Source organism: Dermacentor andersoni, chromosome 10 (assembly GCF_023375885.2).
Source record: "Dermacentor andersoni chromosome 10, qqDerAnde1_hic_scaffold, whole genome shotgun sequence".
Lineage (NCBI taxonomy): Eukaryota > Metazoa > Arthropoda > Arachnida > Ixodida > Ixodidae > Dermacentor > Dermacentor andersoni.
In genome coordinates this window covers 62,127,933-62,200,021 of record NC_092823.1, presented here as the reverse complement: position 1 = coordinate 62,200,021, position 72,089 = coordinate 62,127,933, and the positions used below count along the sequence as shown (strand labels likewise).

At 45.3% G+C, this 72,089-nt stretch overlaps 1 long non-coding RNA gene across 1 annotated transcript; it reads right to left on the bottom strand.

Annotated features, from left to right (window-relative positions):
* Window positions 1–27,972: 27,972 nt before the first annotated feature.
* On the bottom strand, window positions 27,973–56,544 carry LOC129388303 (uncharacterized). The gene is made up of 5 exons (XR_008615286.2): window positions 56,435–56,544; window positions 54,709–54,800; window positions 37,607–37,702; window positions 33,025–33,182; window positions 27,973–28,183 (listed from the first exon to the last, which is right to left on the bottom strand). It is a non-coding gene; the product is annotated as an uncharacterized lncRNA (long non-coding RNA).
* Window positions 56,545–72,089: the final 15,545 nt, after the last annotated feature.

The following is a 72,089-nucleotide window of genomic DNA, read 5'->3' as shown; positions in this document are numbered from 1 at the left end:
ATGTTATGGACGGTTTATTTGTCCTGCAGCATTGAAAGCGTTCTCTGGGTGAGCCTCACGGTACTCTTGTAGCTAGCACCACGTTTATGATATTTCTGTTCAGGTCTTGCGCAGACATCTACAGATCTATGTAATGATTTATTTTTGTATTTATTTATTTAGTTAGTCATTTATTTACGCCAAGTGAGAAAGCTCAGAACTTTGGTGGAACACCGCGAATTCTTCAGCCTACGCCATAAGTACGGCGAAGCATTTTAACATTCAAGCCCCATTAGCATGCAGACTCTCGAGCCAGTAGTCAAACCTGCCGCCTTGTTCTGAGCAACAAAATGTCCTCCAGTTAGTTTGCGTGAAGCTTAGCATTTGCGTTTCCGAATACTTCAACACTTTTGCAACCGATGTATCATTTTCGGCCAAAGTTTTCCATGCCGCCTGCGTGAGAAAATTTCGTGAAGCTAAAATGTATTTCGTGACACTCTCGGGACAAGGATGAATAAAACTGTTGCTAATGTGAAGATTCCTGGTTAACTGATCCCGCCTTGAACCGTTACCAGCGTTAGCAGGGCAGTCGATTGCGCAGGTGCAGTTAAAGCTTAACAACAAATCACCAAAACATAACTACACAAGAGCTAGCAATTTGTTTAAAACTCATTGACGTGAAACATTTGCTGTCGTGAGGATGCGCTAATGTAGTAATGATGCACTGCTGCGAAAATCTATCTATCGCAAGTAGGCGCTATCTGCAAGTAGGACGCGATTCCCGAAAAAGCGGCCCGAAGCAACGATGCTGTCTGGGCTAGGCCACTTCCGTACAGACGTTAAATTGTTGCACATAAGTAGAATGCGCTGTGGTGCGGAAGCTACTGAACAAAGCTCTCTCAATTTACAATGTTTCTCTTTTCTTTTCTAATAAAGCTTTTAAGCGGAGTAGCCTTCCCCACTACGCACGTGCCTCATGATCAGCTCGTGCTTTTAAGAACTTGTTTTGACTTTTGTAGCGTGTCGAAGCACAGCTAACAGCGCAATCTGCATCGGAGCACTGAATATACTTTGAAACGTAATTACGAATTATTTCGAAATAAAGGTTACGTTGCGTATACCTAAAACATAATTAAAGAGATTCTGGGTTTTGCGTGCCAAAACCGTGATCTCATTGTGAGGCGGGACTTTCGTAAGGGACTCCGGAATAATTTGGACCACCTGCGTTTATTACCGTGCACCCAATGCATATGGTAGGCGATAGCTCTACAGCGAAGCTACCGATAGCCGTGTTTACATGAACGCGACAGAATGCGACAGTAGCGCATCGCATATTCTAGCGCATCACGATTAATGCCGTGCGCCGGCGTTTACATGTAGCCCATCGCCCTTGGTGCGATGGTGGCGGCAAACGGTGTCGCACGTCGAAGGCAAAGCAGCGCTTCCAGACACACTCGGGGCTACGCCACACAACAGCTTGGCGAGCGCAGTATATCTCTAGCAAATTCCCTTTTCCACAATTCCTAATGCGTTGCGATTGCGTTTACAAGCACTGCGAAAGTCGACTTACTCGTCTCAGTCCACTCATGCCTGGCGCATTAATGTGACGCGCTTTCCTAGCGCATCAGTCCCGTTTACATAGGTGCGATGCGCTGGAAAGTTGCTGTGATGCGATGCGACGCGCCACTTGTTGCATTCATGTAAACGCAGCTAATGGCTAGCATGCCGGGATTTCTTCGTGGCGCAACGGCGACGGAAAACGATCATCACCTATGGTTTATATCCCCAAATGCACTGGCTCATACGCCCTTAAAGCAGGCGCTACAAGCTCTCAGCAAAGTGAAGCGAGCAGTGCATGCATTCCTTCGAATCACGCCTGCAACATGCAGGACCTACGTTTCAATAAAGACCAAGCTCAAAACGAGCATCCGAACCACATAATTGATGATAAGGTGCTCCTGCGCCTACATGAAGCTTGAAGTCCGTAGCGCTCCCCACATACGTTTCCCGGCAAAGATTTCTGGTGAACCGTTTGTATGTGTAAGAAGTAGCGCCGCGAGCCAAGTCACAGGCCGGCAAAACATCTTAGGTTAATAATTAGCTAAAGTGCATGAGAGTGTCTCCACGTGAATAATTTGCACGGACGTAGCAATGGCTAATCGCTATGTTGGAGGTCAGGTAAGAGTTAGTACGGCTGCGGCGGTGGAAGTCGCCTTCATTGTTCGTATCAAACTTCACTCGAAATACAGCCCGAAACGTAACCAGCGCGGGAGCTCGAAGCAGCCGTATCCCAAGGTTGTCAGTGAAAACGCGCCGCAGGCGTTTCTGACGGGTCATGATTAAACGGAAAGATCATATTGAAGTTCAACGGAATTTTGAAAAATAGCTTGTGGCAGATAAATTAATTGTAGTCCTTGAGCTGGATTATTGAGGGAGGCTGACATTTACTGCGCAATGAATCAAAAAATATATTCGACTAATAACAAAAGCTAACTAATTACTTTCTTAACTAAGTACTGTACGGCACATGCGGCAATTTTAGAATTGTAGCCGGCGAGTTTGCAGGGCGCAAGCAGTCGGAATGAATTTCGAGAATGACATCAGTTTGAATATGTGCGCCATCAAAGTCGCCGTAAAAATGCGCGGTTTTTCCACTTAATGTTCTAGCGAAACCGTCGTTTACTCGTCTAAGCACAAAAGTAACTGGAACGTCCCTGTAATTCGTACCAGAGTTCGGGAAATAATATGTCGAAACTTGTGTAACCCTGGTAATTCATTTCGTGCGGATACGCCTTGCAAACTCATCATCTACATTTTGTAAATTGCAATATTTGCCGTAAAGTTACTAATTAAGAACTTAATTGGTGAATTTTTTATTAATTAGTTGACGGCGTCTGTAGATTTCAGGCGCTGGTGATATGCTCCTCGTCGAATATTACAGTTCAAGGACAAGAATTACGCTATCTGGAGAGGGGACTTTTTAAAAATTTCGTAAATCTTGAAGTCATCACACCTGATAATGCCAGCTACGAAGTGCTAAAAAGGGGTTCGAACACGTAGCCTGACAACGGCGTCTCTCTAGCCGGTACAGAATTCAGGAACATGCGTCCGATGCAACAAAGCTCGGATATAGGATATGTTTTAAAGGATTCTGGTATAGGAAGGGCTTGTACCAGAACTGTTTGCGAAGGCTTGTGTAGGTGACATGCAATGGCAACACAGATTCCTTGCACTACCAAAGCCCGTTACAAATGGCTTATGCAGCTTTGTTGTCTTCGATGAATCAGTTAATTAATTAATTAATTAATTAGGTAATTACTTAATTAATTGTTTGATACTGTCAAACTCGTTCTTGGGGTCATTACAGGGAAGGTGATGTGTCAAGAATACATGATACATCATTTTCTTTCTATGTAACATACAAATTCACTGGCGCTCTTGGTAGTTAACAACAGCAACAACGAGAAAAAAAAGGAGCAAAGAACAGTAGTTATACAAAGAAATGTCAACAAAAACGCTCGTAGCAAAAATTTGTTATACATCCTCGCAAAAGAAAGTATCTAACGCATTTCCAAATTCGGCAGAGCCCTCGTTGCTCCTAACTGCATTAGGCAATCTGTTCTATACGAAGCCCAATGCGCCACGGACCCAATGAACAACTGGCCTCAGAAATTCGGCACATATATCATCAAAGCCATGACAAGGGACACAACATAATCTTACAGTGGCTTCCAGGACATTGTAACATCAGCGGGAATGACCACGCCGACGAAGCCGCCGGATGTGCATATGAAAGTGGTCAACGAGTCTTCATTCCGCTTTCGCGAACAGACGCTGCGGCGGGGCTGTGATTGATGTCCCGGGATCTTACTTTGCCCCTGTGGGACTCAAATGTTTTCACCATGTGTCGGTTGCGGTCGTTGTCTCCGGACATACGGATGCACCTCCCGCCTCGGTTACCACGACGTGAATAGACTATGCTCTACCCTCTGTGGCTAGGCGCTGCCTTTACGAACACATATGCTTTCCTCATTGGAATGACCAAAAGCCACACGTGCGACACATGCAACATCGACGAGAGGCGCGCACATATTATCTGTGCCTGCCCGCGATATAGTGCTCAGAGACAAGTGATGTGCATGGTACTGGACCAGTTGGAACTAAAAGCTTTAGGCCAATGCTCCGAAAGCACATCCGCGTTGAAGGCCTTACTCCCGTTATTAAAGGGACCCTGAAACGATTTTGGCGATTTTCTACAAACGTACTGAGTCGTTAGAGTAGGTCCTTCTGATCATTAATTGACACATCTAAGTGCTCTGCGTAAAGCGTGTTATTTATTATAAGGTTTTAAATATGCACATCGCTGTCGATCGCAGCGCACTGCTCGGCGGAATTTTAAGCCGCCCCTACCCATATGATGCAAATAACCCATATGACGTCACGTGGGCGAGCTATCTGATTGGCTGACCAGGGCGCGTGATCGATAATTTTTCTAACTTTATGGTAAACAAATGATCTTCGTAATAGTTGGAATGTTAGTTAATTTGTTTTTATAAAGAGAAAGTAGCAGAAAGAGAATGCACAAGAACAATTTTTCAGTACACTTAAGCACTTCCGGCACACAGCAAGTGTCGTCTGCTTGTGTTACAACGTACTCCATTTTGACGAGAGCTCCGCGGTCAGAGTTGGTCTCAGTCTTTTCGCGAGCACTATGATTCGACTTTGTTGCCTTGTGGACTGCAAACGTAGTGACTGGCAATATGTCAAGCTGCGACATCGTGTCCCTCTGCAGGGCAGCGTACGAGCGAACTGGCTGCTGCGCATCGGACTGCCGCTATCCGATCGGCGCCAGGATTTGCGCGTTTGTGGCCGTCACTTTACACCGGAAGATTACTAACGCACTAGCGTTTCGCGAGTCCCGTATTAGGGCAAACGTAAGCGCAAGGGGACAGGGTCTGGCCGCTTGACTGTGCCGTAACGAGATGAGCCGAGATGAGCAGAAGGGCAAATGTGAATGGTCTGCACGGTGCAGCCACCTGGTGGCATAGAGCTCAACCATACACAGTAGCAGCAACGAAGCGTATTCTTTTTTGCTGCTGGTGCGTATTTTTCGCAGGAGTGTAATCATCAACACATTGTTTTTATAAATGTTTAAAATGTTTTACACTTGGTTAGAGCAATATTAGCGCTGTGTTTGGCTGGTTAAGCGCTGCGCCAACAAGTGTCTAGACCGTGCAGACCCATCAGGCCGCTCACGTACGTCTGCGCCAAAGTTCCTTCATCAGCTTGAGTTTATGCCTCCAGTCATTTGCCGATATGACCAGCTTGCCTGTGGCTATCGGAATACCAGACACGTTCGGCGCTACGACAGAATGCTCGCAACGCACGCTGCTTCGATAGCTCTCGCTTGGGGTCGACAGCCAAGCGGCTAGCGGAGAGGTTTCGCGCGGGCGGGGGCGGGCTTAAAACAACCGGAAGTGGACGATGTGACATCGCATCGTGACGCAGGACCAGTGAAGGCGGAGCTTAGCCCCGCTCGCTCGGCGAACGAGTTGAGGAGGAAAAGCATGGCTGGGGAGGAGGGTAACTTCTAATCGCTTGTAGCTCCATTAATACGTAACGCTTCACTTAAATTGTGGTGCGAATGTTCTACTTAAGCTGTACCCTACCCGTCTAAGCTGTACCCTACCCGTCTACAAAATTTGTCCGAACCGTTTCAGGGGCCCTTTAAGGTTCCTGCGGTCTATGGCGCTTCACGACAGACTCTGAGAATGCCGCCCCCTACCGCTGTGTAGTGTACGCGCTTTGTTCGTGCTTGTCTCTCTTTCTTTCTATCTCCCCCTTCCACTCTGCTTCTCTTTTTATCCCCCTTAACCTTTCCCCCTGCGCAGGGTAGCCAACCGGAACTACCTCTGGTTAACCTCCCTGCCTTTCTCTGCATTATCTTATCTCTCTCTTTCTTTGTTCCACATTTCAATCGTGTCAGCAAAAAAGGAGAAACGAAAAGCATCAGTACGTGTTAAATAAGGTTGAATAGCTCTGCTATTGTTTAGACGGCCGCATCTCCTTCCTGGAGGTTGTAGATATAGATTCTTGTTTATTTTTGTTCGCCCACTCATGATTTTAAAAAGAAACCTTAGCCTATGCTTACGTCTCCGTTCCTCCAGAGGCTCTAGTTCACAAGATTTTAACAAGGCTGTAACAGATTCCATGCGTCGGTATTTACCGCATATGAAACGGACTGCCAATCTTTGTATTCTTTCTATTTTTGCTTTCAGGATCTTCTGGTAAGGGGACCACACAACACAAGCGTACTCCGAGACTGGTAGTACAAAAGTTTTGTAAGCTGTTAATTTCACGTCCCGTGTAGCGCATTCCAGTTTTTTCTTTAAAAAGTATAGTTTTCGTTTTGCCTTGGAACATATATTATCAATGTGTGAGTGCCATTGCAATGTGTGCATAATACTGACTCTTAAGCATCTGAAAGAAGCTGCATTATTCAGAGGATGGTTTCCGATGTGGTATATGAAAGAAAGTTCGCTCCTACTTGAGCGAATATGCGTAAATGTTGTTTTGCTATAGTTTATTTCCATGTCCCATTTTAAACACCACTCGTCTAATGCCTGTAAACGTCTATTCAGGTTAATTTGGTCACCTTCGCTACCTATTGGGCATTAAATCAAACAATCATCGGCAAAAAGTTTCATTTTAACAGGCGGATCATCTAGTGCACCGATATCACTAACAAACAAAAAAACAGTATTGGTCCCAAAACGGAACCTGGGGGAACCCCAGAGTACACACGCAATGGATTTGAAATGCAAGCCTCAATCCTTACAGACTGTTGACACATAGATAAATAGGCCTCTTTCCATTGTATTACTTCTTTACCTATTCCCATTTTATCAAGCTTAAAAAGCAATTTACGGTGAAAAACCTTATCGAAAGCTTTCCTAAAATCAACGCTTATTACGTCTGGTTGTAGGTGTGCATCCATGTTCAAGTAGAAATAATGGAGAGTTTCCGTAAACTGTGTCACCTTAGAAATACCACTCCTAAATCCATGCTGGATTGTGGAAGGTAACTTGTTAGTGTCAAGAAAACTAATAATATATTTTGCAATAACGTAGTCTAGGGCCTTGCAGCAAACTGACGTCAAGGATATGGGTCGGTAATTGTTTACTTGCGTACGGTTGCCATCTTTAAAAACAAGGATTACTATTGCATTGCGCCAGTCTTGTGGAAGTGAATGAGTTTCAATGGACTTCGCAAATATTATCTCTAAGTAAAAGGAAACCCATTCGGCATATCGTTTCAAAAATTCAATTGGTAGACCATCCGGTCCGCTTCCCTTGTTCGCGTCTACTTCAAGCAGCAATTGTAAAACACCTTCACGGCTGATAATAACAGGTTCCATTGCGGTCCTCAATTCACCGCTCATGTATTCGCCCACTTAATCACCTTTGTCTGTTGTATAAACAGACTGAAAGAAGCTATTGAAAGTATCAGCTATGTCTTCATCTCGTCTAAGGACTTTTCCTTCATGTTTGATTTGTTCAATTTTTTCCTTTCTTTCACTGAAGTAACGCAAAATATGTGTGGTGAACTTTTAAGAAAGTTGGCAAGCGTGTGATCAAAGGATTGTTTTTTCGATTTCACAAGAGCTTCTTTCATCTCAATTGTTATAGCTGCATCTTCCATCGCTCTCACTTTCTGTGTTCGTAGTCTTAAAAATTTCCGTTTCATATGCATAATGCTGCATGTTATCCAGGGGTTTCGTTTGCGCGTTTTCTTAATACGAGTTGGAACAAAGCGCTCGATACAAGCTATGATGCTACTTTTAAATCTTTGCCACAGTTGATCCAGAGACTCTCACTTCAATGCCTGCTCGAAGTAACTAAACTGTAATTCTAAAAAATCGCTGATGGTGCTGTCATGCGCATTTTTAATGTCTTTTACTTTTACCGGAGGAAACGGTCTCCCTACACTGCACACACTGGTCTGTATGTTTAGAGAACATTTTATGATCTGATATGCCCTCCAATATATCTAATGCATAATCTATTGTGTTCTGCGATGGGAAAACAAGATCCAATAATGACTTTGACTTTTCTGTAACCCTAGTTGGTTCTTGCACAATTTGTTCCAAGTTATGAAAAAATTTTATTGCCAAGAGCTTTTTTGAGCTAACTGTTTCTGTCTCGCCGGGCAATACACTTTGCCAGTTAATGTGCGGCAAATTAAAGTCTCCAGCCATTATCAGCCTCGTGTTCCTGTTAACAGGGTTAACCAAGAATTTGCTGAGCAGATCCAGAAGCGCTGGTAAAGACGCAGGTGGTCTGTATACTACGCAAATGAAGTACATTCTGTACTTAACTGCATTAACTTACATCCGCGAAGGTTTCCTTCCTTGCTTTAAGAACTCATTGACCGCAGTTTTCTTAGCGCCAAACGAGAGTAAACGTTTGAACTACCACTGTATGTAGAACACGTTTTTGTCATCTATATTTCTACAAATGTTAAAAAATGTAGATCGCTTCGAGATCTAAGGTAAAAGTTGCATACCTATACGAAACATTGTTTCCACGTCTTTTGGAATGGTGGCTTATATGTTTCCTTCTGTAATACTTGGAGAAAACTTCAGCTTAAGGCCTGGGAAATATTGATGGCTTTCTAGTTTAGCTTACAAGAAGCATTGTGCGTGCACATTCGGCTCCATAGCAATGTGTAGTAAATGAAAATGTACTTCCCTATGTACTTCCGGTTAAGCCCTATGGAACAACACAAGTTACACTAGAACATAGAACAAGAAGACAATATGCAGTGTGGCGAGCGCCAGATGGTCAGAGCCAATGAGAGGAAAGCAGCAAGCACGACGACAAAGTATGTACATGTAGCCCTCCATGGCGCTTTTTAAAAACTAAAGAGAACAAGCGAAACACCCGGTCAAAACTGGAAACGAATTACATTGACGAATATCTTGATGATTTCTGTCAAGGAATGTCGCAGCGGCTCAAATATATTTATGAGTAACCTCCGATTTGCATATGGGTTTTCAATAAGCTATGAATATGTCATTGTTACAATGCATATCTACAGCTTTACACTACTGCAGAGAGTGCCTTCTAACCTCTGAGCACTGTACACAACCTTTTGAGTTATCGCAAAGCTCTACTGCATAGTGAAGTTGTGGTACGGCACATCGCATGGATCTTGGATGTGGTGGTGTCTCTGCAGGTATTTTAGATGCCATGGCATGTAATACTGTAGCAGACGATGTCGACGTTGCCCGCATCGAAAGAAGCAATTCTTTGTAAGATGTGTCCACTGACAGCCGGATGCTGTCGCAGCAAATCAGTTCAGAGCACTACAATTACATGAAGGCTGCTGATTTTCAACCTAACAACATATTGTGAAACTCTTGCCAATAAATATCTGGTTTCTCTTTGAATACGTCTTAAGATGGTTACTTGCATTTTGAGGGTCCTGAGGAACTAAGTAAAGAATTATTGGATCTATCGCATGATGTCACCGATGGTACGCATGACATTGTGCTGCTGCTGATGAACTGCATGCATATTGTTCCTGCCCATGTCAGCTTCGTTCTCTTTCTCATCTTAAATAATTAGGTAATATTTAAATGAGTAAGCATTTCTATACTTACCGTACTGAAAAACCGTCCCTCTGTCCGTCCGTACCCTAAGACAATCGCTTTCAACATAGCGGCCGCAGCAGTTTGCGAATTCACCTGCATGCTGACTCTCACTTCAACGCTAACGAAGCTCTCAGCACCATGCAGCAGTCTGCCGCACTCTACTGCTTTCGCAGATCGCTTTCAAAATACGGGCCGGCGCGTCTCTTTTCAACGCTGAGTAAGCGGCGAGAACACAGCGCGCGAACCTATGAGCAGTCGGCACTCTTTGTCGGCTATGCGCATCGCTTTCAAGATAGGGCCCGCGGCGCCGCCCCAGACGTAGCCGGCACCGGAGGACGATTGATCACGGTTCATAATTGCTCATTGTTTGCATATATTTCCATCAGTTGCTGCATCTCTCTTGTCGTTTCATTCCACGTCCACAGCCCCCTGCGGGCTATTTACTCGTGGAACACCAGGGAACATTGCTTGCACTCGCCTCTTCTACAGCCGTCTCGTGCAGGTTTGACTTAATAGTTCGGTGTTGCCACCACGCTTCTCCGTTTCACGGTTCCTTCGCGGTCGTACTCACAATTATACGAAACACACCAGCGAATTACCACGAAAAACCACGTCAATACTAACCCATCATTTAGATCACTCCCAGAAGAGACTGGGCGTGAATTTGTTTCTGATCTTTTTTTTTTTATTTCTCGTGAAACTTATTTCAATTCCTTCACGATTCCACAGTTTAGCCTGTTCAACTTGAAGGATGGGGTCCGACAATTTTGTTAATGCAATTGTTGTTTCACTGTAATAATTGTGGGAAACATTTCGCGAGTCTCAATTTGTTGTGCACTTTCTCATCACTGCACACATTGAGTACTTCACCATGTATTGCAAGCTCAACACCAACTTACGCTGGAAAAGTTGTACTTTGCTTAACCGCAGGTTAGTGCGTAGCGTCATTCGTTTGGGGACGTGGCTGTAAAATCGCAGAGATAAAACATCGCGATATTGCATAACAATGCAAACTGCCAAGATGCATATCGTCGTTATTGAGACATTCAACCGAGACGATCATCGCCCAGCATTTGTTTACACCATGCAGTGGTGTCACGTTTATTTTCAACGTTCTGTTAAGCTCCCGTAAACAATGTACCACTTATTATTAGTGTCTCTCTTGCGCTCACGGTGTTGTCCAAAGGCAACGTAACCATGTGTGTTGTGGTGTTCTGTCAATTAGGCTGATTTCACGACGGATGTCACAGCTCGGCTTGTAACATGATAATGCTTTCCTGATCAGTGCCAGGCAGAAATATTAGCAAAGCGGGTAGTGTGGTTACTCTGTGGAATGAAATTTAGCTTTTCGTGTATGTTATTTAGTTCTACCTTAAGGAACGACAAAATAGTGGTGCTTTACGATGTACCAAGCGCTGCTAGCTACATGAGCAAAGTGGGTAAAGTGTTAGCTACACAAGCAACGCCTTACTCCGCGCAGACACTGCCTTGTTCACGAAGTTGGAGTTTGAGCGCGATGCACGCCACGTAGCGGAAGCGGTACGAAACACCACCTGACAGGGTAAACCGCTCTGAGATTGGGGTCGCACAGCGCGATATTCAAACCCGAGAAGTTAACATGAAAGGGATTGCGTGCTTTTTTGCTAAGTGCAAGAAAGCAGCATTTGCTCGAATATACTTCTTCAAGCACCGCGGTGGTAAAGCAGTATTCCATGAGGTACATTTGCGGTATCGAAATTTCAAACCTGGGACCCTGGCAGTACGCGCCGATGGCACAGAGAGCCACAAAAAGCGCTCTTGAAATCTAGAAGACTGCTGGCAGGAGCACACAGGACACCGCCGAACGCATAAATAACTTGTTTCGAAGGCATACACAAACTTATGTACTACAACTCTTAGCCACGTGCTCTCCCATCGATGCCGTCATTATCAGTGCGCAAGCAAAAAAAAACAAAATCCTTGAATCTAATGCTACACTTTGAGGCGGGTTAAAAATTCAAATTCATTGCCATACAACATTAATGATGGCAAGCTTACACAACGCGATCCTTTTTTCCTGATATGGTAGGCCCCAATCGTCTCCCTCATAAGTCTGATTTCTATGCGCGGGAAGCATTGGGGTGCCTTCATAGATTGGAGTGCACCCATGCTCAGAGCAATGCCGCGTGACATATGAGTAGGCATTAGCCGTTGGTGAGCGCCTATGCTTAGAAAATCTAATGTTCAGTCATCGACCTGTTTGGCCGATATATAGGTGACCGCAGGAAAATGAAAGCTCGTAAATAACTCCCATTCCACAGTGCACGGCAAGGGTAGCCGGCGATAGCCTTGCTTCTGGATGTACACAATTCCTGTGGAAATTCGAAACACAGATTTTCGTTTACTTCAACAAACTTCGTCAATAAGTACACACAGTAAAATTAGGAACAAGCGCAATGATCCAAACACCCTTCTTCACTGGTGTCAGCTATTAGCCAATAGCAGCCGCGTATGGGAATCTGCATTACGACGAAATATGGCAGTACCAAAAGAGTGAGGAGAACGTTTTTGTTGAAAACAGAATGTTTTCGAAAAAGGCGACTTCGCGCTCAGCTTGCGAGTTCTACCCAACGAGCACGACTACAGAACTTGGCTGAGATGTTCCTAGAGGCGCATGCTATTCGCGGACAGCGTTTTTTTTTTTTTCACCAAGCTCTAAGAGTGGTTCAGGACCTCTTTAAAGTAGTTACGTGCTTATTATTCTTGGCATTGCATTACAGTGCACCGAGATGCCTCTTGAATTTCTCCGCACCGTTTGTGTCTCTGTCCGCCATGCATCGCGTTGGGCGTGCTGCACTTTTCGCAAGGTGTGGCTCACACCGCGAATGACGGTGACGTACTGGGGTTGCCGCTTGCATCTGTATTTGTCGCCAATGCAATGGCTGTCACGTTCGGGTTGAATGGAAAATGTGGTATTGGGGGGCCCCTGCTCGACACAGAAAGAGAAAGGATTGCGCCATAGTGAGAACAGCAGCGTGGATAAGTTTAGGTTGGGAGAGCCTTGATAGAAATTGCGGCATTTTAAATGCCCCTTTCCGGAAGACTCATCCGTGTGTCGTAGTAAGCAAAGGGCTCTTTGTCACTTTGCAGGAAGGTTCGCTCTAATAAATTATATTACTGCGACTGTTTACCCAGTACGCCTACTGGTATGGAAAAAATTCCCTATTCAATCCCCTATGTAGCTTGGAAGAATAATTTATTCAAATTTAGTAGTTTTACGCAACGCACCCGTTTGAGGCTCACAAATCCAGCTTTGCGCACGCGCAGTTATTTTCCTTTTTTTGACTGCATGCGCCCTTTTTTGTTACCTCCTGCCATTTTCTCAATCTATTTTCATCGACAATTGATGCCGATATGTTTGATTGCGGACGTTTTACACAGTTCACAGTAATCACAATTCGCGGAAAGAAAAAGAAAGGAAGAAGAGGGGTGGTGATTCTGGAGGTACAGTCTGTGCAGTATTTTCTCTTATATATGATGTGAAGCTTCCGTAAGTGTGAAATCTTTCATCAAATGAGGATGCCATTTACTTCATTACAAGTAGACATATCACAGCCACACCCTTGGTCCTTGTTTAGATAATGTGTAGCTTATAGAAAAGCATCATACTTTGTAACGTCTACGTGCGCGAGTTCTATTGATTGCCTTTCTTTCTTGTGCACATTGTATCCAAGCTTCAAACTACATTGATTCAAAGTACAAGCAGAAGCGCGGCATTCCAGGAAGACACATACGTAGTCTTTGCGATTAAGACAAAAATTCACAGGGAGGCGGTGAGAACAGCAACACAAGTATATAAAAAATGCCGAGTAATCCAATGTCCGCCTCGCCTTATCCACTTTCTCGTTCCTTCTAGCGCGAGAAAATTGAGTTCCATTCTGAGATCGCTACACATAGCCTTTCGAGTGCTGTGACGGTACCGTGCAAAAAGGTAGACAAGCGAAAGAAAAAGCAGTAGACCTGGTTGTACGCGGCGGACGTATGTCGGTAGAAGGACACCTTTACTTTTTTCTCGTTTTGCTTGCGCTCCAGCTGGCACTGCACATAGATGGCTGTTGTTAAGAACCAATCACCTCCTCTTAATCAATCCTCTTTTCAGAGCGGACGCCGTGTTTACACAAGGCTTACTCCAGAATGCCGTGGCAGGAACCCTGTCTCACCGTGACATTCTCTTTCAGCAGGTCCGACAACCGTATCCAACCAGCAGAAGAAACAGCCATGCGGTGGGGACAGAGAGACAGGGAGGACTTCATTTAGAAGACTGTGTGTTGTTTATTCACCTAAGTTTCTTCTTACCCAGACACACGTTCAGAATGGCCGAGGTAAGGCGCTATTTTGAGTCGTGCGTCCACACAACAAATTTACGGGTTCTGTGGAGAAATATTTTTGTGGATACAGCGCCCAGACGACACACACACAAGAAAAGCCGATAGCACGCATGTTTGCACCATATTTAGTCCAGCCTCAGAAGTCGAAACAATAATTTATTACGCATATTCCTCTGCTAAATAAGTGCCGCCGTTTCGTGACAGTAAAACAAAAGATATTCATATCCCTGAACTGTGGGAATCGGTATTATACGAAGCATTTTGCAGGCATCTGGCAATCTAGTATTTTCTGGGGCACCACAATGTATTAATTGGTCCACCAAAGCGATTTTGCAAATGCAGTAGTTGTGTGTGAGAACCGTGCGCGTGTATGCGTGTGACATCAACAAGACGACGGCGGCGGAGAACGCTAACGGCACGATTCTTACAGTGCTCGTTCGATGGGAATTTATGCGAAATGCCGAATGCCGAGTTCTGAATCGATATTTCGCGAGTCTAAGTCGGAGATGCACTTGTAGACACGTCATCCACGACGAACCGTACCTACCTTTGTCCACGCCATATATGGTCTCTTAAAACGTCGACGGAAGTTTCATTCTGGGGAAGACGTGTTTAAGCATCTTCAACCTGGGTTAATAACGAATCCGGTACAGTCGCGCAGCTTCTACGTACTTCTTAAGTGGAAAGTGCTGCGGCATGTGGGTCAATCACGAGGACGAAACATTTCGATACAGTGTCTAAAATCGCGATCTCTCACGAGAAAAGCGCGCGAAGAACTTGTACGTGACGCACGCGCTGTAGATCTCAAAGAGTTATCGATTTTTTGCACGAGAGGAGAATGCATGCAATCGAGGCCCAGTGGTTAGGGCATTGGGCTGCTGTGCGTTCTATTCTACTGTCGATCAGGCATTTACGTCTTTTACGGAGGTCCGAAGTGTATCGAGACTGTAAATGCCTACCTAGCTACCTATACCAACCAAAATGCTTCGAATGAGGCAAATAGTGTCGCATCATAAACACTTTCCTTTTACCGTAAGCCACAGTGACTGATTACCATTTGGAATTGTAATATTAAGAATAAGCATGGATTACCTCTTTTATTTAGTAACACTAACCATTGTCGGCTAAATTGTAAGTTACATCTTACTAACGTGCCTTTTAAAAGCAGCTCGTATTTATTCCATGAACAAGTACTACAGCGATTGCATTCTGCACTAAAATGGACAATTTTTGCGTCGCAAGTACTTTAAAAAACACTTCCAAATACTTAATATAGTTTCAAATAAATTAAAACAATTTAACAATTAAGAGAAATTACACCACCTTGAGACGCGACTTTTCATACAAGCGGCGCCGATGTGGTTATATTTGAAAATTTATTCTTGCCTTTATTGCAAGAGGAATGATATGGACACTCCAGGCGAATCTCAGCCGCCATCGTCGCTGTCGCCGTGATGTTCCTTGTAAATTGCAAGCTTGCAAGGGTGAGCCGAGAAGGATGGTGGCTTGATGCGGCGATGTGTTCTGGCGCGCGAGGGAGGAAGGCGGGTACGGTGCGCGCAGTCTTATCATGGGCGCATGGGGGGGGGGGGGATTGACAGGGGGCCGGTTAGTGCGTATCTCATCTTCTACTTCAGGCGCAGCGGTTAAGCGGGGCCGCGCACGTCCTATCTTGGCGGCTGCCGGCGTGGGATTAGATGGCTAGCGAACCTGACATAGCTGATGGCTTCGTGTGGCCTGTGCGCGCCTATATCTCCCTAAGCGAGAGGTGGCACGAACTTCGCTCACCGCTGCTGCCGCCCTTCCTCACGCCAGCTATCTGACTGCAAGTCTCTGCGATAAAGAGGTGATATGTGCGCGCGTTAGCCTGCACGCGCTTGACAATATTCGTGTTGTTTAGTTGGTGAGCGGAGGGGAGGAGGAGGGAAAAGAGATAAGAAGAAGGCAGGGAGGTTAACCAGGATCATGTCCGGTTGGCTACCCTACACCGGGGGAAAGGGAAAGGGGGAAAACAAAGATAACAGGGAGAGAGAGGAGGGAAGGAAAGAAGGAAATTGCAGTGAGTTCGCTGACGTGTGTGGCCTTACAGAAATTGCATTATTAGTCACAGTTGGTCGCACAAGCCCGTCGTCCTTAAGAAGCACAAAAGTGCCTTCCCCGCTTTATGGGCCGACGGGCGATGGGGGCGGTGTTACAGCAGCACCTGCACAGAAAGCGGCCGATTGTCCAGTTTATGAAAAGCTTTGGCAAGTTCTTGTCTCTCAGGGGTGTATCGTGGACAGTGGCACAGCAGGTGGTCGATGTTTTCTTCCGTGCCACAGACCTCGCATGCTCCACTGTCAGTCTGTCCAATTAATGTAGAGTATGCCTTTGTAAAGGCAACTCCTAACCAAAGGCGACAGAGAAGCGTAGCTTCACGCCGAGGAAGTCCGAGTGGAGGCCGGAGTTGCAGGGAGGGGTTTAGTCGATGCAGTCGTGTGAGTCGTAAGTTTGGCGAGTTCCACTCGGTCAGTGTGAGACTGCGTGCCAGGTATCGAAGCTGCCTAGCGGCGTCTGTCCTCGAAAGCGGAATTGGAACGCTCTGCTCTTCCTGATGTGCTGTGCGAGCAGCGTTATCGGCGGAATCATTGCCACTGATTCCACAATGGCCAGGTACCCATTGAAAAACGACCTCGTGACCTTTTTGTTGGACATGATGGTAAAGTTTCGCGATTTCGTATGTCAATTGGTCATGGCATCCGTGTCGGAGAACTGACTGCGTGCACTGTAATGCCGGTTTTGAATCACAGAACACAGCCCATTTTCTAGCTCTTTCAGATTCAATGAATTCCAGCGCTCGACGCAGGGCCGTTAGTTCTGCCGCCGTTGAGGTCGTGACATGCGATGTCTTGAAGCGCAGTGTCATTCCTCGCGTTGGTATCACCACGGCACCACCAGAACTGCACGACGTAGTTGATCCATCGGTATAGATGTGCACGTGGTTGCTGTACTTTTCATGCAAAAGAAGTAAGGTCAACTGTTTTAGAGCAGAGGCTGGTAGATCTGTCTTCTTCTGTAGTCCTGGAATCATTAGATGTACTTGTGGACGGCTCAAACACCACGGAGGAAACGCTGGCTTGGCCGCAGGTGCGTACCCTGAAGTAAACGACGCACGATGTGCACTGACAATGCCGCTAAATGTCGAGCAGGGCCTTGCAGCAGTGAGGCTCGCCAAGTGGTGGGAAGGGGTCCTAGCATAATGCCTGAGGTGCATGCGCATTGTCTCAACGGTAATGTGCGTCGTGATTGGGTAATCCTGCGCAAGGGCAACGGTTTCAGCCGTTGATGCACTGCGTGGTAAGCCAAGACATATCCTAAGGGCTTGGGCTTGAATACTCTGTATCGTACGCAGGTTAGACTTGCAGGTGTTGGATATTGCAGGCAGGCTGTATCGCAGGAATCCAACGAACAACGCCATGTACAGCTGTAACATAGCGTGTACAGATACTCCCCAACTTTTTCCTGCAAGGAACCTGAACAGGTGACAGATAGCAGTCAGCCGCTTTTTCACGTAATTGACGTGCGGAGTCCAAGACAGGTCTCTGTCAATTACGACTCCCAAGAACCTGTGACTTCTGCTGTATGGTATAAGTTGTCCGTTAATAGATACGCCGTAACCAGACATTGGCTTCCTCGTGAATGCCACCATTGCGCACTTTCCGCATGAAATTTAGAGTCCTTGTTCACGAAGGTAGCAAGATGTCATTGTGGCAGCCTTCTGAAGCCGAGCGCGAAGCTGAAGTCGTGTCACACTTGATGTCCAAATGCAGATGTCGTCCGCATAGATCGAAAGTCGTACGGTGCTTGGCAGGTTGTCAACTAATCCACAGAGGGTGAGATTGAAAAGAGTCGGGCTAAGCACTCCGCCTTGAGGGACTCCTCGGCTACCGTAATGCTCGGATGTCGGGCCATTTTCTGTGTCTACATAGAATGGTCTCCTCTGTAAGTAGCTGCACACCCACATATACATCTTACCAAGTCCGACAGCTTCTAACGTGCTAAGGATGGCTTCATGGGTGACATTATCATAAGCCCCTTTAACGTCTAGAAACAGAGCAGCAGATAGTCGCTTACAGGCCTTTTGGTGTTGCACAAATGTTATCAAGTCAACAACGTTGTCTGTTGACGAACGACCGCGTCTGAATCCGGCCATAGCATCTGGGTAGATTTCATAGTACTCTAAGTACCATTCTAGACGTGTTAAAATCATTCTTTCCATTGTTTTTCCGACACAGCTGGCAAGTGCTATCGGACGGTATGAGGAAATATCCAAAGGCGACTTGCCAGCTTTCAGAAGTAGAATGAGGCGAGTTGACTTCCATTCTTGCGGAACCGTACCCGTCTGCCAGGAGTCGTTGTACAGGAGCAAGAGTGCCTTCCGAGCTTGGTCTCCTAGCTTACACAGGGCACGGTATGTAATGCCGTCAGGTCCTGGCGCTGAAGAACGCCTGCACAAAGCCAGCGCAGCTTCTAGTTCTTCCATAGAAAAAGGGCATTCCATGCGGGGATCGCGTGAGAACGGTGGGTGGTCGAGCGTTCCCTTACCCGTTCCATCGGAATTTGTTTCGCCAGCAATCTTTCTGCAGAAAGATTCAGCGACATCAATATCTCTACATTGTAGATGGAGTGCCAGAGATTTAAACGGGTGGCGCTGACCAAAGGTTGTGCGAAGGCCACGAACAGTCCTCCATATAAGCGACAAAGGTTTTCGCGGATCCAGGGACTCGCAAAAGGATACCCATTGTCGCGAAGCCAGCTTGTTCATGTGACGCTGTATTTTCTTTTGTGTTCGTCTAGCCAATCTCAAATCATAAATGGACTTCGTGCGTCTATATCTTCGCTCCGCGCGACGGCGAATTGCTCGAAGTTTCGCTAGTTCGATGTCGAAATCGGTGCGGGAAGAACTCTTCGAAAGCAAATGCGTGGTTGTATGTATGGCATCCTTTATCGCGCCCTGTAGGTTATAGGAGGTGCCGTCACGACAACAGTCTTCCATTATTATTTTGAATTTAGGCCAATCGGTGCACTGTACGGTTCTGGAGGACTTGGAGCTAGTCAAACCTTCGATCTTCAAATAGGTTGGGATGTGGTCGCTACCACGCGTTTCTAAATCCGAGAACCAGTGCACTCTTCTCGAAAGCGAACGTGAAACGAAGGTAAGGTCCAAGCAGCTACTATACGCTGATCCACGCAGGAAAGTAGGGCTTCCATCGTTTGACAGGCAAAATTCGAGTTCATAGGCAAAGGACACCAACGCTCTGCCTCTAGAGTTCACTTTGGAGCTTCCCCATAGGTAATGGTGGGCGTTAAAGTCACCAGTGAGCACCCACGGCTGTGGAGTCGATGTCAAAATTCCCCGTAAGCGCTCACAATCCAGACGGCTTGTTGGAGATAAATAGGCTCCAAGAATTGTGAACGTGAGCTTTTTCTTCTTCACCGTTAAGCAAACGTATTGATTTGCTTCGTCAGGAGGCACTGTGTGATGTACATAAGTCAAGTCACGGCGTATAAACACAACGACCTTGCTGCACTCTCCGTGGGCAGAGGACATGAAGCACTCATACCCGGACAGTCTGATGGGAGCTGATAGGTTGGGTTCGCAAATCACGATAATGGGGAATTGGTGCGTAAATTCAAACTGTCTGAAGTCGGACATGCGTGACTTAAGCCCTCTGGCGTTCCACTGAAAGACAGATGCATTCTTGACCTCCTCTTGAAACGACGGCAATTTTCGGGCCGTGGTTTTACCCTAGAGCCGCAAGCACCGGACTCAAGGTGTCCAGCACCTGCAATGCGCTCTGTGCAGACGGGGTTTTCATGGTGCTCAGTAGAATACGCATGGCGTCCATAAGTGATTTTAGCATCACTATGACTTGGCGATCCTCAGTCGTCGTCGCATCCTCGGTTCGTGAGGTCATTGAGGGCGGCGCAATTTGATGTGACTCCGATGCAGGTTGTGCTCGTGGAAGTGTTGGCCACTCTTCAGGAGGTGCGAGTCTTGCCCCTTTCTTCGTTTTCGCAGTGTCTGTCTTTGTGGAAGTCGGCGTTGATACGGTAGCCGCTTTGCCGGAAGATGATGGTGTATATCTTTCAGTAGATGTTACTATTCGTGATGCTCTTCGATGGCGATGCCGTCGTCGCCTGAGAGTAGCGGCAGCCTCTCTGTGTGTTGAATGGTCCCGTACCATACGTTTGAGCACTGCTCGCTCGTTCCTCACCCGCGGGCAATCATTGGATGAGGCCTCATGAGTACCATGGCAGTTAGGGCACTTCAACACAGTTGCGCGGCAGGCATCTGCTGAATGAGATTCAGCGCACCGTGGGCACACGAGTTTATTCCTACAGACCCCTTTTACGTGTCCCATCTTGCAGCATTTGTAGCACTGCAGGGGCTTCGGTACGTATGGGCGGACTGGATGGCGGACGTGGCCAACTTTGACGTGTGAGGGAAGGCTGTCGCCCTCAAACCACAGCTTCAGGCAACAGCTTATGCAGGTGATGAAACGACTATGTTCGTATAACTGTCCAATAATTTGTCATCGAAATCAGTACTTCTTGGCCTGCCGGGCGAAACTATGACTTTTTTTTAAATACCAAAACATATTTTAGCATTGTTTTCCAAAATACTGACAGCAAGCTCTCCTCTGTGAAAGATTAGAGTTATTTCACGTCACCATTTTCTCGGTGTACTCTGACGGTAGCATTATACGAAGCCTCTCGTATAGAGTTTATGTCATCAGAAACTATGTTTGCATTGTGAAGTTGCAGTGACGGTGATGACCGCAGTAACAAAACTGTGAATTACGATTCTAACTTTCTTTTACGCGAAGCTGTGCCAACCAAGGCAAGTGATACACGAATTACAACGACAGCGGTGAACACAGTTGCTGATCGTCCAAATCTGATCTACGGATCAAGCGCGTCGGCTTTTATAGGCGACTCGGCGAACGTTCCCTGCGTAATCGCTATGCCGTCGTGCCTTCCAGGAAGTACTACCAATTTTGCATTGCGCATACAAATTGACTTCACGAAGTTCGGCGAGAACGTACACACCACATCGAAACGATACGACTAAGTTCCAAATCATGGAAGCGCGTCTTGCTCTGAACGGTAACTTGAAAGTTGTTAGCGGGTGAAATACAGTCTCAGGAATAAAGATAAAGCCGTACGCGTGCCAATGGCCACCTGTTAAAAGGCATCTTACCAATGCTGCAGACGCGAGAGCAAAACGTAAAGCAGACGTTGCTCGCCTGGCAACTGCTCAGCGATTTCAAAACGGCCGCCTCAGGCACACAGCGCTATCTATCAGGAGGCCAGCGTATGAGTTTGAACTCAGCGGGAGTGTTTGCCGGTAGCAGGCGCTCGCTTGACAAACACGAGGACGTGGCCACAATGTTAAATATCGAGTACCGAGCTATGGTTCTGTTACTCATAAAAGAAGCGGTTTCTCCAAATTTGGACGGTGTCTACGCGGAATTTTTCCTGTAGTATTCCACCGTGAAGGAATGCTCAAAAGAGTTTCGAATATGAAGAGAGAGAACACTGACGATTAACGCTGCAGTGCTCTGCCCGCGGATGTGATCGCCGATCATATTGTCCCTCTTGTTGAGGAGGAAGTGCTCAACGACGGGGGGATAGCATTGAAAGAAATCCAGACAGAGGTGGGACATTCCGAAACAACCGTGCTGCTTATAATTTATGAGAAGCTTCACATGACAAAGATCAGTGCAAGGTGGATGTCCCGAGTGCTTTCTTCTTTGCACAGGAAGCATTGTGTGACCTGTTCTCTCAAGATATTTGAGCTTTGCCATGGGAACGAGGCAGAAGTACTGGAGTCGAATATCACTGAGGATGAGACCATGGTCTTTTACTGTGATCCCCGTTGCAAAAGAGAATCCGTAGGAGGCAGTGGCGTAGCGAGAAATTTCGCTTGCGGGGTGGGGGGCTCATGTAGCAGTTCGGCCGCCTCTTTTTGTATTTGTCGGGGGATCAAATACATCAATAACTGCATTGCCATTAGCAAAATTGCTGCAAACGAATTCCTGAACGCTACGCACTGTGAAGACAAGTAAAATATGTATTTTTTTATACACCGATATACTCGTATTTACCAAACATGCGTCCATCCATTCTTCGTCTATTTAATAAGTGACGAAAATATCACACAAAATTATGAAATACATCATTTCGAAAGCAGCACAGCAGTGCATGCTGCTGATATGAAAAATGTAAACGCCATGAAATGAACAAGTTGAGGACAAATACTTTAATGAAACTTTGTCATTCAAGAAATTTGTTTGCTTTTCGGTACTTATGCAATGGTCAAGGAAAAATCTAGTTGACGCTATCTTTTGTTCCAAACTAATGCGCACGAGCAGGTGTCACTGGTCGTGTATTGTGAGTAACTGCACCGAAACTATAGTCTTAACAGAGATAATATACAGAAAGCCGCAGTTATGCAAGATATACGAGGGCGAAGCAAATGAAAGTGACCCAATGCGATTTTATATAACAAACGGGTACTTTATTTAAAAATAATTAGCCTCCATGAACATTTAGACATTTGTCCCACTGACTAAAAAGTCGCGCGATTCCCGCCTCATAAAACTCCTTGAGTTGCTGCTTTAAAAAGCCTGCAATTGATTCTATCACGTCATCGTCCGAGACGAATCAGCTTCCCCTGAGCTGTTTCTTCAATTGACCCTAAAATGTGAAAGTCCCAAGGCGACGGGTGCGGGTTGTAAGGCGGATATTGCAGCGTTTCCCACTTGAACTTTGCCAGTTTTGTGTTACCGGCATCAGCGGCGTAGGCAGCGGCATTTTCGTGGAGCAAGATGACCCTATTCGTCAATCTTCCACGTCGTCTGTCCTTGATTGCGACAGGCAGCCTATCCGGTGTTTCACAATGCCGGAAACGATTGATAGTCTCTCCAAGTTTAGCATATTCAATCAGTAATAGCACCTGATGATCGAAAAAAGAAAGTCAGCAACACCTTTCCGGCGGGAATGATGGCCTTTGCTTTCATTCAGGGCGGTGAATTCGAATGTTTGCATAGTAAGCTTTGCCATCGAGTTTCAGGCTCGTAGCAGCGGCACAATGATTCGTTCACGGTCACAATTGCAGACAAGAAGTCGTCACCCTCATTGTGATACCGGATCAGATGAGTCAAGGCAGCACCGAGCCTCTCCGTCTTCTTGCGGTCGTTGAAAAATTTAAGCATCCATTTCGCACACAAGAGCCGATAACCGAGGCGTTCATGGATTATGCTATGAACGGAACCGTTACTGATGTTCACACGCTCTGCGAGTTCCTCGATGCTTATCCTCTGTTCTTGTCTAATCAGCTCAACAACTTTTGCAATTGTGTTGAGGGTGATTGTACGGTTGGTTTGGCCCGGTCTTCGATCGTCTTTACAACATTCACGTCCTTTTTTGAGCGGTTTGCTCTAACGGTTCACAGTGGCCAATGAAATGCCATGTTCAACGTAACAGGCAGCCATACGGCTACTAATTTCTTTTTGGGAAACACCTTCAGTTGTCATAAACCTCACCGCACCAAGCTGTTCAACTTTTGAACTGTCCATTATGTCACTTCCCCATGTTCAGCTCAGTGTATGAGAGTATTAAAGAAGATTTATCCTCACAACTGCGTGTCACTTTCGTAAATGAGAAATGCCTGTGTGCTACACGCATGCCTCGCAGATAACGAACCAAACAATTATTGCGCTGGGTGGGTTGGCTAAGTTTCATTTGGCTCGCCCTTGTACATTATAAATGTGAAGATACAATTGAATCTATAAATGCGAAGATGCAGCTCGATAAAGGGCAAAAATGGCACTGGAAACAAATGTCACTGCACGTATACACAAAACTTCGCAACAAGATATTTAACTATACGTAGAAGTATCCAATACATCTGTTTATCTAAAAAGAAAGTCACTGTATATAATGCTTCAAACAAGGAAAATAAACATGTTGCGCAAACACAGATTCACAGATCACAGCCCCACCCTTCCTCCACTCCCCCCGATGTGTAGCGCGCCACAAGAGGCGGCACGTTTCTCCTCGCTTTTCTTCCTTGCGCACACAAGACTGAGCCACCATCGTCGGCTCACACAAATTCCCACTTGTTGCGCATGCGATAAAAATAAAAGAAAGGCACCTCATATAACGCTTAACTGCGCGTATTGTGAGTTCAGCCTCGTGACAGCGACAAGTGGCATTTTCCATCGCATTTCTACGCATGGAATGTGGTTGTATAAGACCCGAATGCTAATCGCCAATGCGCCAGCAGAGGGAGACGGCTAAGTCTACTAAGGCGATGCGTGCAAACGTTTGCGTATCGCATCGAAACATTTCTGCGCCTTCTGAACATTCAGAGTTAAATCTAATTATCCTCAGCATCCGTCGCAACATACAAGCTCTTGCACTCATTAATTAACTCATCGAACACTTATTCCCTTTACATAAATAAAATTTGCGGAACTTGCCTCACCTAGGAGATATCACCATGTTGATATTGTGCCATATCGGTGCCGAACATATATTAATAATAATAATAATAATAATAATAATAATAATAATAATAATAATAATAATAATAATAATAATAATAATAATAATAATCTTTATTACATCCAGTCATGTCATTGTTACAGATCCAGCTCGCATAAGCAACATTGCTTGTGTGCGAGGCTGGGCAGTCAGCTGGTAGTACTGATATGTGTACAAATAAATGAATAAAGAGAATATAGGAAAAAATGATATTGCAAAAGTGAACAAAAGATATTATTTGAACAAAAGAAATTATTGCATCAACAGGGGGAAAAAAAGTACACATTGACATTAGAGATGACTTCGCAATCAGGTTCGCATGCTTCAAATCCCGAAGAAAACATCAAAGAATATGGACATTACGTATCACCCATGACCTTAAATGTGATTTTATTTGTTTAAATATGCGTTTAAATATAGCTTTTTTTCTTGTTAATCATTGCATTTTTGCACTGGCTGCCAGGTGCCATTTCTGCTCTTCCATTGAACGATTTCTTGCTTAAACTTGAATGTTACTGATCTATTTTTTTGTGTTGGTAACGGTTTTGCTCTCATGCTGCTTATCTTTCCACTTTTTTTTGGATGCACTTTATAATTCCCCATTCCTGCCATATCCCTAAGAGGGCTGCAGTTTGCAAAAGTAAATAACATAAATAAGTAAATATGGTTGCCGCCTTGTGCTCACTTCCCTTCACCAGTGAAACGCACCCGCCGAAAACAGGTTCCGGCCTGTTTCGGACGAAGGCAGATCCACACCACAAGTAAACGCTATCACATTGAAGTGCCGTGATACGCTAAGGTAGTCACCACGTAAACCCGGCTATCAAAATGGAACATTTTACAGCTAGTTTTAAGAGAACATTTCATATCGCTTTGCAGAAGAACTTATCCTTCTTTTCGAATTTGAAAATGACTATCTCTCTCTCTCTCTCTCACACACACACACACACACACACTCACACACGCACACACGCACACACGCACGCAAGCACGCACTAATGAATTTCGTCTTCCCAACACATAAACGCCGCATACATGGATGCGATGTGCTAGAAAAGCAATGCAATGTGGCAATGTCGTATTTATGTAAACGCGGCTACCAAAACACACACACACACACACACAAACACACACACACACACACACACACACACACACACACACACACACACACACACACACACACACACACTCACACTCACACTCACACACTCACTCACACACACACACACACACACAGGCGCGCTCGCTCTCTCATTCCTTCAACGAACTTATTCATTCACACCATCATAATACCTTAGTGAATATTAATACTGCTGACCTCTTCATCGTCTCATGCTGGTCTACAAATAAACATCATTTTTGTAGAGGTGTACCGTAGACTGTAGATTGGAAATTATGCTGAATGCAAAGCCCACAGTGTATATTCCAAGCTGAAGCGACCAAAGTTAGGTGCAACCATTGTGGACTGTGTGTGGAGACTGTGGAAGTTTGGGGCCTCCATGGACTACGCGCAGCTGTAAAATTTTCTAAATTATTGACTTTAACCGCTGTTGAATTACAGAAGCAAGCGTTTAGTTATTTTAAGCCAACTGGACGCTCATTTTCTTCCTCCCCCTTTTCTTCTTCCGTCCCAAGCAGCTTTACAAAGACAACCTTTTTACAAATGCATTATTCGAACTCGAACTTAAGCCGAAGCTTTCGTTAGGAGGCTGGTATCTCAATACATGGAAAATCAGCAATCGTATTCCAGAGAAAATGCTGCACTGAATGTGATGAGGTTTGTTGAATATTGAATAAAAGGTAGAATCTGCTGATTTCAGAGCACATATTTTTATGGACCAGGCACAAGCAAAGGACCAGGCAGGATTCCGTAAAGGCTACTCAACAATAGACCATATTCACACTATCAATCCGGTGATAGAGAAATGTGCGGAATATAACCAACCTTTATATATAGCCTTCATTGATTACGAAAAAGCATTTGATTCAGTCGAAACCTCAGCAGTCATGAAGGCAATACAGAATCAGGGTGTAGATGAGCCATATGTAAAGATACTGAAAGATATCTATAGCGGTTCCACAGCCACCGTCATCCTCCACAAAGAAAGCAACAAAATCCCAATAAAGAAAGGCGTCAGACAGGGAGATACAATATCTCCAATGCTATTCAAAGCATGTTTACAGGAGGTATTTAGAGACCTGGAGTGGGAAGAATTGGGGATAAAAGTTGATGGAGAATACCTTAGCAACTTGCGATTCGCTGATGATATTGCCTTGCTTAGTAACTCAGGAGACCAATTGCAATGCATGCTCACTGACCTGGAAAGGCAAAGCAGAAGGGTGGGTCTGAAAATTAATCTACAGAAAACTAAAGTAATGTTTAACAGTCTCGGAAGAGAACAGCAGTTTACGATAGGTAGCGAGGCACTGGAAGTGGTAAGGGAATACATCTACTTAGGGCAGGTAGTGACCACGGATCCGGATCATGAGACTGAAATAACCAGAAGAATAAGAATGGGCTGGGGTGCGTTTGGCAGGCATTCTCAAATCATGAACAGCAGGTTGCCATTATCGCTCAAGAGAAAAGTTTATAACAGCTGTGTCTTACCAGTACTCACGTACAGGGCAGAAACCTGGAGGCTTACGAAAAGGGTTCTGCTGAAATTGAGGACGACGCAACGAGCTATGGAAAGAAGAATGATAGGTGTAACGTTAAGGGATAAGAAAAGAGCAGATTGGGTGAGGAAACAAACGCGGGTAAATGACATCTTAGTTGAAATCAAGAAAAAGAAATGGACATGGGCCGGACACGTAATGAGGAGGGAAGATAACCGATGGTCATTAAGGGTTACGGACTGGATTCCAAGGGAAGGGAAGCGTAGTAGGGGGCGGCCGAAAGTAAGGTTGGCGGATGAGATTAAGAAGTTTGCAGGGACAACATGGCCACGATTAGTACATGACCGGAGTAGTTGGAGAAGAATGAGAGAGGCCGTTGCCCTGCTGTGGGCGTAACTAGGCTGATGATGATGATGATGAAAGGACAAGGGGAATGCACGGATAATCCACTCATTACTATTGAGGCTCCAACATTAGGCTGAAGAAGATGGTGTATATACTACAAGAACATAAACGATGTCTTTTTCACACTATGTCAGTGGTGCAGGACAGTCTGCCACTCCCTAGTGAAGCCAGGGTAAACGATGCAGTTTTTCCTCTGGAAGCAGTCAGCTTCTGGATGCAAGCTGGAAATTTTTATTGCCACAGTTTAAACAGACTTTGCTACAGTGAATATGCAGTCAGCTTGTTAATACAGAATAAATGAAAGAAGTGGTGCCGTAAACAAAAGATATAATAATAAACGTTTCCAGGGGATGCTCCGAGGGACTGAAGTGATTTTATTTTAGCGAGACGTTGATTTCAAATTTATTTTAACAGCAAAGTAGGAGCACATAAGAAAAAAATACCGTATAGATGGTCGAGCTAAATAGCTTCCAAGTGCTTGTGCCGTGTATGGCTCTCTAGTAATTGGTTAGCCGATATACTACCATATTCTTTTCTTATTTTTTTGGACCCATCTTAGTAGCACCTGTTGGAGGAACGCAAGAATACAAATAAATGTTTAAATTGTGGAGAATTCTATATATATGTTGTAACCGAAAACAAATAATGACATGTGATGTTCGAACTCCAGTTGCTTAAATCCGAAAGAAGGCATAAAATAAATTAATTTGTCATTACGAAATAAATTCGTAGTTCTATCAAGCAGCATTTTGTGGAGACAGATTCTGATCTCTTGAAAAGTCCTCCAGGGGATATCTCACCAGCAATCATGCTGACAATGAAACACATCTATAGAAAGAACTCCGGTTTACTCATTCATTACCTCCACAATCACGTTACGTGATTGTACGCGTAGAGTTAAATGTAATTTAAAAGTATATGTAAAAGAAACATACCGCCCTCCAAAATTCGCGCACCGTGCGTCTGTTTCGTCCCCTCATTAAATACTTGATGTAAAACAGTCTACGAATGAAGTGCGTGGGTAAAAAAATTGATGCCCTGCCACTCTGTGAAGAAGGATGACGAGCTAAGCTGTGTATTTTGGCATCTTAATCGTGAACTGCACTTTGGCCGCGGGCTCGCCCGGTATTGCACTATGTTCGGGACCGCCTCTTATGGGAGAGTACTTAACGTCTGCTTCACCTCCGCGGCGAATCGGCCCACTATCTTGGTAATCGGTCCACGTATGAAAAATTGTTGGTCTACGCGCGTACGCAATCCGCCAGATCCTAGCCACAGACAGCTTCGCTGTAAGAATGTATAGAAGTATTTCTGAATGAACAACTGACCATTGAGTCTGCGCCGAGTAATGAATGGATCTATTCATTGCGTGTTACAAAAGAAAATGTCCCAAATATCTGGAACTTCCCTTGAGAAAAAAAAACATTTTCTTTGAAGTCAGTAATATGTGAAAGACCAAATAGTACTGTGTGTCTCAATGATCCTAGCGATATAAAATGTAATCCAATTGTGGGCGGTAACTTTCGCACGCACAATGCACGCTCTCGTAGTGGGAGAGGACAAGGAAGAAGGAGCTCGTGTTTGGCTACGAAGAAATTGAACGCCCGTTCGCTCCCAGCTATTCACTTTGCCGTTTCGTCTTGTAGGAATATATTCTAAATAATGTAGTCACCATGTTCAATCAACATTAACAAGTCATGTGGTTACAAGCGATGCCATAGTACAACGAACATAGGACATGCAAGACAAGGTGCAAGTTACCCAACGCACAGAGTGACATGCAAAATGTTAATGTCGATCAAGATACTTCCATACCACTGCGAATTTCAAGGTGAAAACATCCACTAGCGAGCTTACAATTGATTTTGGCATAATATCGGCTTCCATCATCAAACCTTTGAAGTGAAAATAAAGCAAAAAAGTATACAGTCCTCTCATACATCTGCATAAGCCTCAGAGTACCAGCACTAGGGCTCACAGCAATATGTCAAGGTTTATAAAATCCAATATTAAATCTAGCTCCCTCGTAATAGTCGCACTTCGCTACGTATGTTAGATGTGATAAGTCACGACCGTAGTTGCCGCTGCTAGGTCGTCGCCGACGAAAAATAAAGTGTGCAATAATGGTTTTCCATTCAGTGAGTTTTCATAAATCCCTTTTCCAGTTCCTTAGTCTTACTATCTTGTTTACGAATATAGCCACTAGGGCCAGCGATCAATGAAAGTCGCAGACTTCTAGAAAAATAAAGGCAAGCGCCAGATAACCTGAAATAATTATAATAGCTTTTCTGCAGCCAATCTCGGTGTCGCTTCTGCTGTATTACAGAATACCGTCACGTGGCTGCAGGAATTGGAGGCCATTTCGGCACTGTCTTCAATGCTTCCGGGCGCCTCCAATGCTGGGAGTTCCGATGTAGCAGCATAACAGATGACTGAGCAAGCTGCAGCAGTTGCGAAAATCTCGAAATGCCCTGCTCCCAGGAGACTACCTCATGCGTCAAGACGTCGGGACCATGACACAGTAGGAACAATGCCGAAACTGACTGAAGAAAAGCTAATACACTACACGAGTTGGGATGTCAGAAACTTGCCGTTATTCTTGTAGGATTGTAATGTGACGGTTCAGAAATTCAAGCAAAAAATAATCAGTCAGAAATATCTTGTCAGCACTCCTTGAGGGCCGCGCAAAGAGAAATGAGTTATCTTAGCGGTGCCGGATTTTGTGAAAGTAGGGTGACAGATGCGTAGGCCATCGATCGGTGTGCCTTGCGTATGACACCTATTGTTTAGAATTTACTTTGCTATTTCGAATGCCCATGTTCTTAGTCTGTGTTGTTGATTGCACATGCATATTTTATGATGTCTTTCACATTACGTGACATTTATGTTTGTATATAAACCATTTGAATTTTTACTACAAAAACCAGTTGAAAGATGGCGCTTGTGTCTGTCGTCCCTCAGCCCTCGTTCCAAGTGATGCGTAAGCAAAATTGATGATAAGGAATTGACAATCAGAGCATTTCAACGGCACGGAGGGTCTGTTATTCAGTGACACTTTGTGAGACCTGCCACGCTTGTACTGCACAGTTTGAATATCAAAAAATAAAGCAGGAACTCTACTGGTTTTCTCTAAGTATGCCTAAGCGTATCACCAGAAGCCACTTGGACTCTGCCCCCCCCCTGAAATTCAAGTTGCCCCTCCCCCTGAATTCCACTTGGCCCAACCTCACATTTAGGTTGGCCCACTCCAAGACTTCAAGTTGGCCCATCCACAAATTTAAGTTAGCCTATTTGCAAATTGACGTTCGCCCACCCCAAAATTTCAAGTTGACCCCCACGCAACTTTCAAGTTCACCCACACATAATTTTAAGTTCACCCACGCCAAATTTCAGTTGGCCTACCTCCAAGCTTCAAGTTGGCCTGCACTGAAATTTCAGTTGGGCTGCCGCAATTAAAAGCCGTCTCTTGCATTTTCAAAAGCATCCGATGTGTGTCTAGTGGTGTTGTCTATTTATTGTATTTTTGTGTAAATTGTTCCTTATCACATATAAAGCTACTAATTACATACGTTTACACTTCTATAAGGATGAAATGCCTGAACTTAGGAAATTCTGCACTTTTATGGAGATTCAAGGCATTAAACTTTTGACGTGAGGGCGCTGGGGCACTCACCAAGATATGCTTAGGCATAAAATCCCTGAAAGAAGATTGTGCCTTATAAATGCAAGGAAAAGGCTTGCCGTTTTCGCTAGCGGATGGTCAAATAAAATAGATACGTAGAATTAAATCTTCGTTAGATAAAGTCAAACATACCAGCTTGGAAGTCAGAAGATTCTAAACCTTTGTAGAGCCTTAACAACTACGTTCCTAAACTTCTTTTATGCAACTCAATTACAGACTATTCGAGAGCGATCTCTACTATCTACAAATCACAATAGTCCCTGTATATTGTAGCGGTGTGATCACAGAACCGTCTTATATACGGATAGAACAAGATGCTTGGGTGGTGCAAAATTATAGCGTGGAGGGGGGTTCCGCGGTTGCGGTAAAAATCACAAGAATGGCGGGCCTCCAAGAATCACTCCGAATCCGCCAATGGTTCACAGTGAGCTGCACCTCAGGCTCAACTTTAATTAAAGGCAAGCAGCTTTCTTGTTGAGCACGCAACAGCTGCTTGAAGAAAACAATTTCTTTCACCTTATTAATGCATAAGATTTCTTTGAGTTCTCCGGCCTCCGCCCGCGAAAAGTGTAATGCGTTTTACCTACACAAAAATGCGTGATTTGCAATGTTGACACGCTTAATCGTTATAATAGTGTAAATGTAATGATTGTTAGGCTTATAAAAAATAAGGAACTATATAAATGAAAATATAAAAGAAAAGAACAATCAGAATCGGTTTTTATTGTGAGGATTATAAAGATTTCAGGACGTTGAAATACCCATAGAGGTACATAAGGCTCCTAAGAAAATCCATGGGGAAGCTCATAATTTGGGGGAAGGTTAACTTAAATTTGGGGTTGGGCTTACTTACATAAGGTCATTGCTCCGCATTTACTATTGATGTGCAAATTACACATTGATTTTAATTCTTGTCCTTCTTCTGAAGCATGACTATAGATTGGTATGTTGTGGGACTATGCTCTACGAATCATATATCATCAGCTTCAACCTATTCATGTCTAGTGCAGGACAAAGGCCTCTCACAAGAGTCTTGAATTTCTACTGTCTCGCGTCAATTAGTAACATCTTATGTTTGCTAACTTTCCGATTTCTTCACACCGCCTAGTCTTGTGCAGTCCCCAGCTGCACTTCCCTTCTCTTGCTATCCAAAATAAGACTCTGACAACCCGTAATCTGTTTTTCCACTAACGTGTCCTGTACAGCACAATTACTTACCTTTAACATAGATTAGAATGTCGGTGTTCCCGTTCGCTCTGTAATCCAACCACTGTCTCAACATTACACCTTAGATTTTTCATTCCGTTTCTCTTTGCGTGGTCCTTAGCTTCGTCTAAAGCTTCTTTGATAACCTTCAAGTGCATGTCACATATACTCTAGTACTACTTTCTGCTGGACTGGTTGGTTTATTTCGGACATTACTGAATTTAGCGCCAGAAAACAAACGATGACAAAGAGGGGAGGACATCAAGCGCTCATCCTTTCTTTATGACTTCCCCTTTCCATGATCGCGTCTCATTAGTCATTATTATTAGAAACCTGCCAAGCGTTAGCAGCAGTAGGATGGAATGTGTGTGCACTTTCCTTTTCAAGCATAACAATAAGCTGCCGGTCGTGACATGGCAATGCCTACCGTATGCGCACCAGCGATATTTATTCTACCCTAAATTGTCTTTTCATGACCAGAGTGTCCGCTAACTGGCCTAGGTAAACGTAATACTCACCGTAGTGGGGTAGTACTGGCGTAGCGCATTGAGACGGGAGCAGAGCAGGAACGTAGCTACTTAGGTGCGTCCTCCAAGGTTAGCTGCTCTTGGTCGGGGTCGTGGTATCAGTGCAATCCCGTAAACAGAACCCATTCTGCTCCTGCCTGCATGTCCTCCTTTAAAGAGAACAACCAGGAATCACACTTTGAGACCAGTCAGATGGAAAGAAGTGGTCCAACTAACGAAAGCTCTCTAGGAACATTTTGTCCTATCTTGAAGGTTAATCTACGTTGGGTACAATACTGTGTGGCTGAGATGGCAGGTGGCTTCATTCGCGCTGCATTTTCGCGTGGCTATGGCTGGACATCTGCGTAATATGTTGCTTCGGAGACGTGTTGAAGCAGTAGGCGGCAGACGTGTTTGCTCCCCTCTGTCTGCACTCTTCATCGCACTAACGTTGTAACAGCGAGTGATCTCGGCCATCGAGTGAGATCTCCTCATGTTTACCTACGCGTGGGTGACACTATATATGCTCGTTAATTTATTCGCTGAACAAATGTTTGATGAGAGCAGCATTCCGGGCAAGTTGGTAATCCGTTACTTAAATGATATTGCGTGACAAAAAACGACACGGCATTGAAAGAAGACGACACACCAAGCGCAAACTTTCCACCAAGTTTATTCTGCCACTGAATCGATTTTAAACATGGGAAACAGTGTAGACCGCGCATGCGCTTACAAGAAAATGAAGTGCGAATTCATGTAACATAGTTACGAGTCATGTGATGCCGCCTCCAAGAAACGTAGTTCTTTTTCTGTGAGAGCCATCATGGCAATCCACTGTGGCGATCATGGTTGCAAACCTCCTGAGGATCAATGCATAACTGTATCCCGTGGCAGCACGCAGCTCATCCGTGAAATATCTGAAGCGCAGATGATCGCGAAATTGGGTGATAAGTGTGTTAGCTTCCCGTCTCTGGCTCTCACAGAAAAAGAACTAAGTTTCTTGAAGGTGGCATCACATGACTCGTAACTATGTTACATGAATTCGCACTTCATTTTCTTGCGAGCGCATGCGCGGTCTACACTGTTTCCCATGTATAACATCGATTCAGTGGCACAAGAAACTTAGTTGAAAGTTTGCGTTTGCTGTGTCGTCTTCTCTCGCGTCCGTGTCGTTTTTTGTCGCGCAATATCATTTAAGTAACAAATGTTTACTGCTATTTATGCGGCCTATAAAACTTATAACCATACGTTGCTTAGTTGGTCAACACTTTTCTATCACCACTAACGCTTGGCCTTTCGGTCGAAAATGCGTGATTTCTAAACCGTAGTCTCTTTGCCTACCATTCCATGGTTTCGTCTGGGTCGGTTGGTCGCTGGGTAACCTCTTGCGCAGAAAAAGGCGGTGGAATCTGAATCCCCGCCAACCAGCAGATCAGGCAAATTTTCTATCCGATAGGTCAGAAACGCTTTTTTTGTTGCTTATTCCCTTCATTTTTATTCCACAGACAACTCACAATGCAGCGACACTCTGCCGCAAGTATGTCTATAATTGTTTTATTCCTTCAGAAAGTCAACGCTAGTTATCCAGTCATGTCGCTGACATTTGGTATTAGGCACCCTCTAAGTTGCAAACTCACGTACGCACCGTTCCTACCATCAACAACTAGCACTTTGATATGATCAGCGAGTGTTGACCATCATTAAGACTTCCGTACTACGGCACATGCTCACAACATGGGATTGGCAACCAAGGGCGTTCGTGTGTTTACAACGAAGATGTTCGTTTTCATAGAAGGGCGCGTACTCTACACACGGCATTGGCCAAAAAGCGGTCGGTACATATAGTGCCAATGACAACTAGTTCTATGAGATGACCGGCGCTTGTGGATTGTGGATATAGTTTTCATCCTATGGCACGCACCCACAACGGACCATTGGCCCCAAACGACCTATATGTTAGAATCAATGAGAAGAAAGGAATAAGGGCTAGTTAACATAGGGTTTGGTACACTGCATAGTATGGTGCGCGAAAGCACTTGCACGTACCTGGTTTTTTTTACGCCAAAGGCATATGCAAGAAATGGATAAATTTACATCATTTCAATAATCCCATCACGAAATATTCGCTCCACATAGATGGCAAGATCAAGTCACAATCTGCGTAATTTTTTTTTATCAGGGCTCTCTGTTGAATGCAACCTTGATCCGCTCCCGCTGAGAATGGGCTGTGCGTAGCGAATGCTACATAAAATCTACTACGGGAATTAGTATGGCTCAATCGAAGATTTTTCCACATAGAACGTACACGAATAAGATAGGCTTCATGAACTTGTTCGATAAGCTGCCCGTTGTAGGTAGAAGGTCAGCAACAGGGTAGACACTCAAACGACTATTCAGACCAGGTGACGGTAGACGGATTGGAGGTGCTCGTGGTTTTTCCTGCTACAAAATCTTTCTGACTGTAACCCAGTGATCTCGCTGCTAGTTAATGAGCCGGGGATCATGATTTAAAAGTGTGATGAAAACATATGGTCAAATCAACGAATGTTGAAGCTCAGCATATTTCGTAACCGTTCAGAGCCATAAAACCCTCTAAGTGGCGGTACGCATCAGGAAGTTGCCATATAGTCGCTTTCTTATGCTTTGTTCGGGGGGAGGGGGCATCATTGCATCGTTCTACACCAGCAGCGGCTGCGTGTGGCGCGACTTCGTGGGCGAAACGATGGCGAAACGTAGTGCCGAGTGCTGATAGTTTCGTGTGTGCTGTGCTCTGGTCGCTTAGTGTTTTGACAGCAGGTACACGCGGTCAATGAGTGAGATGTGTTCATGTCTGCTTGTGCGCGCGTGACACTATGTTTTTCAATTTAGTTAGCAAGCGAACTTTCATGTGTTTGTACGGCCAATAAAACTGCTCTCCTTGATTCATAGAGCTGTCTGCGGATTTGATATTGCAATCGATGCCTCGCCTCTTGAACTAGTTCGAGACATTTTTATTAGTAGTAGTATTAGTGTGAGTAGTACGTCTATTACTACTCCTACTTCTATCATACCTACATACCAAGCACTGCTGCTACAACTACCACCACTACTGCTATTACTATTACTAAAATGCTAACTCCTGCTATTACAACTACTATATTCCACCAACAACCTTTTCAAGTTTCACTTCCTCTCCTATAAAATCATTTGCTAGAATTCTATAAATAATTTAATTTCGGTTTCAGTATAGACAACACTTTCTTGTGTGAATGGCTGGGCAGCACCTCCATTTATTGCCATGACGAGGGGCAGAATGATCTGGAAGTTTTTGAGGCAAAAATTTACACATTTCGTGATGTCAACATGAAGAAATGAACACCCCCTAAAGAGCCCGAGGTTGTCGGTTGTACGTTGTATTACAAACAGTGGCTGCTAAGCAGCATTTATATTCTACAGGGGTGAGAACAAAAATAAAACTTCCGGCATGTAGTTTGACATTAGAACTAGCACCTTTCCAATAACACCTTAAGGCTATCTGCTGAGGCCTCAAACGGTTCCATAAACGTCAGGCCCGCGCGACCTCCATTATCGGCACATGATGTGTAACACAAGCATGATCTGAGTCGGTGCACAACCACGAAGAAATGTTTTTGCAGAAGCGCTCTTCAAGTGTTCATATGACCTGCAGATGAAAATATAAGTTAATCCCAATAGGCAGGATTCCTACGTTTGGTTCCACTTTTGAAGTCGTTCCACCGGAAATCGCTGCTTAAGGCTTGTTTGTTGGGATAATTACGTGTAGTGCGATAACACAACTGTATATAGGAGAGACAAGCAACAAAATGCTTATTTCAATTTCTACAGGTACCTTGTCATACGTACAATTAGTGCCAAAATCGCCGATACTATTCCACACCCATACAGATAGTTCGGTACTTCGATATTTGATACAATGTTGTTTAAAACAGTATATATATATTGAAGCTTACGCATTGTAATAAATTCCAATTCGTACTGACATGTAATATATGTTTCAATAGGTGCAGGGGTCATTTCGCACTTCAGTTACCGACTATATAGTCTATAATTTATTAGGTCGCTAGTTAACTATGGTTAACAGCAAAGTGAGCTATGGGTGCAGTGAACCAGGCTGCTAGATTAAGTACTATCGCGAAGATTCTTAGCTCTGCCAGCACCTTGAAAGCATTAAAGCGAAAAGGAATAGAGAATCGACGCAGTGGCGAAATTTCTCAGGGTAGTCATGGAATGGTTCTTTTTGAGAGTCGGTACATTAATTGCACAGATGCTTATGCGGCACCATTACCTTGCCTCGCAAAGTATCTGGAATAAAAAGAAGACTGTACAAGAATTTGTTCTTCTGATGTAACGTTTGTGAGCTGAAATGTATTGCTATTTATACTGAGATGCCAGTTTCATGCTAGGTTCAGCGGACTGATCACGCTCCATGCGTATCTAGCGCAGCCAAAGTGGCACAGCGAGATTCAGCGCGGCCTAATTTCTGTGTCTCTCAGACATCCTCACGTAAATAAGTAAGACAAAGCTGGTCAATTTCGACGTTATTCTGCCGTTTGTGGGTTGGAAAGTAAGCACGTACTTTCATGGGCGTTGCGGTTAGGTGGTGGTGGAAGGAGTGGAACTCCTGGTTGAGTGCTTGGCGCAGGCTTAGTTCCACTGTTTCTCGAAAGTCGTTCTGCAACATAATGATGTTGAACACGTGGAAAGGTAAATACGTATGTCAAAAACTACAAAAGCTTGACCATTTACCTCGGAGTAACACTAAGCTGAAAGTAGAAGCTTCCTTCAGCATTATCAGACATATTTTTTCTAGTAACCGCGTACGAATCTTTGTGCGATTTGTTCTACGGTGGTATTAAATGAACTTTTAAATTTAGAAAACTATACGTGGGAACCACCTGTTCGCTTACTGCGGCTGCACTATTGGAGAAATTAGAAATTTGAAAATTTGGGGAAATTCTTTTACGCAAGAAAACTACTTCCGGCACAAGAGTGGTTGGCCACGTCTACGTGCCTCGCTGCATCAGTAATAGCAAGGGCACAGTTCTTGAAAACAGTAGCTCCTTTGATGATTTCGCAAGGTTTTGTCGTACATGGAATCTGGCTATCTTATAACCGCTTCCGCTAAAAAAAACAGTCGATTAGGTGGCTTACAAACATACATAAATCATATTGTTATCAAAAGGTACCTCTCCACGATCAAGACATGTGGAAATAGCGGGAAACTAACAACGTAATCTAAAAAGAACGTAGTTAGTCGTAAAAACACGGGACTCATAAAATGTTTTTCTGCTAACGCCATATTGTTACCAGGTACTAAACCAAACGCGCGTGCTGGGAATCCCGGATGTTCCCGCACGCGCCCCACTTCCGCTGCGCTCGTGGAGTTAGATTGCGCGATTTCTTACTACTAGCGCCATCTGCGACTATACGCCAAATTACGCAAGCACGCACCGAGCGTAGAGTTTGCGTGCTTTTGAAGACGTGGTCTTGTTTGCGGAATTCACACGGATTTCGCTCATCTGCGATCTGGCTATCTGCCAACTATCTCCAGAGAATAAAGAAATCATCCAACAACTGCCGTCGCTAAATATGACAAAGTCGTCCTAATTGTGGGTAAAGTACGATACGAATAAGGCAAGAAATGAGGCAGCAATTAACAAGGTAGAGAGACAGACCGAAACAAAATAGAGAGGTAGAATCAATATTTATTTGTCGAATAATTTGAACCCCAAAGTACGTCGTGATTGTCGCGATGTAGGACTATAGGAAAAGGTATCTCGCCGGCGGGAATTTTCTTTCAGTAGAGTATGCCCGTTATAGCATAGTTTGGGGCGTCTATCGAAAGCCCATCATAATTCATGGTTCAAGGGTATTATATCGTTATAGTAAATGAAAAAGAACATAAAGCCTGACTTTAAATGCTGTTCATGCACTAGTATCTCTTCAGCAAAAAAGGGTTTTACTACAATGAAGAAGAAAAAAGGGCTTTACACAAATGAAGGCGTTCCCATGCACTCTGCGAATGGATGCTTTTCTAAGCATTTTCCTGGTAGCCGGCTACCCAGCATGGTTTAGTATTACGCAAACCGTCACCAGGTTAACCAATGGGTTGTTGTAAAACCAGCAGCCTTGTGTCTGACGTGAGTGCGTGCCTGACGACAGCAGCAAAATGGCGATGACGACATGTCATTGTTGGGTTCTACATGGGCACATCAGGAGCGTGAGCGAGAGAAACAGACTGCAACGTCAGCAGTGACTACGGTAATACAGTCGTAAGTACTTATCGTTATCTCATGCAGAGTACGGGGAAAATACTATGCCAGTTAAACTCCTGCGATATTGCGCTAGGTTTACGTAGTCTACTCATAGTTTACACGTAGCGTTAGCAGCTACAAGGAAAGCAATGGATAATGTGAGCCGATGTCGAAAACTCAGCAGTCTAACGCAGTGTGTCAAAGAACGAGCCTTCAAGAGGAAATAACACGAGGCACTGTCAAGCTAAGCTCGTGCCAAACGTCTGAAAAAGCTCGACGGCTTTGGCGCGAGCGAATACGCGTTCGGTTGGAGCATCGAGCTGCTGTCCTAGAGGGTAGAGGTTCACTTGAATTGTTGGCGAGAAATTCTGTTTTACTTCAGAAGTCGCAAACTAGGAGAGACAGGAAATACGTAGACAGGCACCGTAAAGTGCCTAGAATGAAGCAAACAATGCTTCCCTCAATACAGGCTTCTGTACTTGCTGTAAGGTTACCTGCCTTACAATATATATATACTGGACGATATTATTTATAAACTTCATTGTCTCTGGCCGCGTCGAGAGGCGCGAACGAAGAAAAAAGAAATGAACCAACGAGAAAAGAAAAGGGAAGAAAATATTCACAGATGGCTCCAACATAGTGGTTCTTAGCCGTACGTAAGCAGGCGACCTGGACGCGCCTAAACGACAAGGTAAGAAAAAACGGAGGAGCGGGTCACCTCAATGGCACAAAAAACACGAGTCACGTACGCACGTTGACGCGTCCTGCTGCTTACTGGCACGTCTAGCTGCCACAGACATCGAAAAAGCCTTTCGTGACCCAGTCGCTAACGAGTCAGAAATGTTATGCCTTTAAGGTACAGCAAACGCGTCTGCGGTCAGTGAGACGTGGTTTGCACACTCCGCGCACGGCTACAACAGTATACAATAAATGGTTGCCAGAACAAGGCATGCGCCACACCGACGCCCGTGCCAACAGGCATGACGTAGGTGAAGCGGAAGGACAAAGCTGTAACTACTTTATGCTAGAGAGCAGCGCCAGGCTAACGGAGATAGGTTGGACGATATTATTTATACATTTTAGTGTCTCTGGCCAAGTCGAGAGGCCCGGGAGAACACAAAGAAAGAAAGAAGATGGGCGATATTATTTACACATTCCACTGTGTCTGGCCGCATCGAGAGCCGCGGGACGGAAAAAAGCGAGAAGGAAGAAGTAACAAAGGATGAGGATCGAAGACACGCTCGTGTGGTTTGTTATTCCACCACCTCTGCTTTGCCATATATATGTTACCTAAATATATTTTCCCGAGTCATATATATATACAGATATATATACATATATATACGAAAAGAAAGGAGGTTAACCAAGGGGCCCAATTTTTATTAGTCATATCATAAGAAGCCAACAAACACTGACACCAAGTACAACATCGGGAAAATTACCTGTGCTTAATAAATGAAATAAATAAACGATAAATTAATGGAAATTAAAGTGGATGAAAAAACAACTTGCCGCAGGTGGAAACCGAACCCACAACCTTCGTATTTCGCGTGCGATGCTCTACCGATTGAGCTACCGCGGCACCTTTTCCCCATGCACTTTCTTGGGTATTTATGTGTCCTAGTAGAACCATGGAGATGTTAGCCAACGTCACCACTCACAGACCTTGGCGGCGGACGTGGAACGTACTTTCTGCCGCAGGGGTCACGAGAATGTGATCATTTTGGGTTAAGGCAACTGATCTATAAACCCACACATGCTACCTGAAGGCATCAATGTTGCCGGATTCGAGACCCTCGTTATGTAATAAACGAGAAGAAAGGGGGTTAACCGAGGGGCCCAATTTTCATTAGTCATATCATAAGAAGCCAAGAAACGCTGACACCAAGTACAACATAGGGGAAATTACTTGTGCTTACTAAATGAAATAAAGAAGCGATATAAAATGGAAATTGAAGTGGATGAAAAAGCAATATATATATATATATATATATATATATATATATATATATATATATATATATATATATATATATATATATATATATATATATATATATATATATATATACATATATATTACACACACGTGTGTGTGTGTGTGCCAAAAGGGACAAGCTGCAGCATAATAATGAGGTTGAACATGCAGACAGAGAACGTAGGAAAGGATGAAAAACCCGAGTACAGGCCAAATTTATTTGTACGGCGAAAGCCTCAGGTGGGTCGTTGCAATTGCTCACACCCGAAAAAAGCGGCGTCTAGTCCGCTGATGCAAAACATATCATCACCAAGAATGGCTCGTACCTGCGTAATTAAGGAAATATGCAATGGCTGAATATGATTGAAAACACGAAAGAAAGAACGAATGAAAGAAAGAAAGACGCAACTACACGCAAAATTGCCGCACAACTGCCGCTCGAGGCACTTTGCGTGCATTCGCAGGCTTCGCAGGCTCGAAAACATTTTTATTGAGCGCGTATTGAGCAACAGACAGCTGTATCGGAACTTTTTCATGTTGCTCTACAATTTTCTCATTGACACTTTCTTGTAATTATAATAATTGAGGCGTCGCCTTCACGCGCAAATATTTGCACATTATTGGACGGACAGACTCCCCGGACTGTTCAGTGTGTGGCGCTGTAGAGACTATAGAACATGTGCTCGTGGTGTGCCCTGAGTATGCGCGAGAAAGACTGATATTGGCAGATACATTGAGACATTTACACAATGGACCACTGTCGGAGGACCTCTTGCTAGGCGCGTGGCCACAGAGTTGGCAGACGACAGAGACAATGCGTGCACTTTCACGTTTTTTAGGTGACACGGGCCTGGACTCACGCCTGTGATACCAGTTGTGTAATGTGTCATTCACCTCGTTCCTCCCATTATCATCCCCCATTGTGACCCTTTTTCTTCCCCTCTTCCCCTTCCCTTACGTAGAGTAGCAGGCCAGATGCTCCATTATCCGGCCGACCTCTCTACATTTCCAATAATTAAAATACTTCATTCATATAATAATTGAATGCAGTTTTCTTAAATAAGTATTATTGTCTAATTATGTGTAATTAGGCGTGTCCAAGCGACGGAAAGCATTGCCTTGTTTGTGTCGAACTACATAGCATTTGCATATCTTTAAAGTTTCGCTTAAGTTAAGTGAAACACCCAATAATAAGAGGGAATTTTATATTTTTGTACCGTCAGCATATTTCTCTTACTAATTTGTACGAATTCGTCGTACTAATTTGTGAACACAGGTTGAAATTGTAGCTGGTGTTAATTCTAAAGTTTGGCGACAGTCTTGGCGATGTTAATACGTTTGCCTTCATTGTACATATTTTTATTTATATTTGCCCATGGCGTCTTGCTCAAATTGGGCAATAAGTAAACTAACAAAATACGGAAACACGAACACTGCGTTGATGAGTATGCAACTTGATCATAGGCAAATGCCTAGACGCGACATCACGACGTGATATTCGATTCGAGTCCCCTGTCCACCGAAGTTTAGCCGGTTAAACACGACGTTAGTAGCAAAAAAGCAGGCAATATGGAATAAGATAAATCTATGAAGCTTAGCTAGGCAAACACAAGGTACATTTTACTATGTTACTATTTGTAATTAAGATTAAAAGAAAATTTGTTGTTTTCGTACAGGCTGCGTGTATTGCCCGTCTTTGATTCACATCGGGTACCGAGCACGCCGTAGCACGTCGTCGGTTTTAACCGCCCGTGGCAAGAAAACACTTACAAAAGCCTCTTCACAACTCCGCCATAATACAGCAGGACGGAAGTATGGACCAGAAAGCAAACGCGTGTAAATTGTGCTTTACAAGTGATGTTCTTGACGATTATGTTCAAGTATTTGTGGCATTACATTGCAACTGGCTATGGGTGATCAGGAACAGATCTAGTTGTAGAGACAAACATCACAAATTGTTTGGCGATGGTGGAAGAACGGACGCATAGATTGACTCTCCTGCCTTCTAAAGTGTGAGCATTCCTTTGTTCCTTCCTCAGTTTTGTACCGTTGGCGCCTACCGCAACGGTCAGCCAGTCCCGGAGATAGTGCAGTCTGCTGTTCCCATGGATATGTGTCGCTTGATACGTGCCAGTGAGTATGTTCCACCAACTGCGATGGTCTGTCACACTTTCATCATCATGATATCCTCGTCAAAAAGTCGTGGTCATGTTGTCTCAGGCTATCGTCGTCACATAGCTGTGGAGCTTCGATGCTCATCATAGAGTCATCACGTCGTCGTTGTAAAGCCGTCGTCGCCATACAGTCATTATCATGCAGCCGTCGTCACGGTAACCTCATCATGCACTCATCCTCGTCCTATTGTCGTCATGCCGTGGTCGTCATACTACCTGCGTTGTTTCATCAACGTCATTCCTTCTTCATCATGACATCGTAATCATGCTGTCGTCAATAAATTCTGATTATGATGTCGTTTTCAGCTCATCGTCATCAAAGAGTCGTCGTTAATTCATTGCCACACCGTCGTCGTAATACTGTCATAGTCAGTCCATCATTGTCATTCCAGCTTCGTCATCCGATTTTCATCAAACCATCTTCATCTTGCCATCGTCGTCATAGATTTGTCGTCGCGCCGTCGCCGTTGCTTTGCCTTCATGCTATTGCTGTCACGCTGTCGCCGTCATAGCTCCTTCGGTTGCGTCACTATGTGCCTAGAATGTAGACGAGCGCTCGAGCACAGGATGTAGCTCAGTAATTTAATCAAGAGCCCCATTAAACATCCTTTACACTCACATGTCATCGAAGAGCCGAGATCGTCAGACCCCCAAGCGATTCGGCATCTCAAGATCGGGAGCGAGAACGCTTAGCTGATGTACATCTGCGTACATCTGAAAGCATTTTAACACTGGACCCAGCAGCAACGCATGCGCGCCGGCGACGTTATGGCACAACAGCGCCAGTGGAAACGGTGTACAGGCAAGTCGAGCGTTCGTGCAATTGCTACAGTGATCAAAATTATTCGAGTCACTTCAAAAGGGAATCGCCGCAATCAGTAGCAAAACCGCATTCTTCGTGCACCATAAGTGCGTGGTCTTAACGCAAATGCCTTTCACGTGTGTAATGTTTTGTTAACGCCCGAATAGCGAACTGTCGAGCAGCAACACATTTACGTGTAAACGGCTTTGCACGCTGATATTGCAATGTTGACACACGGGTGTTGATTCTCTGTTGGACTGCCGCTGTTAGCTAGCACAAGCAGCGGCTAACGTTTACTCCATTGGCATCTGCATATGAAAAACAGTGCTTAAACATGAGTTTCCTCGTGGCCTTTGCAATATCCACCGCTACCAACAAAACATGTGTTCCAATTGATGATTGAAAACCGCGTTTTTCAGATAATTCTCGCGTAAGCACGACAAAACTATCTATGGTCTGGCTCAAAGAAAGATGCGTGCACATTAGTGATTATGCTTCGCGTGTATAGCATGGCGCGGCAAAAGTAAACAAGTTTAGTACGCGTCACTGGAACGTCATGGTCGTTTGCTTTCCGTGTTGTATTGTGCGTAACAAAACACATTTTGTGCCTTGGCATGAACATACTGCATCTTATAAAGTTCACCATGCAAAGCAAGAAAACAGGAGAAGACGTACTCCTAATGAAGTACCGTGAAGGAGGATAGTCTGGTTCAAATCCAAAATTGTCTTTTCCTTCAAGTCCTGCCGCTCCTCCAAGCACGCACGTTGGGACTTGTTCTAGCGTGGACAGAATAGAAATTAAGGACAGCGCGACTAAAAATTTCAAGCGAGAAACCTGCGTCATGATTTGTTGCATCAAAATAGTTTCAAGCGTCTGGCTCCAGTCGCAAGATTTTAAACCTTTCTGCAGACAATACAGAGACAATGGATAACATATGAATAATAAATCAATTCACTGCTGACTTTCGCAAGCCGCTTCTGTTTTGCACGCGCTCCTTGCGCTCGCTTCCTGTCAGTATGCAGCCGTTATGTTGCACCTACATTGGAGACGGGCAGTTGCTATATCGGGCTCGATATCAGCATTCCTTTCAAAGAAAAACTGTGGCTAAATTAAATATAGGTCATCGAAATATTGCTGCTGTGCGAACTGTCGCTCGAGCTGCGTGCGATGATGAACGCTTAATGCAGATTCTGTTATCAGTTACTGTATTGCTTAGCACATATCAGTATCCAACGCTGTTTTGTATTGCAAATTAAACTAAGGAGAAAGCTAGCACCTTCTCGTTTACAATAGCTAGCTTCTGCTTCATAAATAGTCAAATTGGATGCGCAGTCACTGTAAAAGCTCCACATATTGAGTAGGCGCTCTACAACTATGTCACTACAACAGAGTTCCCAAGCAAGATTTTACAGTGTCGAAAAATTTTATAGAAAACTGCCTCCATTGCAGATATATTGCCTAGCTGTGAACCCATGTTGGACGAACGTTAGATAAAAGTAATTTCCCTCAGGTGATGGTTGTTGTCAGTCGCATCTAAAGTAATGCGTGAGTGTGAGAAAACTACAGCCTTTATAAGTAAATAGAAAATTACTACTCGAAAGCCAGGAACGCAGAATACAGCACATACGTTCGTACAACTACTGAGCTTCTGCTTTTATTACCTTAAAATTGATATACTTCCAGTTATAATTTGCTTTTGTACATGCTTAGTGCGCACTTGAAAGGGTAAATAAAATCATATCGCAGCAGCCTATAAGTATTATATTGAAATATTCCCAAACAATTCATTTGACACCACGTGCAATTATTACATTTAGAAAATTGCCATTCATATTGCTACCTCCTGCAGGCTAGGCTGACCCATTCGGATCCAATTATTCTAACGTTTCTCTCTTATGTTGTTACAGTACGCCGCGCTACATTTCAGGGGACCAGTTATCCAGGTTAATTCGTTACTCGAATTGAGAAAAATAACAAAAGTTGTTTTTCGAAGTACAAAAGTATTTTTTTTTTGTGCTGTTACAAACATACGTTCAAAGGTGGGAACTGATGAAGGGCAGTATGAAGTTCAAAACTTAAACAGGCGTTGCTCCAAGAGTCGCCGCTGTCTCGGCATAGCATGTCAGGTTGTCAACGGAGACTATAGTCCATCGGTTGCTTTTGGCGAATCGTAGAAAACCACCAAGCAGGTCAACACCAACGATCTCAAACGGTGAACGGATGAGTGCGACGGGATGAGCAAGTTCAGGCGGGACACTAGCGGCACGTTTGTGGCGTTGGCAAAGCTCACAGCTTTCAACGTACGTAGCCGTACTTTGACGCATGTTCCATTAGTCATTCCTAGGTCTCTGCAGTTCTTTTGGTCCGCGCTCTTCAGAATTTCGTTGGCCGGGCGGCACTCGATCTACCTTGCTCTCGCCGTTGGTTTTCGTTTCCTGCCCTGTGTTCGCTGCCGGCTGCTTGCTCTACAATTTGTGCTCCGACTGTTGCGCGGTGATCAATGCCCTGCGAATGATCTCGCGTGCAATTTTCTGGTACGCAAATTCGCCACTTGTTACCAGGCGCACGCGTAACTTGCGTTTCCCAGGCTCTCAACACACCTCCATTCAACGTAAAGGTTGTGGCACTTTATCTCTAAGCAAAGCCGGTCTTCGTGAAAGAAGGATGCACCCGATAGCCGTGTTGCGGACACAATGGCAGCCATATTCCACTTGGGCATATCTTTGCATCCACTGTCACTTATTTTTAACCTCTTCATTCTACATTTCAATTACATGTAACAACAAGTTTCCCATTAGTTATCCCTGCTTTCACTGATTCTTTGTCTGTGTGACAATTAAACAAAAAAGTGGCCCTCGGATCCACCTGTTTCCGGTCTTGTCAATTATGTTTTGTTTTGTAGAGTATTCTTCGGTGGTTGCAATTATAAGCCGATTTCTCGTCCTGGTTTCTACTGTTCTTTCAAGCTGAGTAAGGCAACCAAAATTGGTTCATTCCTATTTCAAAGCAATTTTGTCGTAACCCGAAAGTGAAGCGTGTTTTCTAGGAGTCAGTGGCAGCGTCGTTGCACGTCTACAAGTGAAAGTCCATAACTGTGCAGCCTTTTACAAATTACAGCTTCGCTCGCAGGGCGAAGCATTGACAGCGATAGGAAGAACGTGAGGCCGTTGGGGTAGTCCATCGTAAACTACTGGGCGTCGTAAGTATGTCCGACGCGACTGCCAGTGCGTATGGGGTGGCAATGCGTCATTGGAGCTCCCGCAGTGCAACCGAGTGGTGCTGGTTGTCATCCACTGGCAACGCCTACTCAGCTTGACACGGCACTTCCCAGCACCGCCATCCTTCCAAGTCTTCAATGTGTCTACGGTGTCGGGTATATTTTTCGACAGCAGTGCTCTGTAATGAAATACATGACAACTAAATATCCTTATTGAGGAAAAGTAACCGTAGTGCAGGTAAAAATTCGATTATAAAACAAAGCTTTCTAATATTTCCTTGCCTGATCTTTAAACCGAGTAGGCAGGCACGACGCAGCCAAATTTTGGCCTCAAAAAATGTCCGTCGCTTAAGATACTCCCTAATGTGAAATTTGAAGGCAACTGTATACGTGTTTTCATGTCGCGGTATATTCGCGCAAGGAATTTAAGACGAAATCACCGTACCGACAGGCGGTGCTCCAGAGCCGTCCACTCCTACGCAGAGGGAGGGGCAGTATGGGAACGCTGCTACGATGAGCGGTATCGAAGCCAGCTGTGGAAGAACACGACGAAGGCCCGAGCAGTGACACAACCGCGTCCGCGCGGTTACGCCGAGGGACGGCGACGTTCAACTCAGGAACGGTCGCTTATGAACTGAGCTCTAAAGCAGTTTTAAGCAATACTACATTTACTATACCCTTCTATATGTCTTGGCAGGCTGGAATAGTATCTATAAATTTCCTCCGTGATAAAATAAATGACGTCTAGATATTCTCATTGAAACATACATACGTCCTGAAGAACACGATATTTTAATAAACTTTTCTAATCGTTCTATCTCTACTATCCTACCCTTTAGGTAGGCAATGTATCGCCACAACGCGGATTTGTGGGACGATGATTACATGGTGCACGTCAACGGACAAATTTTCGATTTGGCACGACGTAAAGCAATTTCTTTTTAAATTTGTTATTGCAGGGATAGAATTGTCATAGATTCATCTGGAGAGACGTCATCGCGTTTGAAACCTTCTTTAGAGACGACCATTGCCGTTGTTGCAGTAAGAAATGTTCTTCCGGCACTTTATCAGAAAAAAAGGCGGATTCGCCGCAAGGAAATGCATGCTATTGTTATCCGATTTACAATGTATGTTCAATATTCAGATCACGTGAAGTCAAACGAGACAGGGCAAATACAGCCCTTGTATGCATATTTTCAGCGTATTTGGCCTACGGTGCTCCTTTACATTTATTTCCGGGCTGTGACAGCCCTGTTCTGCTACAGGTCTCGCTAGCTAGTCCTACAATTGCAATTGTTCGGTGGTTATAACATATTTTGCGTCGCGAGAAGAAGTCGCACTTACGATAAATACTTTTACGATGTAAGTGAAGATGTTATGCCGACTTTGCTTACGAGAATGACGTTTAAGGTAAACGGCGCTCGGAGCACATCTCCTTATAGGAGCCACCATCCCCTCGCCATCCCCTTCCTGCACACACGCATACGGAAACTGTGCAAAAAATGAAAATCTGATATTACAGAATGTCGAAACCTGACGTCGCTTTCTCTCATGGCTCCTCACAATGCGCGTGCATACCTTTGGAGATTGTTATTTCATTCATGTAATAGATATGTGGAACTCTTATTAATTCCAGTTCAATGTTATTCAGCCCACTTTAAGTCAGAAGGATGAGACATAACAAAACTTCCGCGTTGCGTTTGTCAAGGATCTTTCTGTTGACGCTCCGTTAATTTCTCGTTTATTTTGTCACATCATCTGTCATATAGAACGAAGTAACTCAGGCTTACTGGCTTAATGCCAGCGTGACATTCTCATATTCGCTGCTATCAGAGGGCGAAGTTTCTCACTTTGGGATTTTAGAGGTCACCGCGTCCTACGTGCACCGACAGTATCAGTTTCAGTACCGAAGACACGCAGAAGTAAATCGTAACCAGTCAAAACGGTATAACTTTTTCGTCAAGAGCGCCAAAGACACGCACGAAAAGAACGCACTTAAGAAGCATAATGATTTTGCAGATAAGCCGTGCCATAAAGCATATATTTAATTATGCATCAAGCCTTTCTGAAGGCCGGCCGCGTTTTGAATTGGCCCACGCGTCAGGTTTGCGCTGGCTCAGAGACCCGTAATGAGACTTAGAGTGCTTTCCTTCACACCTGCAGCGTCTTGCTGTGGTTTTACGATGTCGTGTCCAGGATGCGTTCACTGTCTGCAACGCGCCTAATTTTGCGCATGAAGTAGCCGTGCTAGGTGTAGCGGAAGAAGATTAATTTACGATGCTTGCTGCAACTTCTCCCGAGATTGAACGCCTTGCTTACATTGGAAACTGTGCCATTAGACGTCGGATTCTGTATGAAAGTGAAATTGCAGCATTGTACAGAATTGCTTATGGTAGGGAATAGCCGCATAGCGCCAGATGCAGTTGGAATTTCTCCAGCATCTCCGCCCAAAAAAAAAAAAAATGCTTGTTCAACGTCAGCGTAAAAGAAGCAATTGGTTGCTCCGCAACATGTACCCACTTTCCTCAACCTAGCCAACAGCTGCAGTGGCCTCAAAGAGCTGGACAACTTGCGAATGGAGCAAGACCGCCGCTGAACATGGCAATCGGTCTCATTGTATTGTCCTTGTTGCAAGACTGCCACGTCTTGCAACAAATTGTTTCTGACCTATTTCTGGCCATTCAAATTGAATGGCTCAACCTTTTAAATTACGGCGGAAACTGCCCAAAGGGATATTATCGTGGTGCGATGAGTCCTACAGTGGCTCCTATTGGCGCGTTTGCGAGTTACACGTTGTTCCCTGTTCTTTCGTTAGATTAGAATAGCATTGTCTATATCTGGCACTTCTGGCACATCACGTAGAAGGAAATTTGGGGGTGGGCCATCTTGAGTTTGGCGGTAAGCCAAGTTAATTTAGGGGTTCGGCCAAATGGAATTTGGTGGTGGGCGAAACGGACATTTGGGCATTGTCCAACTTAAATTTGAGCGGGACCTACTTGAAATAGGGGGCTGGGCGAGCTTAAAATATGGGAGATGGGCCGACTGAAGTTTCGGGGTATACTTACGCATACTTTGACAACGCCAGTGGAGTTAGCGCATTCTTTTTCCAAATGCAAAGTGGCCGTGTAAAATAGTTTCATATTGTTACGGAAGGGTGAAAGAAGAGAAAGAGGAAGAAGAAGATCGCGAGACGTTGGCTGCTGCTTGTTGTTACTATTCAGCCATTTTAACCCAATTGACTCTCCTTGTATATAGATTGTAAATACAGTCTTATACTCCCAACAGCCCCGTAACATATTGGTGGAGGTGCGGGGTACCACGGCTGGAAACGGAGCTCCGCAGTAGACGTCGCATCACCGTGCTCACCATGAATGACGGTGAGCACTCGGGATCAACGTCACTGCCGCCTCCAACGTCACCATCGCACGCTACGTTGCTGTCCCTTTCAGTTGTGGTTGTGCAACCCAAGGATCCCGGAAATTTCTGCGGAACTGATGGCGTCGACGGTGAAGATTAGGTGGCTATGTACGAACGTGTGAGTGGAATCAACAGATGGGACCCTACGCTTATGCTAGCTAACTTGTTGTTCTACCTCAGAGGCACGGCAAAGGTGTGATTCGAAAAGCATGAAGAGGAGCTGACCAGCTGGGACCAATGCAAAGAGAAGTTAACAGAGTTGTTTGGCAAACCAGCCGGCCGTAAAATTGCCGCAAAGCCGGAACACACCTCTCGTGCCCAATCCCCCACAGAGTCCTATGTTTTGTATATCCAGGATGTGCTCGCGCTTTGTCGTACAGACGATCACGGCATGACAGAAACTGAGAAGGTAGGGCATGTGCTCAAGGGAATTGCGGACGTTGCCTTTAATCTGTTAATGTGCAAAAGCTGCTCTACAGTTGATGCTATCATCAAAGAGTGCCGACAATTCTAGCAGGACAAAAGCCGAGGCGTCCTGCACCCATTCACCAGACTTCCAAAAACTGCAGGAACGTCGACATGTAAAGGTCAGCCCCCACAGCAGCATGCATCGCCATCAGAGGACGTGGTGCGAATCGTTTGACGTGAACTGGACGCGATGGCACCCGCAGCTATCTGTTCGCGTAGCCCTGGTGCTACCCCTTTTCCAGTTCCGCTCGTGCAAGCCATCCTTCGACAGGAACTTGAAAACTTTGGCCTACATTGTGTCTTTGCTGTCACCTACCGCAGAGCCAACGAACGCGCTCCTACTATTTTCGCTCCACCCCGACGCTCCGCTCCGCGTTATCGCAACCCGAATGAGTGGAGAACCGTGGACGACCAATGGATATGTTTCACCTGTCGCCGCATTGGTCATGTCACCAGATACTGTCGCAACTCGTGGTACCTCAACACCTCGCACGCCGACCAACCTCAGCCGTTTTAATGGAAATCTCCGCAATGTTTCGCCCACCGCCGAGTCTATCAGCGCCGACAAATCTGCTAGGAACACGTGGTACAGTCGCTCACCATCGCCGCACGGACACCAGTCTCGTTCACCGCCAACACGTTGCCCATCTTCCCGTTCGCCGCAGCCACGTTGCCTTTCGTCCCCTGTGGCTTTTGGCCGCACCCTTTCGGAAAACTAAGAAATGCAGCCCTCGGAGGTGGTGCTGCATTGCCCACTACTGCAGCAAATCCTCTGTCTGTGCCCATAAAGAGAGGTATAATTGACGTTAAAACTGACAGCTTACCTGTCCAAGCACTCGTTGACACTGTAGCCCACGTTTCTGGCATGAGTGCAAGCTTACGTAGACGTTTAAAGAAGGTCTTCACCCCAGCAGCTGCCCGAGCGCTTCGTGTGGCCGACAGCGGCGTGCTGGTTGTTGTTGAAATGTGTACTGCGCGTTTAAGTTTAGCCGGCCGCCCTACTTCTGTTCACTTTGCTGTGATCGACAACTGCCCTTACGACATGATCCTTGGATCCATGGGACTTTTTATCCCATCATTCCTCTCTCATCGACTGCGTAACCGGCGCTCTTCAGTTGGAACTGCCTCAAGTCGCCGATGCTCCGAGCACCGCTACAGCGCCCTTGTGTTCGCTTCAAGATGTGCGTCTGTCACCTGAGGCAGTCACTTACGTCGCTTTGACCGTACAGCCGCAAATTCACGACGGTGAATATGTCCTTCGCCCCATAATCGATGTGCTTTTGAACCGGAACGTTGCTCTTCCGCATACGCAGGTGACGATTAATAATAACAACGTCGTTCCCCCGCTTCTGAATTTCAGCCTGTGCCCTCAAGTGCTTCCAACCGGCATGTTCTTGGCCAGCGTTTATAATAGTTGTGAATTTGACATTAAAAGTCTCAATGCCGAGAGCGGTTTGTTAGCACCAATTGCAGCTCACACCTCTGCTTCCCTTACGGATGACTTGGCCAAAATGATTGCACCTGACCTCACCTCTGCACAGGCCACGGACATACGTCTCCTCCTGAAATCGTACCTTGACATCTCTGATTTCAGCGACAAGCCTTTAGGACAAACACCTGTTGTGCACCACTGTATCAACACTGGAGACACGAATCCTATTCGTCGGCGTCCCTATCGTGTATCGCATGCTGAATGTCGAGTCATCCAACCAGAAGTGGACAAAATGCTCCACAAAGGGGTAATTGAACCATCAGCCAGCCCTTGGGCTTCGCCTGCCGTCCTTGTGAAAAAAAAAAAAATGGTACCTGGCGTTTTGGCGTCGATTATCGCCACTTAAACAAGATCACCCGAAAAGGCGTCTACCCAGTACCACTCATCGATGACGCCTTGGACTGCTTGCGCGGCGCTAAATACTTCTCTTCTATTCATCTTCGATTCGGTTACTGGCAGATTTCAGTTGATGAAATGGACCACGAGAAGACGGCCTTCATCACGCCGGATGGCTTATATCAGTTCACAGTCATGCCCTTTGGCCTTTGCCCTCTGCCCCTCTGCTTGAATTTTTCATCGCACCAACGTTGTAACAGCGAGTGTTCTCGGTCATCGAGTTAGATTTACTCATGTTTGCCTGTGCATGCGCGACACTATGCTTGTTAGTTTATTTGCCGAGCAAGTGTTTATTGCTAGTTATGTGACCTGTAATACTTTTAACTATACGTTGTACAATTGTCTAACACTTTTCTATCGCCATTACTCTTCGCCTTTCGATCGAAAATCCGAAAATGTTGGAGCGTAGCTTTCTCTGCCTACCGTTCCATCATTCCACTTGGATCGGTCGGTCGCTGGGTAACGTGTATAAAAAAGGCGGTGAAATTGAAACCCCGGCCAGATTCCAGATAAGCGAGATTCTCTAACCATTTGGCCATGAACGCGTTTCTTTTGTTTTTGCTGCTCATTGCTTTGGTTATTATTCCACCGAGAACTCACTATACAGGCATATGAATAAGTCACTCTGCTGCAAATACGTCCATAATTCTTTTTTAATTCTTCAGCAAGTCAACAATAGTGACCCAGTCATATCGGTGACATTAGGTTTTAAGCGCCTTTCTAAGTTGAGAAATCACGAAAGCTTCGCTCCTGCCAATAACTGGCTATTTGATATAAGCACTACGAGTTGATGATGATTGAGATGTCAATACTATAGCACATGCCCACAACGGAGGGCCCACCACCAAGGGCGTTCGTGTGTTTTGATCGTCCGCACCATGGTACGCACGCCACTTGTGGGATTGGTTAAGAAGCTGTGGGTACATATAGTGCCGTTGACAACTTGCTCTGAGAGACAATCTCTGCGTGCTGATTATGGATATAGTTGCCATACTATGGCACACACCCACCAGGGACAATTGTCCAAAATCGGCCATTTCAAATTATTAAGGAGAAAGGAAGAAATGCTAGTCAAGATAAAATTTATTACGTTACGTAGTAATGGTGCGCGAAAGCAATGCAGGTACCTGCTGCCTTTACGCGAACGACGTATGTAAGAAATGCATAAATTTACAGCATTCAGTAATCGCTTCACTGAATATTCACTCCATTCGGATTCCAACATGTGCGCTGAATATGCATGTTTTTTTTTTATCAAGGCTCTCTCATGAATGCAACCTTAGCCCTTTTCCTCCCTGCCCCCGCCCTCCTCTCTGAGGATGCGCGTGCGTTGCGAATGCCACAAGCAGTCTTTTACGGGAATCACAACGGCTACACGGAAGTTCTTTTCACGTAGAATGTGCATGAATAAAATAGACTTCAAGAACTTGGTTGTTAAGGTACCATCTGGACATAGAAAGTCGGCAAGATGGTACTCACTGTGACGATAATTCAGATCAGGTGGTCGTGGACGGATTGGAGGTGTTCGTTGCTTTCCTGTCACAGAATCCTCCTGGCTGGAGCCCAACGTTCTTTATGAAAGATAATGAGCCGGGTAGCACGTTTTGAAAGCGTGAAAAAGAACACATATGGCGAAATCAACCAAGGTTACATCAAAACAAGTTTCGTAACAATTCAGAGCAATAAAAGCCTGTAAGTGGCGGCACGCATCAGGTGTTTGCCATATTATGCTTCTGTTACGCGATTGCTGCTGTGGAGAGTGCGAGTTAAATTGTCCCTCGGCTGCTTCGTTCGCGTATTACAGACAGCAAAGCATAATGAAATAAATACGAGTAGCGAGATAGAAACGCACGAATCATAACTGACATTGAAGCTAATAAATGAGAAAACTCCGAAACGGAGCTGACATGTGAAAGGTTCATTCCGTTAACAAAATGTTTTATGCACTTTGTATTCGTTATACATTTACGCAAGCATTGTATAGGTAATAAATTGATGGTAAATGGAATAGAATGAAATATCTCCATTCTAGATGTTGCTGCCAGGTTATGTTATTCTCATTCAAGGAAGGAGGGAACATGAAGAAATCCTGATATCTTTGCTAGGACAGCTGGTTAACTCTTTTAACCAGCAGCGTAGGACGATATAAATGTCACCTTGCGTTGGGGGTGAGAGGCAATATACTCAGGATATATGTTTGATACAGCCACACATAATTAACTAAGGCAGGCTAGGTTGCTATGTTCCGCAATGCCAATGCAAAAGGGAAGCCATTATCGATCATCTTCATCATAAATATCGTCACCATCAGTACACAAGGAGTCCCCAACGCTACCAGAGACAGGACAAAAAGTTCGGTGCCTCCCGTGTCGATCCTTTTACCCATGTGGCCACTTTAGTGTGTTTCTGGCCACTGTGCACGCTTTCTTTCTTTGTTCGGTCGATTTGGTATCAGACACATTTGGTATCAGGCGTTGGCTAATGCAGCATTCTGGATATTCTACCGCACGCATGGACGGCTGGTGGATAGCGCTGCGCCGGCTCTTAGGAAGCAGGGCCTCTCACTTCGGCGAAATACGTGGCCTGGCATTACATGGCACCATAAACGACTTTCAGGCGAGACATATCACTTACGAACTCTTACTTTTACTTCATAAAGGGATGAAGAATACAAAGGCTACGTACTGCTTTTACGAAGGCTATTCATGGCATTGAGAACAATATTATTGCGATAGAAATTATATGCACGCTTCAGGAGTATTTCTACAGTCGGCGCCGCCGTCGCCGTCACCGTGAGGTTCCGCATTAAGTGTAAAAGCAATAATATCGTCGTCGCGCACCGCATGATGTATGGGCGAGTGAACGCGTGCGAGGGTGAGCCAGCAATCGCGCATCTATCTCGCGAACGAAAGAGAGGAATCGCACCATATTTTGTCACATGCAAGGTTACGGGAGGAGGAGGGTGTGTTCTAATCCGAGAGGCCCGTGCAGCCGTGCGTGCCCGCCCATACCGCTGGATGTTGAACGCCCTCTGCGACGGCGAAAACGTCTGCCGAAGGTAGTGAGGGGAGGGGGGCGCATTCAAGTCGCTGCGGCGCACCCCGCCCGAGCAGCTGTTTCTTTGAAAGCCTAGGTATACATGATTCTGGCGCGAAACATATTTCGTGAAAAGGGCCAGGAAAAACGAAGACTTTGGTTTACTAACTTCAGGCACCCGAGTCCACAGGGGTGCAAGCCATTGAGCTTCGACTCTTTCTGCAATATCGCCAGGATTGACCCACATGATGATTTGTTTCCAGACGTTAACCTTAGATAGCCTCGCTGTAAAAAATAACGATAATGAACATATATTTTAGAGTATGTATATATATCAAACTTATGCGCATAAATATAAACAGACACTATGCATGTACGAATGTGAAAATATTACGTTTAGTACATCAAAAGCGTGCTTATACCTAAACCATGCCGGGTTCCTGAGGATGTGGAGACATGGGTTGTCGGCACAGAATTTTTTTCGTTGATGTTTTAGTTCTGTTCCACTGAGAGAAGTTCCATACAGGTTCGGCTCCAGAAAGAAAAAAAAAATGACCCATAATGCTTCATAACAGTTTTCGTTCGCATGCAAAACGTATCGAAGCAAAGTAACTATTAAAACATAGTATTTATTTTTCTTATTAAGTGAATAATGAATTCTTAGATTGTGCTCGGTGCCTTGAGTAAAGGTACTGAGCGTGTTCTCAGAAGCAGCATGCCATAGAGTGTACTCGTCCAAACGTGAGGCTGCTTTCCCGATAAAACGAACAAGTACGAAAATAAACGAGCGATAAAAATTCGGTAGCAAAGCCTTCTACCCGCAGAAAACGAGGCGACAGGCTCTTTAGCACGCAAGCCCTTTGTTTGGCTAAGATGCCGATCTGCTAGGGCACTGAACAGCAGCCTTTGATCAGCGGAGGGCTCGCCCGGGCATCGCTCGCACTATTCCTGCCTCAGATACGCACCAATGCGGAACTCTCAGATACGCGCTGATTCAGACATGTCCTAACGTAGGTTGTTTAGGTTTGCCGACTTTCCTCTTGAACCAAAACCGATCAAAAAGTCAACGCCTTTCAGCTCTGTGAAGAAGAACAACCAGCGCAGTTCGCCTTAATAGCGAACTGCACCTCCGCCACAGGTCGGCCCAGCATTGAACTGTCTTCGAAATCGGCCCACCTATGGGGAGTACTTAACGCCTGCTTCACCTTTGTCGCGGGTCGGCCCGGCATTGCACCATCTTCGGGATGGGCTCAAGTATAGGGAGTGGTTAACGCGTGCTTCACCTCCGCCGCAGGTCGGCCCGGTATTGCACTATCTTTGGGATGGGCTCAAGTATAGAGAGTGCTTAACGCCTACATCATCTCGGCCGTGGGTAGGCCCGGTGTTGCACTATCTTCGGGATTGGTCCACGTATACGGAGCGCTTAACACGTGCTTCACCTCCGCCGTAGGTCGGCCCGGTATTGCACTATCTTCGGGATCGGCCCATGTGTGGGGAGTTTTGTGTCTACACGCGGACAAGACCCTCGAGGAAATTGCCCTTAACAGCTTTGCTGTAATTCGCCGCAAAATTCGCTACGTCATTACTTGATTAATTAATGGTGAAGGTAATTACGGCAGGAGTGGCATGAGCGCGTTCGCGTGGTAACGACGAGGGGCGCGAACGATTCAGCTGCGGAAGAAGACGACCACGTTCCTATAAGTGAGCAGCGCAACCTGGACGAAAGACGAGAGGAAGTACACAGTGCCACATACTGCGCTCCGTATTGCGTACTTCCTCTCGTCTTTCGTCCGGTTTGCGCTGCCCACCCATAGGACATGTCCAGACGCCAACTCGCCCAGCTTGCCGTGTTAATTAAGACGGACGACGCCGGACCCAATCCTGACGAAGAAGTACTGCGTTAAACCACGGACAAAACTATCCTCGGGGAACCAGCCCTTGACAGCTTCGCTGTGAAATATTTCGGTTTTAGTCCCGAAGAAAAGAGTAAATAACGTTTCCGCATAGAGAAAGAACAAGACTAAGAGCGGACACTCCGCGATATCTGGCCTCAGGAACTACGGAACGGCTACGTAACGAACTAGTGCTCTCACAAAACGCCCAAGGACGCAGGTGCAAAAAAAAAAGATGAAAATGTTGTAATGAATTCTGCTCAATCGTTCTACAATAAAATAATTATACGCCCACATTTGGCGTGTTTCTTATACATAAAAACAGAATTTATCCAAGACACCTTCCGTGCTTTTTGTTCTTCATTCGTACTGCCATCAACACCAATCTCCATTCGTCCGTCGAGAAGAAATCAACGATTCGTGTACCAGCGGCGTGACAGCGGGAAGGTTTCGTGAACGTCGGCTGCGGCGATGTTTTCGTGTGTGAGACAGGTGAGTCACGTTTTCAGGCGAAGCTTGAAGTAACTGACTTGTGAGGGCGACGAGGTTGGCTAAACAAACTAGTTTGCGGCTCTATATGAGGCGGCTAGACGCGAACAATTCGAAAAGCATACCCCCTCAAGAAACGCGTAGCGAGAGGGCTGTGCCGTGTGCTTTCTTGCTAGACCCGCCGGGAACGGAATAATCTTTCTTGGTTGCGTTCCGTGAAAATCATCAAACAACGCGAAGCTGCCATTAACTGTCAGACGCCCTCGAGACGCTGTGTCTCGGTTTGCGAGGATAAACCGTTCTTGCCCGGCGCTGTTTGCGATAACCACGGTATCGCCGCTCCATTGAAACAGTTCGTTTTGGCGGACTAAAAACGATATGCTGGACAATGCTTAAGGTCAATATCAGGAATTGCACATTTCAGGAAAATTCCGCTTTCGAGAAAATTGAATTCCTAACCCGCGTTTACATGATCGCGTGACGGTTGATGGTCCTTTCTTTGGCCCGTTCTAGAGGCTGACGAACGCTGGAAAAAACATAAAGGACGCCACACCGATTCAGACCGAAAACGACGTTCCGGGGAAGGGCGCTACCTAAACAAAGAAAATCAGGAAGTTAGGCACGCTGTAGCCAAGCTTTGCTTGCTCGTTTTCCCTATAGAGTAAGGGCTCCTGAATATTTTAATAATATTGCTTGCAAACAATGGCATGTGACATAAACAGCGAGCGTAGCTCATTGCGTTTTGTACTGCAGTGAAGTGTCTATCTACGGCGCATGGACCGACGGTGGTGTATACGTCCGTGCGGTTTGTTTATACAGGAAAGTAACGGTGGGGAATAGTCCCCATTGACTACTGCATGTACTTATTGCGGCGGCCGTGTTGGGAAGTACTGCGCATTCTAGTAACTTTCGGCTCCTTACCATTTTTTCGTGGCGGAATACATTGCACAACGTATGGTCGCGTAGGCGTGGCGTGGCGCGCATTTGAACAAAGACCTCGTATTTGGACGTTTCGAAATTATCTCTACCACGCTTATGTGAACTGCTATTTTGCCTATCAATGTACTCCTTATACTGAGTACGTACAGGGGTGTCCAAAAGTTCACAGACCGCGATGCCATGGGATTACATAGGATGGCGGCCTGGGAACCTTTAAACACCCCTGAGCAGGGTCTTAACATTTATCCTTGAAAGTCCGAGTTTTATGGGTCAGAGGTCCGAATGTGTCGGTGGTTTTATATTGTGCATCGGTTCGCTATTCATTCAAAGTGGTTTCCTGGTTCAGTTGTGACGTGTACATATGTTTTTGGTAATTAACGAAGCGTGCACTTATTGACATTTTCAGACCGTGCTGATGCCACGCCATCCGGCGGTCCAAGTTACGTCAACTACTGCTGTGTGTCCAGGTGCTTTAACAACGGCAGAACACAGAAGAAGCCTATCTTGCCTTGGAATAAAGACATTGCGGAAACTCTGGGCCCTATAACGTGAAACTATTCCAATATGTTTCTATTCCAATCTCCTGACGTCAAATTTGCGTAACCACCGACGCAAGCACCGAGCGGTCACCCGCAGGGTTCTCTGAACACACCAATAAAACGCTCTCCTCGTTCATAGGAGGTCACTTTTGTTTGCTTGAAAAACGAATAATATTGCCTACACTGAGCGGCTTGTCGTATCTAACTGGCTGACAAGAGGCGAGGAGAACGCTCAGGTGGAGAGGGATACGATGGGGCAGAGCCAGTGCACTGAAAATCGATAACTGGATGAAGAGGGTGGTGGCGGCGTCTGCGATTGGTCGGCTTTCCCTTAGCTTGCGGTGGCTGGTCGAAAATCGCGGCGGCATGCAATGGAAGAATTACGCTAAAACGGACCCTCAGCAAAGAAGAGTTGGCAGAATGAGATAGTAAACGTGGCGAAAGCGCTCGAAAACGTTACACGGCCACGCAAGAAGTTTTATTATGCGCAAATACACCCATGCTCTCCGGCAGGTGCGAGTAGCCAGCGCCTGAGCGATCGGCGGCAGCCATCTTTTATTCCTTTCAGAACGGGGCAGCCTGCGGCTATTCAGAAGAAAATTGAGTTTTGTTCAGCATATTAATGGATCTTTAATTCGTACACGTCACTTTGACGCGGTGCGTTTTTGTGGTTTTGTGACGTCGTGTGACAGGCAGGTGAAGTGGGTGCAGCCCGAAAACTTTTGACCAATAGCCGCGGGCTAATGGCGAAAAGGCGTCGAATCAGAAATAACTGTTTTTCTTTTTTCTGTGACATCATGCAAAATCAGTGCGTACATATCATATCAGATGGGGCGGTATCGCGGTTTTCGTGACGTCACTTGACGGACAAGTGAAGTGGGGGTGGTCGAAAAAAGTTTTTGACTAATCGTGGAGCGCTGATATCAGAATTGGAATAGAAAAGTTTGTAATAGTTTTACGTTATGGCGCCCTCTGTTTCTTTGATACATATGACCGCTTGTACTAAAACACAGAACACAAGCGCGATGGATAAAGCCGTAGTGAATTATGATTACCTCTATCTCCATCTGTTATAACTTAATCGAAAGAAAAATTGCATCACGGCCTCAATTCACACCAAATATTGAACTCGACAAAATAGGGAATTGCTAAACCAAAACGACAGATAAAAGCGTTGCCATTTGGGTGACCAAAAGTGGTCTGAAATGACAAGCTTCCGCAACAGGCTAGCGTCGGTTACGCGGGGTAATACAAATTTCGCGCCAGCGAAACCGAAACAGGAAGTGCAGGCCAGTTGCTCTCACCAACCGCCAGGCGCGCTAGGGTCGATTGGGACGCTGGGGTGTATGGGAGTGTCCACTCTCAACTTTTTTTTTTTCTTTCTCTATGGATTTGGTTGTGTTTCTTTTACAGGTAAAAATTAATTTTCTTTCATTTTTCGTTTTTTTTTTTCGTTTAGCTGTCAACAAAGGATGGATCGGGGGTCACAAATGCTCACGAGTGACTTTTACGCACTTTGCTCGTTACCTTAGTAGATCACAAATGTTGCCCTACCTTTAGGTTAAAGTTTTCTCCAAATATTACGAAAAAGGGTTAAATAAAGAGTGAGTTGTGAAATATATTGAATGCATTCATTCGGAATCGGCCTACTTTTAAATGAAAAGTATAGCGAACAGTAAGTACTATTCATAGAAAACCTTTAATTTTGTGGAGACATAGTGCGCGTTTTGAATACGTACGTATGATACAGAAAGGTGCGCTTATTTGACCGGTATCATATTCTGCAGTTCGCGGCCCCGATTTCATTTCCGCCTGAGTGTGTACCTGTGGTGCATCTATGTGGCGGCGCCGCGAATATCACACCATGTGACGGCTAGGCCGGGAGCAGCAGGCGCTACACACAGCTACGTTGATTTAACAGGATCCGTCGGTCTTTCCTGTTTTGCGTTGCTGAAATACCACGGCAGAGCAAACCTCATCAAATATGTTGGAAATTTCAGTACACTAACAGTTGATGAAACATGAACGAATCTGCTGTGGTGAGGCCATTCACTTCAACCATTCCATGGATGGAGGAAGCAGAAAAAACATAGCGCCCTTCCACTGTGTCCTGAACTAGGACTTGTTCTGAAGGCACCAGTGGCCAGGCGGATACCTAGATGGAGGACGGAGGACAGGATCTAGCATCATTAACGAAATTCACGGGGCAGAGTGATATACCACAGTACCGTAATCCAGTCGTGATCGGATGAGCCCCATGTAGAGGTTCATTAAGCACTTTCGGTAACTGCCCCACGTTGTGTGTTGTAAAAGTTTCAGTAGGTTCATTGTTTTCAAGCATTTTGCCTTGAAATATTTTATCTGTGGTATGAAAGTCAGTTTAGCATAGAGAATTATGCCTAAAAACTTCTTTCTTTGTGCACAGGTATTTCTTCTCCGTACAGCTCTAAGCTTGGATCTGGAATCATGCCCCTCTTTTTTTGTGAAAAGAACACATGAACTTCTGTGGGGGTTAATTTAAACGTATTTTCGTCTGCTCACTTAGACATCTTGTTCAAGCCCTGCTGTACTTGTCTCTCGCACATTGCAAGGTTACAGTATTTGAAGTCTATTTGTATGTCGTCTACGTAGGTGGAATATAATATATCTCTTCGTAATGAAGCGCGGAGTGTGTTCATCCTAACGATAAAGAGTGTGCAGCTGAGCACACCTCCCTGATGTACACCAGTTTCTTGTATATATTGACGTGACAATACGTTGCCGATTTTCCCGCGGAAGGTACGATTAGACAAATAGCTTTCTATCAGGTTTAGCATATTGCCACAGATGCCCATTCCCGACAAGTCTCGCAAGATCCCGTACCGCCACGTTGTGTCGTACGCCTTCTCCATATCCAGGAACATCGACAAGAAAAACTGTTTGTCTACAAACGCGCCACGAATATTCCCCTCAATGCGCACGAGATGCTCGGTAGTGGACCGACTCTCTTTGAAGCCACACTGATAGGTATCAAGTATTTTGTTCATTTCAATGATGTATATCAGTCGCCGGTTAATCCTTTTCTCGAACAGCTTACAAAGGCAACTCGTGAGAGCTATCGAGCGGTAGCTTGCCACCGACGAAGGATACTTACGTTGCTTCAAAACGCGGACCACCATCGCTTCTTTCCATGCGGGTGAAAGATATTCAGCAGCCCAAATAGTGTTGAAAAGTGCAAGTAGTCTCAGTTGTGGACCAGTGAGCACGTTCTTAATCATGTCGTACTTTATTCTATCAGGTCCCGGTGCAGAGCTCCTGCATGCGATCAGCTCGGCAATACAGAAAGGACGGTTATACGGTGCGTTTTATGGGGATTTACGCTCAAATACCTGACATTCTTCTATTTGTCTGTATTTCATGAAAGATTTTGAGTTGTGCATTGAGCTTGATACTCACTCAAAGTGCTCCCCCAGGGGGTCTGCCTGCTCTTCCAAAGTATTCCCATGATCGTTCACCAAAGGCAGCGGATTTTTTTGCTGCCCTTTTAGCCTCCTCAGGCCATTGCTAACTTTCGCCTCCCGTGTGTATGAACTTATACCTGAAAGGAACTTCGCCCAGCTTTCCCTCTTCGCCTGACGCCGTATCCGCCTTCCCTGCGATTTTATGTGTTTAAATTCAATGAGATTTACTGTATTCGGCGATCTACGCAATATGCGGCATGCCTTATTCTTCCTCTTTCGCGCATCTCTACATTCTTCATTCCAGCAAGGAACACGTCTTTTACCTAAACCACCATTCGCTTGGGGGATAAACTTGGCAGCAGCATCAATAATAAAAGCGGTAAAACATGCGACATCCTCATCTATACTAAATTTGTTTATAAAGTTGGGTGATAAATGAGTTGATTCTTTATAATGCTCCCAGTCAGCCGATGCTGATTTCCATATGGCAACATGGGGAGGGTGGTCATGCTGCAATATTAAGTTCAAAATTAAAGGGAAGTGGTCACTTCCAAAAGAATTGTTGATCACATTCCATTCCAGATGAGGTAGAAGAGTAGCAGAGCCTATTGCTAGATCTATCGATGAATATGAGTTGTGTTGGATACGTTAATAGGTTGGCTCCTTCTTATTAAACAGGCAGGCACCAGATGTCAGTCAGTCAGTCAAGAACTTTAACGAGCTCCTGAGGAGTTTCAAGTCGTTGGAGATGCCACGCGGAGAATTCCTCCAACCGAAACTGTAGGCGATGCCCAAGTCGGGACGGGAACGTGGTGACTCTCTACCAGTTCTTGGACCCTTTGAACGGCCTTGAGTTGGAGTTTGAGGCCTGGACTTTTGAGGGCTTCTACAGATTCTGGCTCACTGGGGAAAGGGCCCTTTGGTAGCGCCGTACAGTGTCATAGCATGTGCGAGAGTGAGCAATAAGGTTCTGAAAAAATTGTTCAGAGAGTCGGCCTCTTGCGTCGCATCGTGCACTTCCCCATGACGTTTGTAGGCGTTAAAATCACCCACAAGTACGTAGGGTTCCGGAAGCTGATTTATGACGTTATAGAAATCTGTTTCTTGGAGGTGATAGTTTGGGGCTTTATATATGGAACTGACAGTTAGCAACCTATTCAAAAGAATCCCTCTAACTGCCGCTCCCTCAAAGGGTGCCTGTAAGGCTAAGTGGCGGCAAGCTACATACTTGTCTGTAAGGATTGCTACACCGCCACACGAGGTGTTAGCCTCGTCACGCTCTTTTCTGAAGATGGTGTATTGACGAAGAAAGTTTGTGTGCGTTTTAGATGTGTCTCTTGAACAGACAGCAACTTTGGATTATGTTTGTGTAGAAGTTCTCTAACATCGCCAAGGTTATGAAGAAGACCTATAACATTGCATTATACTATTTGTGTATTAATTATGAATAATGTGTTTAGTGATGCGTGTTTAAGAGACGAAGATTAGCTCACGGGCTCTTTCTAGGCGCCGTGACGCGAGTTGTTTTTTTTTCTTTTTTTGGGACAATCGACAGAGGCTCGCTGCTCCTTAGGCACTGGTGGCGCCGTCTGGCTGGTTGTTGTGTCCATCGCCTCTTGCGAGGCGCTGGACACGCGCTCTTCCGAGCGCTGCGTTTGACGTGAAGGCCTCGCCATGTCAGACGAGACCTTTGTGGCCACCGGCCTCGTGGTCGACGGTTCCTTCTTCTGGGTGGATGAAAAGCGCTAACTGCAGCTGGCGCGGGGGCACTACCGACTCACTGCGTGTGGGCCGGAAAGCTGCCGGAGGCCGTTGTGTCGCCGTCCCCTGACGCGTCACATCGGTAAATGTGTTCTTGAGCAGGTAGGATACCCGCATGAATGCCTCCTTGAAACTTGTGGTTTCCTTAATTTTATTTGTTACAATTTCATTGTCCTTTTTTACAAGGTGGGCATGACCGCGAGTACGCGGCGGGCTCCCCATCACAGTTTACAGAGTGGAGAGAGTTCACGCAAGATTCAGAAGTGTGTTCATGGGAACTGTATTTCGCACACGTTTGGTGTCCTCGGCAGTTCTGCGAACTGTGGTCAAAACGCTGGCATTTGTAACATCTGAGGGAATTGGGCACGTATGGCCTAACAAGGAGCATGATGTACCCGGCCTCGATGGACTCGGGCAGGACACTTGAACTGGAGGTGAGTATTAGTTGTTTGGTCTTGATTTTTTTTTTGCCGTCCCGCCTCATCTTAATTCTTTTGACGTTGACAACATTCTGCTCACTGAAGACTTTCAAGAGCTCTGCCCCTGTCAGCAGGAGCAAATCATCGTCCGAGGCAACGCCGCGGGTGGTGTTCATAGTGCGGTGCGGTGCACAGGACAGCGTTCTGTCCTGTGCTCTTTACTCGCACGTTCTCTGTCGCGCTGTTCCTGTCTTTATTCTAAAGATGAACCAACCAGCCCCTTTGAACACACTTATAATATCGAATTTTGGTAAAAGCCCTAAATATTTATCTCCTTCATTTTTTGGCAGACATGTTATGGAAATATCAACTCTATCTTCAGCAAAGATCGTAGTTAAAAGCGACACGCTTAAACGAAGCAGAATTTTGATGTACTCTAGGATATTGTGCTTGTAAGTTGCTTTGACAAATTGCCTAAAGAATAATTTAAAATAAAACGTGCAAAATTATGATGGCCTCCTATTGGGGGACTAAAGACGCGTAGATTCTGCTGATTTCATTCAATACCAATTTTGAGAAATCGTGACCTCTTTTATTTTGATATCATCTGTTAAAAGTGTAATAAACTTCTCTCTACCGGAAGAGGACACCATAGGGAAATTTCGATGCGATGGGAAACGACCCCTTGTTTCTAAACTTCTGCTTCGCTCGTGAGATTGGAGACATGGCCCTGCAATCGGTGCACGTTGATGGTGGCAGGCGCGCGCTCGTTTATTTCTGCTATAAGTGGCTTCATCTCTAGTATCTGATTAAGGACGTCGGGAAATATCTCTGTTGGTGTACTCTCACATTATGGAGTGCTCTAATGTTGCAATTAGCATTATGTGAAAACTTCGCGTACTCTTATTTGACAGTGTTTCTGCCTGGCTGGGCGTCAAAGCGTTTTCCTGCTAATAAGGATGACTGAGCAGTCCACAGACGAATGGGTTAAGCATTGGGCTGCCGTGCTGAGGAAAGCCGGCTAGAATCCAACCGTTGGACTAACTTGGCTCATTGGGCATGCGCCAGCCTTCAATGAGCACCGTTGACTTCAACTATGGTCACTGGGTTGGTGCCTCTGGGTATGTGCTGCTCTTCAGTGAGCAGGTTTCACGCCAAGCTGGGTCGCTTGATAAGTGTCGCTCTTCAATGAACAGTTTGCGTGTCTGGGCGTGTACCCCTTGATATGTTCCGCTCTTAGAGGACAAAAAATATAATTTCATATTTTTCCAATGCTGGGCTGCATCTAATCCGCGACACATATGTTCCGATTGCCTGAATATGTGTTGACGCAGGCGCCACGCGCGTATTTCGTGGTGCTGGCGCTAAATGGCGCAGCCTACTCAGTGGGAAGCATAAGAGGGGGTACTGGGTTATATACACGCCTCAGGCAGTACGCGTTTCTTGGGCAGCCGTGCGGTCTATCGCTAGGTAGCCGCAACGCTAATCTTATTAACGTTCACATTTTCAATAGATTGATTCTGTCGCGTTTTTGGCTCAGTTTGGCATTGGCTGAGCTTTCATCCGCATAACTCTTACAGGGAAGCTGTTTACCTGATGGACCTCTATGAATGAGCCGTATGCGGAATCTCATAGGGGGGGGGGGGATGTGCGGGCTGGCTAGCGGCCGTAAAAGAAATAAGAAAAGATGGCGGCGCGAGCGCTGAATAGGGGAGAACGAACGACAGATAGCCCGGCGGAAGAGAAAGAAAGGACACGTGATTTCACCGCGCACTGCCCATGTGCATTGGGGGAGGGCATGCGCGCTGTGCTCCGTTGCTGCAGGCTCCGTCTGCTGTCGTCTGCCCTCAACACGATGGCGCCGCAGTCGTGGCCGTGAAACACGGGAATGGCCGCCGCGGTAGCCGCCGCGCTGTGAAAGAACCGGATTGCGCATTGCAGAGGTAGACCATTGCAACAGTTGCAACTTCAAGAAAATTGGAAAAATTTAGAAGACCACGCATACAGCTTTGATGGCTAAGCTGGAACTATATGAATGGTTCAACCCGAAAATTTTTTTGACAATATGGCGGCCCACTTTAAGCGTTCCTTAATACCATAGTCCCCATACTTACATATCAGCAACACCGGTTGCTTGTACCAGTGAAACTGACTCTTTCATTGAGCTGAACAATACACAACGCCTTTAACACCAATCTTGGGCCTCTTTGACCATTGCTAGCCCTTCTGCCTAATCTGCTATTTGGCTATGTTCCCTTGGCCATTACTAGCCCTTGCACCACTTAATCATAGTATTTAACTTTAACTTTCAAAAATTAACAATTTACTTCCTGCTCGTTTTCGAGTAAAGTGATTGTTACTGACGGTGGAATAACCAGGTGCTACCAACTAAACAGGTATTAGTAAGACGGAGTGTTGGTCCCTGCTGACGCTGCTCGAATTGTAGCTTACCAGAAAGGCAAAGACAGGCTTTGCGGAAAGGTGTAGTTATCTATCACATGTTCACTGCGCGTATAGGTGCTTACAGAGGTAGGCAGCGCTCCGTGCATGAATGATCGCTACTTACAAAATTTATGTTTGCTTAGTGGGAGTGCGGTTAACGCCGGGTTCAGTGGTAAGTCATAACAACAAACGTATAACAATTCAAATCTAGAGTTGCACTACAGCACAAGTTGGCTGTTGATGACGAGGAAAAATTTGAGTTCGCTGGTGGAGAAAATTCTTGGTCGTATTCATTGAGGAGGTACCCTTAAGACATGATTTTACTACTCAATTGGCGTACCTCTCTTGTATATATATATATATATATATATATATATATATATATATATATATATATATATATATATATATATATATAATTTATGTTGTGCCGCTAGGTCTTTGCAAACTACAATGTATTTGATATGTCGCATTAAAAATGCGCTTCATGTCTCAAGTCACATCCAAGTGCTGAAGGGGGGTGCCTTTGTGGGTGACATCATGAAATAGTTCTTTTTTCCTAGTATCTTTGTGATGCCGAGTTTCTTATCACTTGTACTGTTTCTTTGTACTTTCTCCCCTCTGTGATGTACTAGCTGTAATGAAATTCATTTTATTTACAAGTGAGTATTAGCAACGGTTTTCACTTACAGCTAATGAAGTTGCATTTTGTTTATTTTACATCAATACGGCACACGAAGACGTTTGAGGCGTCATCTGCTTCAGAATAACTTTAAACATAAATGCCATCTTTCAAATAAAATTAGTTTCGGAACAGCAGGCACTTCCTCGGGATATTGGACCTATGAGACCAACAGATTATAGGGCTTGTCTTTTGCTTGCCCTGCTTCACGTATTGCCCGTGACGGCGAGAAGATCGGGTACCAAGAGAAGAGAAGCGCAGTAGAGGACGGCAGTAGAGTAGATGGTGCGACGAAATGAGGAAATTTGCGGGTGTTAGTTGGAATCGGTTGGTGCAGGACAGGGGTAATTGGAGGTCGCAGGGAGAGGCCTTCATCTTGCAGTGGACCTAAAATATGATGATGATGCTGCTGATGAGGATGCTGCTGCTGCTGCTGCTGATGATGATGATGATGATGAAGGGACGCCTCAAGCCCTGCCAGTTTTGCTTTCTGTGTCTGCTTGACAGCGCGCTCGGGCTGTTTATACATCAGTATTGATTGGTAACATTTATTTTGTAGCAACTTGCAAGCAGTCGAGTGCTTTAGCGCATGCCTGTCATTAGGTAGCCGATTTCTTGCAAAAAGTTGCAGTTCCATCCGTAAGGCCAAGACCGATTGCGATAGCAAATTAGTCGATGGCTGTACGAAGTGAGGACAGTAGTTCTATCGTCTGTATAAACTTGTAAACATTCGCTTACTAACTAAATCAACCATGATAGAATATGTAAGCGTGGCTGAACGAGGACGTAGAAAGAAACAGACACACAGATACAGCGCTCTCTTAGTGTGTTTGCTTCTTTATGCATGCTTGTTCAGTCGCGCTGACACATTCTATCATGGATTGAGACGAACTCGCTTGCGAACGTGTTTTAAATAAATTAATTAGCACGATGGCACGTGCGCACAGGTAAACATGAACACCTCTCGCTCGATGAAGAAGGAAACTCACTGTCAAAATGCTCGAGTCAGGAACCACGGCAGCAACCAGCGAATTGACCTTCGTGCATATCTAGCTTCAACGCGAGCGAGACGTTTAAAGCCCAGCGCATACGAAGCTACCGGCACTACCCTCGCTCTGCAAACATCGAAGATCGCTTTGAAGATGAGGCCCGCGCGGGCGCGCACTTTGGCCACGTTGCAGATCGATTCAAGACACACGAGGGCCGGCAACGCGACCCTACGGCATCCGCCAAATGTGTCTACCATGGTGTCCTCCATTCTCGCACCCAACGCCGAAGTAGACGCCGCGGATGTCTCCACTCTGTACGGGGTAGCGGGCCAGGAGGACATCGCGGTACCCTATCAGCCACCGGAGACGAACGTCCCCCCTACCTCCCCTGACCCACGTGCCTCGGGTGCGACAGGCGATGGCGCGATCCAGCCCTAATACCCCTTAAACTTCGTGAAGTAGTGACGTAAAGTAGTGATGAAGTCACGGGATCGAATGCCGGCCACGGCGGCCGCATTTCGATGGGGGCGAAATGCGAAAATATTCGTATACTTAGATTTAGGTGCACGTTAAAGAACCCCAGGTGGTCGAAATTTCCGGAGTCCTCCACTACGGCGTGCCTCATAATCAGGAAGTGGTTTTGGCACGTAAAACCCCATAATGTAGCACTTGTCTCAGCCAAACCGATCCTTTCGTACTATAGTCTGCTCGCGACATCTATCGCTCGCACTTGTTTGATTTGCTTGGTTTGGACTGGTTCACGCTTGTTTCAATTGCCATCATTCGCGTTTGTTTTGTAATCTGATTGCATGCGTCAGGCGAACTCTGTAGTACTTTCTGGTAGCCAAGCGGCACCACCGATTACACTGGAACCTTGAACGAGTAATGTATGAAATCCAACGCGCTTGACCCGCAGGTTAGATTTTCGGCGATTGCGGACTCTGCTACATCTCTCTGTCAAGTTTTGCCTGAATATACCGCGAAATAAAAACACATATCTTTTTTTTCATTATTCGGTTTTACGTGCCGAAACAACGATTTTAGTATGAAGCACGCCGTAGTGGGGGCCTCCGGAAATTTGAACTGCCTGGAGTTCTTTAACATGCACCTATATATAAGTACACGGGAGTTTTCCATTGTACCTCCATCAAAATGCGGCCACAATGGCCGGGATTCGGTCCCGCGACTTCGCGCCTAGTAGCCCAACACCACAGCCACTAAGTAACCACGGTGCATAAAAAAAGTCCCACACCAAGAAAGAAAACACACGTATACAGCTGCGCTCAAATTTCCCATTAGAGTGTATCGTAATCGCCTATTTAGCCGCGAATTTGTTGCATTGCACAGCTAAATGGCTACCGTACCAGCTTTTGCATTGTTTTTATGCTACCTCGCTCCATCAATAAACCCTTGCCCGATTGGTCCAATGTACACGCTAACGCTTGGTGCATTGCTGGCGTTTCCGATTCCTTATTGCATTTCACAGCTTCGAAAGTTTGAAGAGAGCGGAAAACACTCCGTTGACTTGGTGCCCGTTGGCCACCTTCTTAAGATAATGAGATAGCCTGGGCAAGTATTATTTGAAGGTGTGTTCCACACACAGCCGAGATGACGCAAGATGGATACCCGGCTGTCAGGATTGCAGTCCTCATCTTCTTCGCGCCGCTTCAAGTTACACTCAAGAAGGACCAACTCGCCCAAATCAAATCGTTGCCGCGAACACTCAAATTTGTAGTCGTCAGTTTGCCGTCCTATCAGTGGATCAGACTTTCTGTTAGGGTACATGTTTGTTCCTCACGTTTCTAAACTCTAGATGCGTCTGGCACATGAGTGTTTGCTGTACATCCTCTGCGAGTGCAAACGCAGCTGTGTGTTAACACTAGCCACCACCGACGGCTCTCGTCGCGCTAAACTGTGTGAAATGGGCCATAACTGAAGGTTGGGGAAGTTTCTAAGACACTGCGATCGGCGAAGCATCCCAGATAAAATGAATTACAATGAACAGAGAACGGGAAATTACTCGCACATGTGCGATCGGCGAAGCAGCTCAAGAAACAAAACAAAGAGGAGGAGAAGCACGTCTCCCTTTGTTTGCCCTTCTGCTTCGCCTGCTTAGGTAACTAGATACGCGACAGTCTTAGCTTGCCCAGGAAAATAACATCTGAAAAATAACTGCTTGTGTTTCCCGTCTTAGCTTGCCGCGGTGAGCTGTGTTTGCGGGATGCATTTGAA